We start from the raw sequence: 72,089 nt of genomic DNA, 5'->3' as shown, positions 1-72,089 counted from the left end.
ATCCAACCATTCAAAAATCTTAGGAGTGTCTAAGTGAGATATCAAAGAGTCCTATGGTACACACAACACAATACTAACCCAAGAACCAATCCCTGCAACAAACCTTGTTGCCAACTCTGTCCACATATCTACTCAAGGGACACCATCAAAGGACCTAACCACATCAGCCACACCATCAGGGACTCGTTCACCTGCACATATACCAATGTGATATATGCTATCATGTGCCAGCAATGCCCCTCTGCCAGGTACTTTGGCCAAACCGGACAGTCTCTATGCAATAAAATAAATGAACACAAATCAGACATCAAGAATTGTAACAGTCAAAAACCAGTACAAGAGAACTTCAGTCTCCCTGGACACTCAATAATAGACTTAAATGTGGCCATTCTTCAACAAAAAAACTTCAAAAACAGATTTCAACAAGAAACTACAGAACGGGAATTAATTTGCAAACTTCACACCATCAAATTAGTCCTGAATAAAGACTGGCAATGTCTGGGTCAGTACAAAAGATAATTTTCCCTCTGTTAATATTCACCCCTTCTTGTCAACTGTTGGGAATAGGCCACTTCCACCTTGATTGAATTGGCACCATTAGCACTGACCCCCAACTTGGTAAGGCAACTCCCATCTTTTCATGTGCTGTAATATATATACTTGCCTATCGTATTTTTTACTCCATGCATCTGAAAGCTTATGTCCAAATAAATCTGTTAGTCTCTAAGGTACCACAAGGACTCCACATTGTTTTTGCTGATACAGACTAACAGGGCTACCCCTCTGAAACTATTGAACATGGTTCTTAAATTATTGGGGGGGAGGGATAGCTCAGTGGTTTGAGCATTGGCCTGCTAAATCCAGGGTTGTGAGTTTAATCCTTGAGGGGTCCATTTAGGGATTGGTCCTGCTTTGAGCAGGGGGTTGGACTACATGATCTACTGAGGTCCCTTCCAACTCTAATGATCTATGATTTTGCTGTGCCATGGAGCACAAGTACATTGTTTTGTCCAATTTCCAAGGATTACCCTTAAAAACTTTCTAATTGCATTAGAAGATGCCTTACACATTATCTTGATGTCAGAATAGACAGCCTATTGCAACCAGTGAGTTTGGAGGGATGTAGGTATCATTATTTGTATTACAGTAGCTCCGAGAGGCCCCAACTCAGATGTTCACTAAAGCTGGAGGAAATTTTCAGACAAAACTCCTCACCACACACACTTAAAATGTAGATTGGGTTGATCAACATACATCACAAATGTGTGTCAAATTTGCTGAACTGTTTCAACCAAAAAGAGCCCAGGCTTTCATCTTTATTATTTTTTCAATAAAAATGCCATTTCGTGTAAAATATGACTTGTTTTATTTTTTAAATGCTTAAAAAAATCTAAAACAAAATTAAACTCTTTGGGTAGAAGTAAACAATTTTTTCCCCTGGTTTGGCCAGAGAAACAAAAAATCAATTGTTTGCGTAATTCAGATTGTGATTCCCATCATGGTAGGTGCTGAAAGAAACAGTTCCTGTCATGAAGGGCTTATAATCTAATTAGACAAGACAAAGGTTTGTTGAATTTACAGGATGGCAATGTTTCAGGTTGCCTTTGGCACTACAGTTTCACTGTAATTTATGAAATTAAGTTGTCTCCTATCTGCTTTAAAGTTATTCAAGTTAATTTGAACTCCTGAATCCAAATAATTTGTCATTACCTGCCTGTTGATGTTATTTGTATACAAAGCAGACAGAAGACAACTTAATTTTTATCAGGTACAACAAGTTGACGGAGTGGACAGATGTATGAAAACATGATTGTTCTTTGACAAAATGTTATAGAATTTAGGACCGTCTACTTATGTTGGGTCAAAAAGGGTAATTTTTCATTTGATTTAACCAAATAATTTCATTTATAGAAGAAATCATCTTTCAAAACCACTGCTCAAACTCAGTAATCAGTAGAGAGGGATCGAGTTGAATACTGACAGGTATTATTTCTATTGCAGTAGCACTGAGGAACCTCAGTCATGTATCAATACCCAATTGCTCTATGCACTGTACAAACATTACACACACACACACACACACACACACAGAGCTGTAATCTAAACAGGGCACTAATTCCACCAGAAAAAACATTCTGTTTCCCCCAATTCTCCCTTCAGTTTAAAAACATTGTCCTTTATTTACAAATTCATCATATATGGAGCCATGATTCGATTGCACATATAAAAATAACACCATGGCAACCTAAAACAGGAAGGAGGAAAAAGATACAGATGTGTCTCTAGGGGCCTGAACAGAACCAATGCAGTTTAATAGATCTAGTATGGAGGAAGAGGAGTGTTCCCAGACAACATTTTGGAAGACTATTCAGAATTAGTGGTATTGTTGAGGTAATACTTGGGACATGTTAGTTCCAGTCTTTAAAAATAGCTACATATTTTTGATGACTAGACTTCAGAGCTAGGTTAATGAAACCTAAGACATTGCATGCATGCCTGTCTTACTGATACAATAGTAAAGCATCCCAACTCAGGACTACACACTTTAGTTGAAAGGTACCAATCCTAATACAAAAGCTTAAAATATTCACAGATTTCAAAGCCAGAGGGGACCACTGTGATCATCTAGTTTGATTTCTTCTCTAACACAAAACATAGAACTGCCCCAGAATAATTCCTAGACCATATGTTTTTGAAAATCCATCTAATCTTGACTGAAAAAATTGTCAATGATGGAGATTCCGCCATGACCCTTGGTAAATTATTCCAATGGTTAACTACTCTCACCATTAAAATTTGCACCTTATTTCCAGTCTAGCTTCAACTTCTAGACATTGGATCTTATAATTATATAAAATATAAATTGATCTTCATAGAGCGTAACGGTTCTGCTTTTCCTTGTAAAACACAATAGCATAGTTCATCTGCTTCACAGCTGCAGAGAGCGGGGCTGTGTGACAAATTGTTACAACTCCGGGCTTCCTGATTCTTATGGCACCTCGAGCCCTGGCGTTGGTTAGAGAAGCTTGGGTAGGGTTACCAGATAGCAACTGTGGAAAAACGGGACAGGGGGTGGGGGGTCATAGGTGCCTATATAAGAAAAAGTCCCCAAAAATGGGACTTTCCCTTTAAAAATGGAACACCTGATCACCTTAAGCTTGAGGCTGTACTGTCTTTTACCAGTTAGGACTGTATACAGTTGAGCATAGCTAGAGCAAAGTATACTTCAGTCATACCTTCTGCCTGCCCTGACATGGGCCCCTCAAAGCACCCACATGCCACAACCTAGTAGGATGAGTGGTGCAATGGTCAATGACATATTTTCTGCTAGCTTCCCATGCTGAGGGACTTCTCAGATGGTCACATCCATCTTTTCAGCAATCTCTTTGCACTGCCTGAACTCAGGGCTGAGCTGAGCATCTGGTCCACTGTTGCTAACAAATATTCATGTCCATCAGGTACATTGCATTTGTGTTGCAGTCTATAGAAAGTTTGAGATTTAAATCTTCTCTCATGACTACTGAGAGCGAGGGCCTTAAATTTGGTTGAGATTTGTTGCGGGAATTTTCTGTTCAGATTTGTTTTAAGCAGCACACCTTTTTTAGCTGCGTAATAGCAGCCCTCGGCAGTCATCAGGGATGAATTGAGATAAGCAATTAAACTGCCAGTCATGAAACAACGAAGCATATACCTCACCATATGTCACTTCCTCCATGATTGACTTTTTTTTTTGTTTATTCCATGATCTACTTGGGCGCAAAGTAAGAAGAATTCAAATAAAATAATAGACGTTAGAAATAGAAAAGATGTCTTGGAACATCAGATGTGCTACATAGTCCTCTGGTAGAGGAGGCATCTGATACTTAATTTCATTTTAGCCAAAAGATAAAAAATAAATTAAAATTAAAGATGAGAACCTTTAATTTCAGCTGATGTTTAACCAGTTGCAGATATACCTCATATTGGGTCTTATTTTTCTAGCTTTGACTGGTGTAAAGTGTGAAGAGAATTTATACCTTTTCAGTGTTTGCAGTTAGAAAGAAAAATTGACAATATGGCAGAGGGAAAAGAGCTGCTGGATGCTGTCTTTTTTGCATATTCATCAGGCAGAGTCTCCAGAGTGGACTGAGACCCCAACTGAGGAAAGCACTAACTCAAGTGTTTGACTCTGGCTGGCTTATTACTTTCAAAAGGTAACAAGTGCTTAAGTGCTTTCCCAAAACAGGGGGGTACTTTCCTGAATGAGAAAACAGAGTCCTCTGCTCCCAATCAGTTGCCCCAACAGTTGTTTGTATGTCTTTCAATTTTAATTCGTTTAGAAATCTTTGCTGTATTTTAATTGTTATACTGTTTAAAACTCCTGATTGAGCTTTTCAAAAAGAAGATAAACTTTAGAAGGGCCAAAGAAAAATTGGGAGGGAATAGGTACATGAAGTCTCCAGGGGGAAAAGAATAATACTGACAGTGGGGATGGTAGACTTGAGAGCAGGGATTCTCAACCTCTGTCCACTGGGGCAAGAAGAGCTGTTGGTGACTTTGTAGGTGGCACTATTCTCTGAGAGTCAGCACTGAACCAGTGCCCAGGCTGGTAGCATTATGAATGTATGAATTTTGTGAAGCGTTTTGGGATCCTTTTAGATGGAAGGTGCTAAATAAAAATAAAATATTAGAGGACTACATATAATTACGCCAAGTAGATGTAATTATTCAAAATATATATAGAATATAAAAAGTTTAAGAAATTTGCATAGCAAAGGCTATAAGAAGACATTTTGCCAGCATGGTAGTTGTATAAAAGGAATGTTTTCTTTTCAAATATCAATATTAGATGTATTTGTCCTAATGTTCATTTCAGAACTCATGTTCTTTTCAAGTTAATATAGTCTGGAGATCCCCAAAGACACCTCTTCAAACAATTATGATGGAAATGAGCCTTGTACTTGTTCCAATGTGCATGAGATAAGTAATTAAAAACACAGCTTACATATTTTTAGGGATGAACCAGCATTGAGAAATTCTACCTACCCTCTTCAGTAAAAATGATTCCCTATGTATTTTACCCATACAGTTCTACTTTTCATATTGAAGGCCCCTAATTCTACCAAGTTTTACACACATGCTTAACTTTAACTAAGAGAGTACACCAATTGCCTTCAAATGGGACTAACAACATACTTAAAGATAAGCATGTGTGAAAGTTGGCAGGGTCAGGGTTTTAATCACTACAACCATTAAAAAAAATATAACAACCTGAGATGAAATGTATGAGCAACAATAGCTTTGGATTCTATTCACCAATACACAAGGAATTACAAAAGCATACATGATGTTCGTGTTTTTCTGGGACATGTGTCATTATGTAAGTATCATGGGTGAAATCCAGGCTTCACTGAAGTCAATGGGAGTTTTTCCTATTATGTGTCAGCTATGATTCATGTACAACAAGAAAACAGGTCTTGCTCCTGATACAAACAACTACCATTACCCTCATTCTGAGTAGCATTTGCTCACATGAGCAGTCCCCCTGAAGCCAACGAGAATTATGTGAATAAGTGGTATTAAAGAAACAAGGTGGGTGAGGTACTATCTTGTAAGAACTGGCACTGCATCAGTATGAGAGTCAAATTGGGTTGCTAAATACTTTACCACAACACTTTACATTTTAGCACAGCTTAAAGACCTATATCCTTCAGTATAATGAAGATATACCACAGTTTTATAGTCAACTTTAAAGCCTATATTATGAAAATGTATCATTTTCATTTTTTATTGAACTGTTGTATCAGTCTACACGAATTCATAAGCAGATGGTGTATAAAAGTTACAGCATAAGTGCAAAATACGATAACTATAGAAAGAATAATCTTCCATGGTTGTTATTGAAACCAGTTTCTAATTTTTACCTCATTGAGGTGAAAATTTAGTGTGCCACATCCTACCACAACAGGGAGATTCTTCTTTCTCCCCACCAAACTTCGGGGTAGTTTTCAGATTCTGACTCCCAGCAGAGCTGTCCCTTGGGTATGGTGAATCAGGGCAAACACTCTGGGCCCCATGCTTTGGAGGGCCCTGCACTTCAGTGTGAGTCTGTCTTGTGGGGCCAGGCACTTACATTTTTCTGACATTCTCATTATTCTCAACAGGGAAAAATCTTTGATTCCGAGCCAATTCAATTCTTCTTTCCATAGAATAGATTTTGCCATTCCTTTGAAAGCTCCTTCATGATCACACTCAAATTCTTGTCTACTTAAGGGCATATTAATATCCAGTCTCATGTTTTAGAGCATTTTTTTCCCACTGCTTTCTCAGCCATCTCATTCCCAGGTATTCCACTATGCACTAGAATCCATGCCATTGTTAAACAGATATCTCTTTGCACTATTTCTGTAGTTAGGAAATGTCATGTCTACTTTACAGTCCCTGTTCCGATCATATTACCTGACAAGGAATCAGATAAAATTACAGCTGCAGCTGGTCGCACATCTCTTAACCCAGGTAAGTGCCAACATTATCCCCATTAGTTCAGCTGTCGGAATGGTCACATAATTCAATAGCCTTTTAGACTTATGGATTCCAACACTAGGAACTCAGAAGGTTGCTCCACTCTACCGATGCTGTCATCTTTTGACCTATCTGCACAGACCTGGCAAAGCTGGCTCCCATTTTCATAAGTAAATTCAGATATTTCAATGGTCATCGTGTGTAGGTTTTTTCCTTCCCTTGTTTTAGTCCTCATTCCAAATTCACCAATGGCAGGAAATAACTGTCCAGCTGTCATTTGATTTCCCATGGCTAAATATTTTTTGTTCTCTCAACCTTTTGTTTGTTACCTATCTCCTTTACCCCTTTTTCGACACTGATAGTCGGAGGCAATCCATACCATTTTGTCTACTAAGCTCCCAGCAATCCTCATAAATCTGTTGTGTATTTCTGTTTTCAAGAATCCTTTTATCTTTGTCCAAAAGGATAGATCTAATTGCTGCATCCTTATAGTTATAGATGCTTTTCTAGGGGCTATTTGCAGCACACACCCTGGCGTTATCAGTTTGCCACCTTCCAATTGCAGAGCTTGACCCTGGAGCACTTCTAAGTTTCTACAGGATGGTCTACACTACACAGTTAGGTCGACATAAGGCAGCTTATGTCAACCTAATTATCTCAATGTCTACACTACAGCCCTCCTCCTGCTGATGTAAATGCCTTACTACACCAACATAACAACTTCACCTCCATGAAAGTTGAAAGGCTTATGTCTGTTTAGTTAGAGTGATGCAGTGTCTGTGTAGACACTGGGTCCCTTACATTGGTTGTCAGCTGCCTTGTCAAGTTCCAGCAGAGAAAAAATCCTTATTCACCAAAACATTTCCCCTTTTATTCCAATTGTGGCTAGTTTATATAGGAGGCTGTCCCTCCATAGCATGTCTTATGCTTTTTCAATATCCAGGACAACTTCTTTTAAAGTTTTTAAACTTTAGAAATGAAGATACAAAAAAGCATAGTTATCTATATGGTCAGCCATCCATCTTCCTTTTCTGAAACCACTTGGTACCTCAATTATATTTTGCTCCAAGAATTCCACTGGTCTTACATTTATCTTTTTCCTATGTTTTCCCCACACATGATGTTTGGGCAAAATATTGTCACTTTTGATGGGAACTTTTGTACTAGCCCTTACATATACATACCTGAGATTTGTTGTTTTGGCAAGTTCCAAGTTTTTGCACAGTTGAACTGTTGGGAACCAATAGGTCCTTGAGATGTCACATGCATATTGGGAGCACACCACAGGAAATGATGCTGGCACAAAGGAAACCAATTTTCTACATAATTCACATAAAACACATTGTTTACTCTTAAAAGTAACCCATTAAATTTGCCTGAAAAAGAGGAACATCATAAGAATCACTAACAGGAAGCTCTATTTATTGGATCATACAGCGTTAGAGAGATAAGAAGATTTATTGTACTACTGAGTCCATCTCACTGTGAAGGGAGAAAATACTCTCCCAATAGACTGTGTATTATTTAATTGATGTCACACTTTATCTTAAACTAGCCAAGTATGGAAATTTGCAAGCCTAGTGGCACATTCTCAGTTTTCATTTATTCTGTGGATAGTTTTGAATTTTATTGGTGTATTCTCAGATTTCTTCTTAAAAAAAACAAAACAAAAACACAACCTGTGACAGTGTCATCACAGCCATCATCCATTTTTAAAACCTTTTACCAGAACTGGTTTGATACATCAGCCACACTCCAGCAGGTTCAGATAACGTGCAAAAAATAGCACCTATGTGAACCTTCCACCTTGCATTGCTTTCTACACCGGTTCCTTCATTTTAATTGGTAACAGAATAATGAAGAAAGGGAAGAGATGCTGAAAAGTGAACTACAGACTGAAATAGTTTTAAACTTGGTGTTTAGTTAACTCTGGACATGCAATGTGTTCCCAGATTTTCAAGGTTAATATACCATGCTTTTTGAATGGCAGTTGTATAGTCATAGTAGTCAAACTTCCCCCCACTATAGTAAGAGTAGCTGGCAGTACAGAGAGAAACAAGCTTTCTCCTTGGATAGGTGAAATAGGGACCCTGCCCCACCAACCCAGAGAATCCAAGCAGTTCCGCTGTAAGTGGGGGCTTCTAAGAGAAGAGGGAACTCAGGTTCAGCACTAGGAAGTGAGTGAAGGGAACTTGCTTATTCCACCATCTCATGGAGAGCATTTGGCAACGGTGCCCAGGCAAACAAGAAGCATAATCCATCCAAACAAAAGAGCAACCCAACTTGGAATGAAATGTTTATAATTTTCTGTTTCATTATCAGCTCCTGCCACAACGGATTATAAGCGTGGCTTTAGAGTTCCCAGTAGTATAATAATGAAATCAAGGCCATATCTTCCACACATTACCACTGACAATTAAACATCAATAAATATGAACCAACTTCCACTGAACATCCTCAGCACAGAGAGCGCAGTCAAAAACAAGCATTATGCAAATGCTCCTTCAGCTATTGTGACAAAGGTTTGGTATTTCTCTTCCCAAGGAAAAGTAGTCCCCAGCATCACAGGCATGCAGTTGTGGTTTATAGAAGATGGATCCTACACTACAAAGTAAAGCATCACAGAATGCCTCAGAGAGAAGCAGTGTAGGTTAGAGTAGACAGCTTTACAGAATTTGGTGTTGAAATATGGTATTGAACTCATGTAGTCCAAAAAGGGGGGCTGGGGATAAAGGCAGAAGGAAAAAACAAGCTGACACGAAAAAGCAATAGCGCTGCAAGTAATTCTTCTTAAGATCAGAGAGAGTCTTACAGATTTTGAGAAGACAGAACAACATACCTTTGGGTATGGGAGGGGCAGGGTAGTTGTTCCAAGGACACCTGATTCTCTCTGGTCCCGTCCAGTACAACTCCCACCACCACAAGAGATTCCCCCCACATACATATCCCCAGTCCCAAACCAGTCAGTCATTTCCCCTCTCCCATTACATACTGTTCTCAGTTTCATGCAAAACAGTCACGGTCCCACTTTGGCTCGACGGGTGTGCTCATAGGACCAAATCTTCAACTGGGGCGAACTGCCAGTGCTGCTGTATCTCTGGGATACTGCCCCCTCTTAACAACCCATCCTGGAACACAGCTTAGTGTCAGGGCTAACTACCAAACCGAGAAAACACATCAGCCTTTTGAACAAAATAAAATGTTAGCATGCACGCTGAATGACTGTACAAGCTGTCCACTGAACAGACTGGGGAAGAGGTGCCATAGAGATAAGGGCTAAATAACTCTCAGCACATGTTAGGTGTGATAGCAGCAATCTGGCGATAATTCTTTGCTGCACTTTGAATCCCCAGAATATATCCAAGGCAATGAATCAGAGATGGAATAAATCAGTGGTTGTCCTGGACAAGAAATGAAATATACTGTTGGGGTTCCAGAAATGGAAGAAAATTAAAAAAAAAAATACCCACAACTGCATCCCTCTGCTCTAAAGTGTCCTGATCTGACAATCATCCTGAATCTCAAAAGCAACTTTCACTTTTATTTACATCAAACTCCCCTTACAAAAAGTACCATAGTATTTTATTTTAGCATAATAATCTAAAACACAGCAGCGGACAATAGTGATACTGTAGTGGTTTTTGGAATGACTGGAGAATGCTGCAGTACTTGCATGTAAAATAACGTCTTCCAAAGACAGTGTAAAGTTTTGTTTGTTTTATCCCAGCACATACATACCTTTGTATTTGCTTGGTCACTACACTGTATATCAACGTGGAAGAATCCACAACAATGAGCTAATGTTGGCATATGAGAAAAACAATCGAGGCCCATTTTCCCCATCCTGACTGTTTAACCATGTTTGCCAAAACAATTTTAAAACCACATCAGCCAGCATGGTTTGAATGCCACTCTCCTCAGAGTGCATATTTCTTCCAGCTCCTCTCCAAACATAATGGTTTTAATGCCAGATAGAACAACCAACAGGTGGTATTACTTTTGTTGCCTGTCTCTTGCTCATCTACGTCCTCTTTATGGAGAAGGGTACAGAAACAGAACATAACTGACATGGTAAGAAGCGTAAGTGCACTGGGCCAGTTTCTGCAGTTCTGATTCTCCTCTATTTTCCCACTAGTGACATCAATAGCTATTTCTGTTCTCACATCAGTATGAATTGGAGTAATTCCATTGAACTCCAGAAAGTTAAAACAGAGTAAAATCAATGTGAAAGGAGAATCAAATCCTGCATCTGTTAACACTGGTGTAAAGCCAATGGAATTATTTCAGTAGAATTATTCTGGCTTTTCACCATGTTGCTGAAATAAGAATTTGGCCCAATCAATCTGCCACAGAGGAAGATTACTACTCCTCGATCACCTTCCCTATACTTCCACATCTATTCTAATCAATCCCCTATCCCTTCATCATGATTTACCCCTCAAAAAGGCAGATTAACTAACCAAGATGGAATGCTTCTGTTTCAGATATGAAAAGCTGCGTGCATGCCATGGAAGATTCGTCTGCCGGTACTAAGAGCACTAGTTACTTGGAGCTCAGACGAATTCATTAGAGAATAGACAGAATGCACTTAATGGATCTCAGGGAAGAGTGCTGCTAAATGCAGATGTGTTCTTTGTCTCACATCATCCATTTTTCAGTTACCGGCCTACCAGATCAGTCACCTGTCTGCACATATTTAGTTACCACATACTTCTACACAGGATGCATGAATCAACACAAGGCCCTTTTTATAAAGGTTGGTTTTATTCAGAAGAGAAAATGCAACACAAATGCATTTTCTTCAGTCACACAACCTCTCTCATAGGTTTCCTTCACAATGACTGTTCAGCCCAAACCCTAGATTCACTCTAGAGAGCTACTTCCTTCTCCATTATGTCTGAGTGGGATAATAAGCTACCTGCAACATGAATTCAGTAAAGCCAGCCAATATTTCCCTGCAGGAAACAGGGTGGCTTTTGCTAGGACACACTGCCAGCCTATTTCACTATGGTATGCAGTTACTATGGGTACCTTGAAGATAACTGGTGAATAATCTGTTGCAATTCTATTTCTAGTATCTCCAATGAAAATGTTGTAGTAGAATAAGGCATATTTTGTTGATTTTATTAAATTCACATATGGGGAGAGTGCATTTCACTTGACGTGTGGGAAGCTACCAGCAGAAGAAAATGAAAAATATGTTTGCAAAGATTTATTTATATCCAAATTGCTTTTACCTGAGAGAAGTAAAGGGTAATACTTTTATGTTCCCATAAAAATGAATTGTTTCTTGACAGAATGTGTGCAAATGACAGCTCATTTTATTACTTGAAAGCTATAATACACCAAGTGTACACTATATTATCAGAGAAATTGAAGGCTGACAGATGATTCAAGCCATCTGATTAGTTAAAATTCAGTGGATCAATTCTCTAGAAAGGCCTTGTATAAAACCACTGAAACAATCAGCTTTAAAAAAAAATCCCCATTTCCATTAGAGCATAACCAGAGCTAATTTGGTGCAAGGCCTTTAAAGGAGAAGAATGACTAGTTTGGGTTAATGGCCCCAGATGCTACTCCTCCCAGTCTAATAAGCTCCAGGGTTTCCCACTGGTGCTGCTTAATACTTTCCAACCACTTTGCCTCTCCAATGTTCTATTGTGAATTTTTCAGTCTGTCATTTTGAAAGCTTCTGTGCTGAATAGCTTTCGTGCTGTCATGCTAGGAATCAGGTATGACATTCATTACTAAGCAATGAAGCCACAGTATTATGAAGTTAATATTCTTTCTTTCGGCTTTAAATCTGTAGCTAAAATGCTTCTCTATCGCTGAACTGGGAACTGCCATTTGGAACAACCATTCTCCATCACAGGAGAGCCAAAAAAACCCATCCAAGGCTGCAAGGATGGCTGTGAGCAAGCTGAACCTCCGCCAGCCTCTAAAGCAGTTTTACATCTACCAGACCAGCCAAGCGAACAGCTATACACAGAGGCCAGAGAAGAGGTCTGTCAGAAGACCCATATGTCAATGCTGGGAAACACAATTAAGAGCTTCATATCTAAACACTGCAGTTGTCAGTACACCTCTTGAACTGTCGCAAGCACTGACTTTAAACAGGCAATCATTCAGAGCAGGAAGACAAAGTTTAGTTTTTTGAAAAAACATCAACAAGAGAAGGCGGCAGAGGATGGGAAGTTAGAGGGAGGAGGGAAATATTGGAGTCACATTAAAAATGTGCCTTTACTTTACATTATTATACAAATTAAATACATGTTTTATGTCAATGTGCCTGAATATATCAGATAAGAATATGTAGAAACTGCAGATACTTAGTTGTTTGTCTCAAAGTTTTACTCAATATGTTACTATGAGACACACACTATGTCAACAAGACATAATATCCTCCTTACAGAGTGGAGGATACATTTATATATTATACCCTAGTGTAGTCAGCACTTAGCACAGGAGCAATTTTTATTTGCTATGCCAAAAATCTCTTGGCACTACTGGCACATTCTTAGAAATAAATATTTTGTTTGCTTAGACATATATATTCACTTTAGCTTATATACAAAAATCCTACATTAAATTATCATTATCAACGGTCAAAGCCAAGCAGTAAAAAGTTGGGAAATGCCAGAATGAAGGTTGTCTATACAACCTTAAATCAGCCCCCCTGGGCGCATACATTATAATATGATCTTATTACACAATCACAAACTATTTTTCCACAAGGACTCCTGATTCATTCAGTGCATGGGTTGGTGCTCAATTAATGAGCAGCTAATCAATATTTTGTTCTCCTTATTTTTCAATGTGTCGCCCCAGGCCCAGTTTTTGTGCACACTGTTCAAATCCTACCATGATGACAGGATGATTAACTTTCTCCTGGACTTTTCTAGCCCTCATCACCATAGTATCTGAGTGCCTTGCAAACATTAATTAATATTCACAAAACTGTTCAGAAGTGAACAGGTGGTATTACCTGCATTATATACATGGGGAGTTAAGTTCAAAAGTACCCACTAATTTTGGGTACTGAATCTCAGATTCCTAGGAGCTGATTTTTCATTATATTTTTGCATTATAGAGTCTTTTTATATATTCAGGCACAGCTCCCATTGACTTCAGCTGCAGAAGAGAGTGCTCAGCTCTTCTGGAAATCATATATTAGAGTCTCAAGTTAAGTACCCAGAAAATGAGCACACAGTAAGTGACTAACCATGAAAAGTTTGGTTTAAGCAACTTACTAGCATCACACAGAAATTTAGCGAAAGGCAGACAGAATCCAATTCTCTAAGACAACATTCAACAGCCTTAACCTTGAGACCATCTTACCCACTACACACTTTTCCAATATCTGGCTACACATGATGCAGGGGTCCCACAGACAACAGCTTCCTTTACTAAACTTGTTCATTCCTATAACAAGTCCATCGTGTGCACTGAACAATGTCCTTTTAATACAGTTGTTTGTGTGTGCATAAGATTTTTACTAAGTTTTTAAAAGCAAATTGGAAAAAAAAAATCTACCATGTGGCATCATACTGATACTCACATAGGTCATCAGCGGGGTTGGACCCACCACTCAGTTCTCTGCCATTTGAGCTAATGGAGTAATTGGTAGCACTACTAGGTTGTCATTCTCTGACCTGAAGGAAATGGGATACTTTGTCAGTGGGTTTCACAGATATTTGCTGACAGAAAATGAATGGTGAGCTTCAGGAATTATGGGTTCTATTCCAGGCTCTGGGGGAACAGACTGTAGTGGACATGGACACTTCTGTGCATTTTCCCCCAGAAATGCCGCCTTCTACCTGTCCTCTCCAAGTTGCCCTTGTCCCAGTCGTCTCTATTCCCCCACCCCCGGTTTCTCATTCCAATCCCAGTCTCCATGCCCAGCCATTCCCAGTTTCCCCCAACATCAGAAATGGAGCTGACATGTAACAAGATTATGAATACTGCAGGAATTGCTTTGTATACATCAATGAATATTGATTTGTGATAACTGGATGTATCCTGAGCTGGATCACGTCACTGAGGGAAAGTTATTCTCTGTAGTGCTGTAACCCATCTGTGTCAATGTATTGATCTAACTTCTGAAGCCCACTTAACTATAGGAAAGATCCTGTAGGAAACAAACACTTTAAAACCCTACTTTAACACAAACAGTTTGTTTTACCCATGAAACAGAGACTCCATGAAGAACATTATTGCTATTTATCTTACATATTTCCAGCATATTTCCTTGTGCTGGAAATTATCTATTTTAGGTCACAAATTTATGTGACTATTAGCCAAAGTCTACATTTTGATCAGCTAAGGTTACACTGCAGTAAGCTGATGATGTGGCTGGACCCCTATTCCTATGCTCAATTACAGTGAACTCAGCAGAGCCTCTCATGAGGACAGGGCTCCACCCCGGGGGATCAAGACCTATAAGTATGATCAGCAAGAAAGGCACAACTGCACCTCTGTTTTCGATCACATTCCCTTGTTTACAGCCAACTTCTTTATCTGTTGTAAGCCACAAAGGGTATGTCCATACTGCAAACAAACAGCTGACTGGGTCCTGGAGGGATCAGGCTATGAAGCTGTTTAATTGGGGTGGAAAGAGAGCTGGAGCCCAGGCTCTTGGACCCTATGAGGGAAGGGCCCATACTCTAGCAGGAGCCCTTAAACCTACATTGCAATTAAACTGCCCTGCAGCTTGAACCCAAGTCAGCTGATGCTGGCCAGCTGCATGCACTTAATTCAGTGTAGACATACCTAGATATACAAATGCCTGTGCTCTACATATGGCTACATTCTCAGCAGCATTCAGAAGACTTTTCATAATATTTTGCAAATGCATGTCTAGAAACTTATTAGCAAGGGTTCCTTGTGTTCACATCCTACATACATTAAACATTTTGTTTGAACTCTGTAGCAATTACTCTTTTTTAATAAAAATGTTCACTTTGCTTAATGGAACTGAATAAGTCCTGTCTAGTGACTGATTTTAGCACTGTGGTTTCCCAGTAATTTGTTGGTGGTGTGTTTGCATTGAAATGTCTAACATTTTTCCATCTTCAGAGTTTTGTTCATTTAAATGTATAATCTTAATGTTAACTTCAGGGAACTAGGTTAATGTAATGTCTTTTTTGTTTGTTTGTTTAAACGAGGAAGAAAAACTCCCTGTGCTTAATAGCATGTTTTAATACGTTAGCATTTAAATGGTCCCAATTAGACCTCAATGTTTGCACCTCATAGTGGTAAATGGCTTGAGGGAAGGGTAAATCCCTACCTTTATTGCTGCAAGACTGGGTTAACAGGACACCAGCGCACTGATTTAAATAGTGATGGCACTATCTTCACGTTGATAAAAACAAAGTGGGGGGGGGGAAGAGAATGGCATCTTAGAATTTGCTGAAAAATGTGTGTGCAGAAATGGCAGCAAGATGCTAATAACAATGAAGTCAATTTTTTCCTCACACATAATCATGATTTCATAGGTTACAAGATCGCCTAGTCTGAATGCCTGTAGAACACAGGCCACAGAAAGTCAACCAGTCAGGGACGGTGCAAGGATGTTTCGCGCCCTAGGCGAAACTTCCACCTTGCGCCCACCCCGCCATGAGGCACCACTCTTGCGGCAGCTCCCCACCCTGAGGCACATTGAGGCCCCCCTTGCCCCAGCTCACCCATGCTCCGTGCACGAGCATCCCGAGCATGCTGTGGCTGCTTCACTTCTCCCGTCTCCCAGGCTTGCGGCGCCAACCAGCTTAGGTGCTGCAAGCCTGGGAGGTGGCAGAAGTGAAGCAGCCACAGCATGCCCGGGGAGGAGGCAGGGCAGGGGTGAGCTGAGGCGGGGAGTTCCCCTGCGTGCTGCCCCCCCTTACTTACTGCAGTCAGCCCTCCCCGCACTCCCCTGTCCCAGCTCCCTCCGCCTAAATGCTTGCGGCGACCAGGGAGGCCGAAGATCTGGCTGCTGCGGTCGCTGCCAAAGAAATTGGCGCCCCCCAAATCCCAGTGCCCTAGGCGACTACCTAGGTTGCCTAAATGGTTGCACCAGCCCTGCAACCAGTAATTCTTGTGGTGAAGGGAATTATGCTTCCCTAACATTTCTACTGTTAAATTTCATTTTTGGAGCATTTTGCTGTATATGTTGCAACAAGACATTTGCAGTCTCCCTCAGGCAAAGATCCCAGCAGTCCTCCTTAATTCATTCTGTCTTTCTCCCCCACCAAAAGCTGGATAAATATGCACTTCTCCCAGACTCCAAGTGAACTCATAAAGCAGGTGCATGGAAGAAGTTTTTACTAAAATCTTGAGAAGTCTATTATGTATGTATGGTCATACGTAAAATTTTACTTACATTTTTAATGCACCACCAAAACCGCTCTACAGACAAGTTCTTCCTCCTGGTAGTTTAACCATATACAGATGCCTCAGGCTCAGATTTTTGAAAAATAGGACTCTGAAGTTAGCATTGTAAATAAATGGCTTGATTTTAAGAGTGCTGCTGAGCATCCAATAACTCCTCACTGACTTTTGAAAGTCAGGGCACTTATTTTCTTAAGTGCCTAGATATGGATTTGGTTCCCTAACTTTAGCCTCTTAATTTTTTATTTATGTTTCAAATGTTGGCCCCAACAATTTCTCAACTATTTATGAGGAAAAAATATATATATTCTCAACTTTTTTAAAAGTGTATTTTCCTACCTCACTTCACCTTTAACATGGTGGACAGGATTTTATTCAGGGTCAAGAACAAAACCAAACAAAGAACACCAACATGCTAAACATATAAGATGAGTCCAAGCAGGGAACATTTCAGACCAGAAGGAGAATATTTGAAAATGTCATGTCAAGAGAATACAAATACCAGGTAGTTATTACAATTAAAAAAAGTTTACTATTGCTATAAAATAGAAATAGATATTTAAAATATATATCAGTCAACATATAAAATCTGTTTTTAAAATTGCATATTTAAAATATACTAAAATACAAGTACTATTCTATCAACATAAGACATAAAGCAAAGGGGCCCCCAGGGCTGCCACACCTGATCCCTCCACCATCTATCCTGAAGGACGATCCCTCACTCTCAGAGACCTTGGGAGACAGGCCAGTCCTCATCTACAGTCAGCTCCCCAACCTCAAACAAATACTCACCAGCAACTACACACCACACAACCAAAACAACAACCTAGGAACCGAACCCTGCTACAAACCCTGGTGCCAAATCTGTCCATGTATCTATTCAAGGGACACCATCATAGGACCATCAGCCACACAGTCCGGGGCTCGTTCACCTGCATATCGACCAATGTGATATGTGCCAGCAATGCACCTCTGCCATGTACACTGGCCAAACCAGACAGTCTCTACACAAAAGAATAAATGGACAGTAGAACACTTCAGTCTCTCTGGTCACTCAATAACAGACCTAAAAGTCACAATTCTTCAGTAAAAAGAGCTTCAAAAATAGACTACAACATGAAACTACAGAACTAGAATTAATTTGCAACCTGGATCCCATCAGATTGGGCCTGAATAAAGGCTGGGAGTGGTTGAATCATTACAAAACCTAAACTTAAATTTCCCCAATACTAATTTCTCCCTACTGTTTCTCATACCTTCTTGTCAACTGTCTGTAATGGGCCACTCGCTTACCACTTCAAAAGTCATTTTTCATCCCTTGGTATCCTGCTCTTAACTGATTTATCTTGTTAGACTTACCTCACACTTGGTAAAGCAACCCCCATCCTTTCATGCATTCATCTGCTCCTGTATTTTTCACTTCATACATCTGATGAAGTGGGCTCTAGCCCACGAAAGCTTATGCCCAAATAAATTTGTTAGTCTCTAAGGTGCCACAAGGACTCCTCGTTTTCACCATCAGAACAATACCCGCACTCATAAATTTGTCCAGCTCACAACTTCTACTGAGAGGTTAGAAACCTTTTTCTTATTTCCAGCCTGAATTTGTTATTGACCAGTTTATACCCATTTGTTTCTGTGCTTTGTCCTTTAGTGTAAATAACTCTTACATTCTTAACTCTTCTTCCCTTAACTATTTATACCCTGGTGTATTTATAAAGAATAATCGCATCCCTTTCTCACTCTACTTTTTCCATGACTAAACAAGTCAAGCTTTTCCAGTCTGCTCTCATAAGATAGGCCCTCCATGCCCCTGATCATCCTAGTAGCTCATCTCTGCACATATTCCAGCTTGGATTCATCTTTCTTGAACAGGGGTAATGAGAATTGGACACGATATTCCAAATGAGGTCTTACCAGTATCTTGCACAACAGCATTAATATTTTGCTATTGCTCCTGAAAACGCCTGACCTGATACATCCTAGGACCGCTTTTGCCTTTTTCACAACTTCTTCACATTGAGCTCAAAAGATTTTTGTCGCATGCAATTGTATGTGAAACATTTATTTTGAAAGGCAGTGGATCAGATCCAAATACACTGAACATCTAACTGCTGACAGAATATGAATTCTGTGGCCTAAGCCCATCTGTGCTCATGTTATTTTATATCTAATGATTCTTTTGGTGCCTGGCTGCCATGTGCTGCAACAAACATGATGGCAGTTACAAAAGAAAAACGATCAGACTCTTAATTGAACGTACACAGAGCTGTTGATGACACCAATTAATAAGCGTCACTAGACAATTTTACCAACTGTGGACTACAAAAGCAAACACATGATCTAACTGATGGTGTGCAGGGCAGAGTGCACACACCTTATGCAGTAGTTGGCAGGGAAAGCGTTAACCCCCTCCCCTCTTCCCAAAAAGCTGAAATTCTATAACCATATGCCCCCAAAGCAGGCACTTCCTGGGATCAAGCCTAGATGAGAGTAGGGCTGCCACAATGGAAATAAGGCTCTCCACTGTAGGAAATTGGGTCACACTCAGGATCAAGAGCCTGATGCTGCAACATGCTCAGAGCATCCTGAGAGATGCACAGTGCCCTCAGCTCTTTTATGCACCAAAGACTATGAGGTGAATAATCGTGCGTTATAAGATTGACATGCTATGATAACACTTCACTGACTCTCTGCTTGTGGGAAATGGGAAAACTTTCCTCCCAACTCTCTGATAAGAAAGGGAAGGTCCAAGAGGGTAACAGTGGCCATCATTATAAAAATCAACCAAAATTTCCCATATAATGATATGAGATTCCATAGTATTTTTATTTTTATTTTTTTGTAGCTGTAAGAGGAAATAAGGTACAAGAGATCAGAGACCACGGTGTAATATCTCTTGGTAAAATACTGACCTTGTAAATGGTAGCTAAGAAAGGGAGAAAACGGGGGGGGGGGAAGTGTTGGGGAAAAGAGTTGATGAGAGTGACAGTAATGTGAGAAGACAGAAATATGCAATATGAGATGGAAGAGATACATAAATCATTTGATTAGAGCAGGTGATTTCCTTAATTTCTCCTCATTCTGCTTTTAACAATTAACTAGAAGAACTAGGATAGAGAGTTCCCTACCAGTTCTTATAATGTTCATATCATGAGGAAGTGCAGTGTAACTTCTTTGTGATAAAACGGACAGACAGGTCTGTCATCCATGTCCATCTTCCAATTTAATAGGTATAAAAGATCTTACAACTTAAGGCATCATAGTTCTTACTTTTAATAAATGTATGGTAATAATCAGAGACCAATACCTTTAAGTTACTTCAAAGGATAGAGGCAAGGCATAACAGTTAATAGTGGGGGATGACATTTTGAACCCAGGCCTCACAAAAAAAGAAGTAAATAAACCCTAGCGGAAGTGCGGCGGCATGTGACTCCCTTCCCGACATACGTTACATCTCTTAAAGGAAATACTTTTATTTTTAAATTAACCTGAAGAGAATGGGTTCAAATAGATGATTATATATCAGTCTGTAAATGCAATAAAATTGAGCTTGTCCATCTAGTTTGTGACTGCGTGCAAATATTACCTCAGGATGATTAATGGCTGTAATAACTGTTTAACTGAAAAAATCATCATCATAGGGGAAAAAGACTAAATATATTCCAGAGCTTCACCCTTAAAAAAGTTAGCTCTTTTCTTGCAATAGAATTTAGGATTATTTTCTGAGATGTGAAGTACAGATTCATAATTGAAGGTTTTATAATCTAAGACTTATATAACAAATTACAGCATCGTTTTAAAAATATTTCTCATGAATTCTCTCATGTAACTTTAATATACAAGATATTGTAAACAACAAAACAAAATTAAAGAACTAAGATGTGATTAGATTCAAAGGCTTCATTCCTCTTTCACATAGACCACTTTTACACCAGTGAGACTCATTTCCATGTAATTACAATACTCATGATTAAGTCTCTGCCCTAGAATGTATTGTATTCAGTAATGTGTTTGCACACATGCATGTGAGTAGCCTAACAGACTTCAGTAAGGACTGGATCAGGTTGCTAGTCTCACACCACCTTAAATATGACCTCTGAATTTGGGCCCAGATTTTTAAAAGGGAGTTATGTGTTGCTCTACCCAAATTACTTAGACAGCTGAGGCCCATTTCAAAAGTGTTATAGGGGACTAAATCCCATTGACTCATTTAAAAAAGGGATTTAAGTATTTAAGAGCCAAAATCCCATAGACAGTCAATGGGATTTAGGCTCCTTAGTGCTTAAATCCCTTCTGAAATTATATATAGTCTCCCATATATCAGGTGCATTGGGACACTGGGCTCGTCCACACTGGGGGGGGGGAAATCGATCTTAGATACGCAACTTCAGCTACGTGAATAAAGTAGCTGAAGTCGAATATCTAAGATCGGAGTACTCAGCCATCCAGATGGCTCGGGATCGATGTTCGCGGCTCTCCGTGTCGATTCTGGAACTCCGTTGGGGTTGATGGAGTTCCGGAATCGATATAAGTGCGCTCGGGGATCGATATATCGCGTCTAGATTAGACGCGATATATTGATCCCCGAGCAATCGATTTTAACCCGCCGATACGGTGGGTAGTCTGGACGTACCCACTGACTAAACAATGCCTAATAGTTTTAAAAATCGGGGTATTAGCCTTGCAATGCTGAGTGGAGTAATGCCTAAATACCTTAAACAATCTGGCCTTCTTTAGCTCTGGTCTGGTCAGCTCTCCCAAACTAAATTTGCCAAACTCATCACATTGCCAGGAGAGATTCCTAATAAAATAACTGGTTGAAGAAAAACCACAGACTCCTACACATTAGAGACATTTTCTCCAATGGAACTATGTTGACTCCAATGGAATGACATCGATTTATAGCAGCTATGGTTATAGTCACTGTCTCTCTTTTGCTTCAAGAATACTAGGATGTTTTCAACTGCAGTTATAACAGGAACACTTATTTTGTCTCTCTTTGGTGGAAGAGGAAGAAAAAGCATTGACAGTAAAATAATATCTACAAAATGGAATGGATACTTTAATCTGTAGAGGACATATCTTGTAGTCATTTTTTTCCCTGGGTAAAAGTTGTTAATTACAACTTTCCACCTTAAACATTCAGCAGAGCAAACCCCTGCATTTGGTGCAGATGGAAAAACGTCTCACATCATATTAGAGTTTGACTGACTACTAGTAAATGAGGCAAAAAAAAGTCATTCTGGAAAGAATGAGGATTGGTATGACAAAGAACTCCTATTTCTTTGCATCGAGCTTAGAAAAAGTGTTCTTTCTGCTGAATCCAGAGCAATCAGAAGCAAACTTATCCTTAAATTCATAAGGGAACAAAGTCTTTAATAGTAAACCAGCACATCTTATCTAAAAGAACTGAAAAAAGAAAAGATATATTAGGAAAAATATGGTCTCACAAATATGTGGTTATTTAATTTAACCTAAAGAAGTGCTTTGTATCTGAATCTAAAGAAGAATGAAACCACAAAATGTTCTGTTAATATGCATTTTAACATGACAGCAATTGAAAGATAGAAGAAAATAAGCATAATGGAACAGGTCTGTAACCGCCAAGTATCAGAGATTGCCTGAAATGCCCACCCTGCTAGCAGGTGATGGTTCTGATGGGAAGTGCTAAATGTCTTTTATTGACTCACTGAAGCAGATAGACCATCTCTTATATAGAAGAAAAATAGGGATGGCTCTTTAAACAGAGAGGACATAGAGTTTGGGCTGAGCAGTTGCGAGAGGTACCCGTGGAACTGCCATGCCTAGGGAAAAGCTTGGCCTGGATTTTGTGTATCATTTAATTCCTTTTTGTCCATCAAGCCAACCTCTAGAACATGGCATATTCTGATCCACTGCCATATGTGTAGACTTTGAAGCAGAGTGAAGAAGCAAAAGGATAGCAGTGGCCTACTTTTCTGAACCAAAACACTGATTTGCTAATTTGATCTCTGCATCCTAAGAGATGTTACATGCCATTCTTTTTATTAAGCAAACAAAAAAGGCCTTCTAGCAACACAAAAGCAATATGACAAACACCCTAGAAATTACTCTCATTTTTTGTAAACAAATTGCATGAACTATCTATTCATTTCTCATGGAGGAAAAAACCAACAACAAACAGTTTTCACAACTGTACTTTTAGGGCCTGATTATAAGAAGTTCTGAGTATTGTCAGTGCTTGCCTACTTTAAATGAGAGTTCTTCAATAGAAATAGCAGACACACAGAACACCCCAGGATCTGGCCAGAGGCATCTTTAGGTTGATGAAAACCGGAAATGAAGGAAAAAACACTGCATCAGAAAATAAACGTGAGAGCCCATTTGTGCTGTGCATAAAGAACTGTGTCCAAGTATCAAGGGGCTGACTTGACTCAGCCTAATTAACTGTCTTTAAAAGTTAAATGAATCCTGGAGGAATACACAATAGTATTTTAGTCTCAACACAGAAGGTCAAGCCATGGTAGTAAACAGATTGTGCTTATATTACATAAATGCCTAATTCATCCCTGCTGTGACTCCACTGAAATTACGCCAGGGCCAACGTACCTCTCCTTTTAATGCTCACTGGACAAGTTGGATTTGTAGCCTCAGAAGAATTCCAAACATTCCCTTATGAAAGAAAATCCAACCATTCAAAAATCTTAGGCGTATCTAAGTGAGATATCAAAGTGTCCTATGGCACCTTATAGATTAACAGACATATTGGAGCTTTTGTGCATGCATCCGACGAAGTGGGTATTCACCCATGAAAGCTCATGCTCCAATACATCTATTAGTCTATAAGGTGTCACAGGACTCTTTGCTGCTTTTATAGATCCAGACTAACACGGATACTCCTCTGATAAATGAGATATGTTCTCTTCTAGTGACAGTCAATGTACAACAGCACAGGATCTAACTCTGTTGGCTGCATTGGTGCTATACTGATTTACAGCAGCTGAGAATTTTGCTCTAAATGATTCACTCAGGCTGGGGGAATGAAAGGACTAAACATCTTTTGCAGCACCCTTAGTGTCTGATCCTCAAAAGATGCCGAATATCCTCAACTTCTGTTGATATCTGTGAGAGTGAAGGACACTTGGCAACTCTCAGGATTCAGCCCCTACAGCTGAATTTTTGCTCAATGATATCATTGAGGGCTGATCCTGTGTTCCTTGGGTTTTGGTGCATAGGGAATATAGAATCAGGCCCCAAGTACGCAAAAGGTGCAGGGGAAAGGAGCTCACTAGAACTTATGCTGGTTAATACAGGTTGTAGCATTTCAGCTAATAAAAAAGGAAAACCTGAACCATACATTTGGGGTCAGGGGAGATGTTAAACTGATGCAGAATGCCCTCCACTCCCTGAGACACATAATCTCTGTAAGATCAGTAATTACACTGCTCTACAGCCAAAATGCTTCTGAAATAAATGTAGTCCAGCTTTACTAATTCTGGGTCACTGAGAACGAAAATGATGCTTAAAATTGTTAATTGGCTCTAGTTTTCAAGATATGCTATTGGGTCAGTATATACGACCCTTGACTTGGGAATGGCGGAGGATAAATGAGTTAAAAAGGGAAGGGATCTCAATTTAAACCAGAAATGACTAAAATACATCTTTGACTGGATCTATGAATAAATCTATGACTGGGTTTGGACAGTACTTGCTTTTTAGGCAAAACAATGAATGATATAATCTGAAGCTGGTATTGCATCATACGTGATATGAATTGCATCATGTTATTCCTAGAAGTCATGGATGATGCTATCATAACGAAGCTTACATCACTCTGCTGAACAAATTGCCCTATATCAGCTCTAGAAATCATACAATGTCCTGCTCTCTTATTTGTCAGTGTTTGATTTTGCAAAGGGACACATTTCTGTTTAGCCAAAGTGAGCAGAGATGCCTCATACTTGCGTGAACAGTGCAGATAACTTCTGCTATGTTTGTGGTGAAGTGACTTTTGCATCACAAAAGCGCAGTATAAACATTCTGGTTAAGAAAGCCTATCACCTTTATTTTGGCTGCAAAATTGGAGATCAGGACAAGAGGTGGGCCCGACACATATGCTGCAACGCTTGTGCAACAAATCTTCGCCAGTGGTTGAACAGGAAAAGGAAATCTATGCCTTTTGCAGTGCCAATGATTTGGAGAGAGCCAACAGATCATACCAGCAATTGTTACTTCTGCACGGTGCCTCCAGTTGGGAAAGGTGTGTCAAAGAAGAAAAAGTGGACTGTGCATGATCCAAACATTCCATCAGCTATACGCCCAGTACCCCACGGAGGAGGACTGCCGGTTCCTGATGCACCAGAATCATTCTCACTTGAGTCAGATGAGAAAGAGGAAGAGGATGAAACTTCTGGTCTTGAACCATCAATGTCACAGGACCCACATTTTCTCCCATCCTCCTCCTCTGAACCACACCTCCTAACACAAGGTGAACTGAATGACCTTGTCAGGGATTTGGAACTACCCTAGAGTAAGGCAGAGGTGTTTGGCTCCAGACTACAGCAGTGGAATCTCCTGGCAGGCTATCAGGGCAAATGGAGCCCATCAATGCTTGCAGACTATTGCTGGACAGTGACAAGAGATGCTCCATTTAATGAATACAAGAGACAAGCCAAGATGCACCGAGTAGACACTGAATAGGACTGAACTATGTACAGAATAGTTTTTTGCCTTTTGTTTCATAATAAATTTTATTTATATAACCCTTTTGCTGATTTTTAAAGTGTTACATAAACAGGACAAGTGAAATATTATCATGTAAAGCAACCATAAACACATGAAAAGACCTAGGTTTACAATTTATTATTAAAACTCTACTATCTACACAATATACATAGACATAAAATGTAAAAACTTAAATATCTTAGAAACAGTAGCCAATCAGTTGTTTTAATTGTCATATTTTAATTCAGCACATTAAAATACATAATAAATATCACACTTTATCTCTGTAGCAGACGACTTCTCAAAAACTATGGACCAGTGTTACCTTTCTGAGCTTCCAACACCCTCTACCCATTTCACCATTTTAGGTCAAATAGAAAAAGGTTTTGCGGGTTGTGTGTCAGAGCGGTACTGTGGAATGCTCCTTGCCATGATTTCGAAAAGATTTTACATTTATTCTACTTTAAAGTATGTATTTTTCCTTAAGCATGTGGTATGACAAATTATTTATGGTGGTTTTAAATAATATAGAGAGACCTAGGATTATATTGTGGCCAATTTTAACTGCAGTTAAACTATTCTGTATTTGATGTGTCAGGTGTCTAAAAACCTGATACTTCACAAATACCAGAGACATTTAAAAAAACTAGGGGTGCGTGTATGTAATATTTAGCATTTGTATCTTGAGTATTTATTCATATTTTGCTTTGGAGGCTTGGGGGCAATTAGGTGTTTCATTACACATCTTCATCTAGCCACAAGATGAGCACAAAGGGCCACACTTTGTTGGCATGGGGGACACGCTTGCTTCAGGCAGGAAAGCTTATTTGATGCTCCAGAGGTCCACAGGAATTTAAATTGTTATATGTATCTGGTGAACTGAGGGCCTCTGAAGCAATAACAAAGCATGAGCCTCTATTGGCTGAGGTACAAGACTAGCTGTGGTTTAGCCTCTTCTTGCTTTTCAGGTGCCCTGCTGGGTTACAACTGCATCTTCTGATGGGTTGTGTCGTTCAAAGTCCTCTATCTTTGTGCCAGCATACCTCCTAAACTATCATTATCCTATGCTGACCGTTAACAACACTGACCTTCTACAGTGAATGAAGGTTCACATTGAAAACAGTAACTTTAACCTAAACAGCTATTTACATAAAACATGTTGCAATTTAAAAATTGGCATTACATCAGCTACATTATTTAAAAGAGGGCTCTAGAGGTGATCCTGGCAATTACAAGCAGCTAAGCCTAACTTCAGTACCAGGCAAATTGATAGAAAACAATATCAAAGAACAGAATCATCAGACACAAACATGATTTGTTGGGGAAGTGTCTTTTGTAAAGGGAAATCATGCTTCCCCAATCTATTAGAATTGTTTGAGGATGTCAACAAGCATGTGCAAAAAAGGGTGACCCAGTTGATACAGTGTACTTGGATCTTCAGAAAGCCTTTGACAGGGTCCCACGCAAAAACTCTGAAGGAAACTAAGTAGTCATGGGATAACAGAGAAGGTCCTCTCACGAAACAGTAACTGTTTTAAAAAGATAGGACACAAAGGGTAAGAATCAATTGTCAGTTTCCACAATGGAGAAAGATGAAGAGCAGGAGACCCCCCAAGAATCTGTACTGGGACCTGTGCTTTAAACATATTCATTAACAATCTGGAAAAGGGAAAGAACAATGAAGTGGCAAATTTTGTTGATGATAAAGTAATCCAAGATGTCGGTCAGAACTGGATTTAACTAAGGGTTACTGGAGAAATCTCAATAAATGGCATGACGGGTTGACAAAATGGCAAATGAAACTCAAACCACATAAGTGCAAAGTAATGCACACTGGAAAAAATAATCTCAACTACACTTATAAATGTTAGCTGTTATCATTCAACAAAAAAGAGAACTTGGAGTCACCATGGATATTTCTCTGAAAAACTTCTGTTCAATGTGCAGGAGCAACAGTCAAAAAGGCTAACACTATATTAGGAACTTTTAGGAAAGGAATACAAAATAAGACAAAAAGTATCATGACACCGAATACTGTGTCCAGTTCTGGTCACCCTATCTGAAAAAAGATATAGTAGAACTGGAAAAGGTTCAAAGAAGGGCAACAAAGACAATCCAGGGTATGGAACAGCTTCCATATGAGGAGATATTTAAAAGATTGGGACTATTCATCATAGAGAGAGATAACTAAGGTGGACTATGATAGAGATCTATAAAATCATGAATGGTATCTAAACATGAAGTGTTTATCTTTTCACACACAAAAAAAGCCAGGGTCACCTGAAGAAATTAATAGGTAGCAGGTTTAACATAAACAAGAGGAAGTAATTCTTCACACTACACCTAATTAACCTGTGAAACTCATTGCCATGAGATCTTGTGAAGGCCAAAAGTATAACTGGGTTGAAAAAAGAATGAGGTAAAATCATGGACAATATGTCCATCAAAGGCTATTAGTAAGGCTGCAAGTTTTTCATGGATTCTGTTACTATTTGGGATCCCCGGGACTTCTGTAGCAGCCGGTGCAGCTGACCCCAGAGCTGCCTGAGCAGCTCAGGCAGCCTCTGGGACAGGCACAGCAGCCATTGCTGGGGCTGTCTTGGGCCACCAGTTCCGTCTTTCCCCTTCCCCCAGCAGCAGCAGGTGTTTGGGTGTGGGAGGGGGCACTGGGCTAGGGGTTGGGGCACAAGAGAGGGTGAGGGCTCTAGGTGGCTCTTACTTTTAGGGGGCTCCCCAGAAGTGGCAACATCTCTCAGATCCAAGCCTCCACCTGCATGCACTGCCCCCACAGCTCCTATTGGCTGTGGTTCCTAGCCAATGGGAGCTGCGGAGCCAGCACTGAGGGCAGGGGCAGTATGCAGAGCTGTCTGGCCATGCCTCCACCTAGGAAAGAAGGAGGGGGATGTCACCGCTTATGGCGAGGTGTGGAGCCTGCCAGCCCTGCCAACCGCCCCCTCCACCACCTGATTTAGTCATGGGTATATAGTAAATCCATGGACAGGTCAAGGGATGTGAATTTTTATTCACTGTCCATGACTTTTACTAAAAATACTCATGACTAAAATGTAGCCTTACCTATTAGCCAAGATGATCAGGGACATAACCTCATGCTCAAGGTGTCTCTAAACCTGTGACTTCCAGATGCTGGAACTGAGCAATAAGGGATGGATCACTCATAATTGCCCTGTTCTGTTCATTCCCTCTGAAGAATCTGCATCAGCCACTGTCAAAAAGACAGGATACCGGGCTAGATCGACCATTGTTCTAATCCAATATGGTAGTTCTTACATTTTCAAATGTTTTTCCAGTCTACTCATAGCAAGGAATCAACCACATTTAATTTCATGTTTCAAACTCTACAGTATTTCATAAAAAAAACACTAAAGACATTTTATTTACATGACACCACTAAAAACAGGTGCAACTAACCATATTTTTCCCCATCCAACTGCCATAAAAATTCAAGCAACTCAAAGTATAATAAGCATGTGCTATTCATCATCCAATTGAGAACAGACTTTCTATAGGCCATTTCCATCCTGGTTAAAGAGGATATCCTGGCACAATCTTCACTATATTGACACTACTGCACCATTATAATACAATAGTAGTATTAGACTAGCCTTGATGAAAACGTGCTTCGATGTGGAGTTTGACTTCAGGCTGAAACTACTTGGACTCTTGTTAAGATACAAACTTAGGTTACACTAGAGAGGGAGGGCAGGACAGATACCTGAAAGCTACTTTGGTGGCTAGTGTCCATTTCTGTATGCCAGGGGACTGCGATTCAAATTCAGACTGGTTCATTTAGATATTAGAGTACAGTAGTCACAACAGAGGTTTTAGGTTGATTCAAAGCTTCATTTTCTTCTGCAACCACTAAATTGTTCATTTCTACTTAAGTCCACAAACTTCCACACGAGAAGGAACTGATGCTATCATTCTCAGCCACCACCATCCTTTGGTCACATTCATCTTCTTTTATCTTACAGCTCCTAAATATAGGTTCCTCACATCTTACTATAGGTAATCAATGGTTTCCGGGATTGAGCATGAAGTTCTATTCCAGATCTGAGTGTTATCTGGCAATATGATCTTGGACAAAATTATTTAGGTTTAAATTTTGGAAAGCGAGTGCCAATGTTTTTTACACCGATCCACAGTTGTATACAACATAGTTCTAATCATGCCAGTCCCAGGATATTAGAAAAACAAGGTGGGTGAGGGAATATCTTTTATTGGACCAATTTCTCAAAGGGAACCGGCACAACACTTTCAAAAGCTGAGCTTGAATTCATAACTTTGCTAGACACTAAAAATCATGGACTTAATATAGACACTGGATTTATGGCTTATTAGAACAAATCTGTAACCAATCTATCCCCTCTTTTTGTCCTATAATTACAGGGGTGAGAATGGGCCATTACACCTTGAATGGTCTCTTTGAATGTGTGTTAACTACTTGTTCAACCTTGTATTTAGCTGTGACACTGAGTACTTTTCCTATACCTGAATGTGACCGTGTAGCTCAAAAGATGGTCTCTCATTAACAGAAGTTGGTCCAATAAAATATATTACCTCACCCAGAATGTCTCTCAAAGATCCATAGTTGAGCATTTAAAGAAAAGTGGCCTTCAGTATTCATTTCTGTTGCTGTGACTATAGGACAGTCATTTCCCTGAATCCTGTAGCCTGGCCAATTCCAATATAGTCAAGGGCTCCTGCCTACCTTTTATGCATGGTCTAAACCAGATGGATCACATCTCATCTTGTATTGACCTACTGAACTGACTTTCTCGTCTGGTTCCAGCACCAGATGCTTACAGCTCAGCAACTGGACACAGCATCATCCAAAGCACAATTGTATTTTTACAGAAAGACCCAGGTTCCAATGGATAAGCAATATATTATTGCATGACAGATCAACTCTGGACAAACTCTATTGAAAATAGCACATCTCACAGTATAGTCAAACCTATGGCAGACTTTGACAGGTCAGAAATGCTGAGGCTGGCTAAAAGACCAACAACCTATACATTTACTATATCCAGATTTCACCAAGTTAAATCAAGTAGGACACCTTAAAGCCAAAGTTCTGTATATAGTCAGAAAGGTTTCTTGTAGAGCACTCTCAGGGTCACAACTGGTTTTCATTCGAGGGGAAAGGGCACCTAATGCAGATCTGCCCAGAGTGGCAGATTCTCAGGAATTTTAATAAAGGGGTAGATAATCCCCCCACAACTGATCCAGCTTTATTGCCACAACTCCTTGCATATACTGAAGTTAGTTTTGACTTCAGTGCGTAGGAAAACCATCAGTATTAGGATATATAATTGTTTCCTTCCATCAACAGAAAGGGAGTTACCCTCACAAACCCATTTATCCTGTTACAGGCCTACTAGGAATCTTCACACCCCTTAGTACCTGGAATGCAGGTACCCAGAACAATAAATAAGGGTGCACTGAGAATTGGGGTGCACGGTGGGTTCAGAACAAAGACAAGGAGTACATCATGGTACCAGAAAAACAAGATAAAAGGCTAACTAGTTAAATGTAGTTTCAAAATGATGCATATGGCACCTTTTACTGGTAAACAAAAGGGTAGATTTAGAGGTATAACTTTGGGGAGCACACCTTCTGCATCAGGTGAATGCAACATTGCTCCAGGGGACTGTTCTTCAGAGACTGGTAACATATAGAACCTTTTTCTTGTACCATATTAATAAACCTGACTGACATCATTAAATATACTCAAAGACCAAGTAACTAAAGAACCGAAGTGTGGTCAAGCAATTGACTATACAATGCATTAAGAAACGAGACAGTTTAACTATGATGGAGGAGTATTGGAAATGAAGCATGTTGGAAAAAACCAAGAGCCTGATCCAGGAAATTGACTTCAATGTGCTTAAAGTTAAGTGTGTGTATATGTTTGAAAGATTGTGGCACATAATGTTATTCTAAGTGTTTTCACTTAACCAAATGTGAAAAATGTCAAAGCACTGTTATCCTGCAGATACAGAAATATGAACTTAACTCCATAAGTTGGTATAAAATCAATTTGATGGGGAAAATCAAATAAGCCTTAAGTAATGAGATATGTCTGATCAGATCAGAATGAAAGAGAGCTTAACATATTATTTTATTCCTACAGTACACTACAGATGACAACTATTTTTTTAAATTACCTATTGAGTTTTTAGATTTGAATTTCAGATTTGAAAATTCAGAAGTGCCACAAATATGCAGGCAGAGTGGATCCCTTAGAGTTAGATTTTAACAATATCATCTTCCCTGAATGAGGACCAGTGAATAGGGGTGTGACCCCTGGAACACTCAAGGGAGGGCATATTGACTATTTCCCTGCCTGGTCCAACCCTATCATGTACCAATGGGGAAGTGATTTGCTACTGGTTTATACCTGCAGATATATATTTATTTTCCCTTATATATTCATTCCATAAGATTTTTCTGTCACACACACATATACATAACCCCCTTTCATTCAATAGCAAACATACTGAATGTAGCTGCTGCCGACATACTTAAGATCTGTACAACTTCCCACCAGAATCCTCCCAAGTCCTCATTATGAAGGAGGAAAAAAAAAAAAAAAAGCTTTGCAGAGTACCCTGAAAGTCATTAAATATCCAATTGTTTTGGTCCAGAGCAAAAAAAGTTTGAAAATTGGTGGACCCCCATAGAAAACATCCTGCCACTGCTCCCTCTTTTACATGTGTGGTGCCCCAGCTCAGGTACCTCTGCTGATCCCAAATGTGGCAGTGTGTCTTGGGGAGAAAGATGAAACCAGTATGGTCCGGTACACTGTACCATTAAGATATTTATTGCCTATATGCTGTACAGTAAAGACACATTTGGTATCTGCTGACCACTGCAAAGCAATCCCGGGCACCGCAGTGACAAAAGGATAAGAAGGTGGGGCGGGGCCTGCTGAGTGGCTCCCACACCAGCAGCTCCCTCAGCATGGCTGTACCTCCCTCTGCCCTTCCACGCTGCTCTGCCAGCCCAGTGCATTGGGAGGAGAAAGAAGGAACTAAGGCAGTTACCATTTTCTCATCCTTACCCAGTCATTTCTCCTCCACTTGCATGAGTGGGCATATACTGTGACCCACAACATGGGTAGCCTGCATAGGAGAGTACAGGAGATGATGTAATTGCAAGTCACATTCCTGCCCTTAATTCATGGTCTCCAATAGTTCTGTTTTATTTACATATACTGACTTATGTATGAAACCAACAAGCTGATAAACATTTAACCAACACATCAATGTGAAAGCACAACAGGTCTTTATATTAATTGCCTTTAGATATAGTCTTCAGTATTGCCAATTCCAAGCACTCAAAAAAATAATGAGTAGGACCTCAAATCATGAGATTCTAAAACTGTTGCATTCCTTTAATTTGCCTTCTGATTTCTGAACCTTTAGGATACACTCAGTTCTTGGAACTCCCCTGCCTATTTTGATCTATTTGAATGACTGCGTATAGGCAGGTGATATGGCTTTACTGTTTGATCCTTCTCCTCTGACCCTTCTCATGGCTGAAAAGAATTGATTGGTACATTTCTGTTAGTAATACTAGTCATTACCTCATACAGATAAGGAAAGTTTTATTTTATCATTCTCAAAGTGTCTCTAATGTTGTGGGGAAATTATGAGATTTGACACATTAATTAGACTATCATAACGCATACTGAGTTAAAGCTGGTCCCTTTTTTATTTCTTCATTTTTTACTGTTTAGTGCATCTTTGTATATAAATGTATATACACAGTTTTTATTACATAATGTACTTTATAAAGAGTTTAGATGTTTGTTAAAGGCATTGTGTAGTATAAAAAGTTCAATATTATTTATCTAGATAGTTGATACTCTACGTGCAAGGAGTTAGCAGGCTCAGCCAAAATCTTTATGAATGCCTAATTACAAACACCATCACAAATGGTAACATAACTGGCATCATTTCTGATATTGCCAAGGATTGCTTGGACATGGAGGCCAAATAATAATCCTTTGCCCTCTAGAGAAAATCTCTCTACATTAGCACACTGGCAGGAGAATACTATGGTAAGGTTTTTCACTGGCACATCCTCTGCTGTTCCCATTGTCTGGAGAAAACAAAAGTCATTTGTACCTTGGACTATCAAACCCCAGCACCTTTCAGGAAAATTAAATGTAGAAAAGAGAAAAGAAAAACAAAGGATACAGCACTCTGGGGCAGAGAAAGTGAGAACATGTAGCAAGGGAATTCCTGGGATAAATGCGTCAAGATAGGCCTGTAAAGCTACAGAATCTTGTGTTGCAGAACACTTTTAGTAATGCCTCCTGCCCTACTTGTATGAATACCCTTTAAATAAACCTATTAGTACTTCAAATATTGATGGTCTCTACCAAGACATCCAGGGAACACCATTAAAAAAATGTATGAGAGCTAGATCCTTCTTAGGAGAATTGTATTTCCTCTTGGGAGAAAAGGTTTCCTTCTCACACAGCTAGCTTAGGAAGCAGTGAAAGTGTTGAAGCAAAGCACTACAGTTTGCATCACAAGTATTTAAAAGACTCAGTTAGACCTGGTCGCTGACCCAGAGGAGTTTTACTGTTCAATGGGACAGCTGGTATAAGCTAATGCTGACAGGATCCCTGTGGGTTTGCATGCATGTGCTGCGGTGGAGAGAAAAAAAAGCCCCAGAGACTAGTTAAAAAGGGAAGCAGAGGTCAGAATCTGGCTCAGAGTTTGGTAATGGTAACTAGTGGCAAAATTATCAGCAAAACAACATCCATTGTTTCAGTAAACTTGACTACAGGATTCAGCTTAATTGTTCTTAGCTGCTTTTATTGGACTAACAACCATAGCAATTATGTGACAACTCTCTCTTTTATATGTGTAAGTAACATGAAAGAACAGAATAATTGTTTTCTTTTATAAATTCAACACTTTTAGGAACTCCGCCTATCTTGCTTTCCTTTATTTTTGATAGCTTTCTTAAAATGCCTAGGTATAAAGAGGGATGAGGGGTGCTATGCCTAAAAAATCTGCATCTGGGCTAATAACATACTTAAAGTTTACATAACATTAAGAAATGTATTAAAAGTACGTTTTGTTTTTTGAAGGAATCGTGTACTGGTACTTAGCTGTAGCACTGAGTGCTTCCCCACCCCACTCCCTAACAATTCCTATGCATCTTGGAATAGCATATTTTAATAATCATTCCTATTATTGTCTAACGGTGCTCTGAAACAAAAGGATAAGAGATGACTGTCTTCTGAAGAAAAAAAAACTCATGAGCCTAATTTCTGTGCTTACATTGAGGGTGTAAATCCACAGTAATACCACTCAACAAACTGCAGCTACACAAGCGTAAGTAGGAGCAGAACCAGGCCCACTGATTTTTCAGAGTCATCATGCAGTTTTGGGACACAGCCCTCAAACCTCTCAGAGGTCCTTACATCTGGGGATAAGTCCTCTCCTCTGCACTTCCCAGCACTTCGTTTCCAGTCCCCCTTGGCAATTCAGCTTTCTCAGGAGCTATGTTCCAAGTGCCCCCAGCTATCCTGTATACCTCTCTGAAGGGGATGCGCCAATATGGTCAACATCAATTTTCAAGGGAAATTCCACATTATTGCTGCAGATTAGCAGGGGAATAATGCCATGTGATAGTCTGCACACCTATCTACATCCTTTTTACAAGACCATGATACATTTTGTACAGAGTATGCCTTGTGACGTATCATTTGAAAACTCATCCACTGAACATTACTGTCGTGGTAAGATATGTGTATCAACATTGTATATAAAGTTATAAGCTTCTACTGTGTAACACTGCATTAACATGCTCCAAGTTTAGAAGAGCAGGCACAAACCAGTTCCTCAGAAACAAACGTCAAACCAACACTTTAGCCAGATGTCAACAAAGTCACGTGGACTACCATCTAATTAAATGATCATTCTTCAGCAGGAAGAAGGGTGTAAGCAAGGAGTTACATACTGACAATAGAAAAATTGGGGGCTCCCATGTAAACAGACTGGCTTTCAGCTGCACCTCAGCTGGTTATATTCCTCAAAGAAGGGAGACTAGTATAAGAATAGAGTGTGCGCGCGTGTACACACCACAAAATTACCTCCCTCTCCTGCCTCTCTCTCTGCTCATGGCATCAGCAGCACCTGGAAAAACACTGAACTGAGGGAGGGATCCTGACAGTAAAGGCTCTCAGCCAGTAAAGACTGCAAAGAGCGGGTGATCAGAAAAACCTTTGCTTTGAATCCAGTTAGCTTGCTAAATTAGGTATTAGTTTGTGTTTTATCTTTTAATTGTCTTTGTGACCAATTCTGATTTCTATGCCTCATTACTTGTAATCAATTAAAATCTATCTTTCTGTAGTTAAAGAAACTTGCTTGTTTTATCTCAATCAATGTGTTTGGATTGAAGTGTTTGGGAACCTGCACTTGAGGTCTGTGCATATTATTTTCCATTGACAAGACAGACTTTATATGAGCTTGCATTTACCAGAAGAGAGCTGGGAAGTACAAGATGCACATTTCTGAGGGAAGGTCTGGGACTGGGAGTTTGCTCGTGTCACCCTGTATGTAATTCACGAGTGGCTGGCCAGAGCATCCATGTAATTCAGCTGGGAATAAATTTTCATGCTAGAGGCTGTGTAAGAACTGGACAGGAGTGGTCATTCTCACAGCAAAGGAGAGTAAAAGGCACCCTAGACCAGAGAATTGAGGGGAGACAGATGTTCAGCAGTCCAGATTGTACCTTAGGATATGTCACAGCTATGTAGACTGATCATCACTCAGCACCAAACCTCCCTGACTGGTTGTGCCTGAAACTTGTGCAGCTCAGACAAAGGGACTTGCAATGATACTAAAGCTCCTCTCCTACCATATATGCTTTTGGTCAGTATTTGCCTGCTCTGCACTCCCTCCTCACCTGAAAGCACGACCGATGATTTGGCCTACAGTCTGGGAACAGAATCAGGTAAAGTTCTTGGCAAACAAGTGTCTCATTGTAATGTGTCCTCCGAGCATATGCAAAATTTTATATTTTTGCCTTTATTTTAGCTTTCAGAGGAGATTAAGCTACCAGAATTGCCTCGATAATGTACACTGTAAGCATTTTGAATAATTGCTAAGACACTGCTACATATTAGCTGATGACTTGGATATAGGTTTTTCTGTTGGTTTTCACATTGATGTCAAACCTCTCTCTTATAGCTGCAAATCAGCGCCTTCCCAGAAAAAAAAAAAAGTATTCCACATATATTTGCTACTAAACAAATTATAGCCATGCCAGAAAAAAAACAACATATTTAAATAGGATACCACATTAACTAGGACTGCTTGAAAACTTTCCACTGAAACTGCTTTTTGATGAAAATATAGGTTAACCTAAATGAATCTTACTGCAAAAAGCATCTCTCATCCACCAAAATATTTGACTTAATTGACAAACTGAACACCAAAAAAAACCCCACAACAAAATAAATAAATAAATAAATAAAAGTTCTGCTGAAAACTGAAAAACTAATTCAGAAATGCCATCATGGTATCTCTAGGGAGCAGTAGTTCATATGTCTCCTACACCCGTTCTCTTCAATGACCCTGATTCCCTAGCCAGACTACATCTTTCATGCAGCACTGTGGCACCTCTGCTACAGGGAGACTGTGGAGTATGGTGGGAGATGTAATCTAGTCAGGGAGTCTGGCCCTGAGAGAAGAATGGGGGCATGAAGAATCAGAATGAAAATACCCATGAAGCATCCTAGTGACATTTCTAAAATCAAAATGTTTGGTTTTCAGACAAGTTTTTGGCTGAACATAATTGGGTTTGGACAAAAATTTTCGTTTTTCAACTTGCTGCTACATGGCTGAAATGTTCTGAAGGAGGGAAAACAAACAAAAAACTAAAACACCAACACACTCCCTCCTTCTCTCCCCTCCCCAATTTTCCACAAAGCTCTAGTGATAAATTGGGTGTTTTCTGGAAACCAGACCATATAGTCAAATTGGGACAATCCACTTACATCCATTAAAACACAAGACTCTAGTTAGACAGCAAGAAAAAGAAAAGAAAAACCATGTATTTGTTTCCTTGCTGGTCAAAGTAACCATACCAAAAGTAGCCAAGTTCTCAAAGCTGGGATTTCTCAAAGGGATGTTAAATTGGACAATAAGAGATGCCAATACTTGTGAAAACATCAAAAATGTTTTGATTTGGGGGCTACTTTTGGTGATTGCTCACTATTTTATGAACAGCCACAGGCAGCTCAGGAATAAAAATACTGGTTGAAAAAACTTGAATTTTGGTGGGAAAGGGACCATTTTTGCATACAAATTCATGCCAAGTGCCTATTTTATCAACTTATTCTACTCAAGAAATTTATGAGAGTCACCAGCAGTGGGCATTCACAAAGCCAGCTGCTGCCTGCAACACCTTGTGGCTCCTGTGAGCTCTGAACGTGACAGCACTCTGGAGCAGGCACAGCAGTCACCCTTTCCTTCAGTGATTTCCCTCCCCCCCTGTTTCCCGAATTTCCCCAACACTCCCCCCCAGTTTTGTGAACTAGTTACATGCCAATTTAGTGACTGTTTGGAAATTTGAATTGAAACTGAAACATTAATACACATTTTAAATTATATACTGTGTATATAAAATACGTGTATCTGAAAAAGTATAATAGATTTGAAAAGTATGAACATGGACTAGCTTTCTTATACAACTATTGTTATTTCTGACAACGTCAATGCATTCATTTCGGTGGTGTTAGCTGACCTAATAATTTCAAACAATGATTTGTAAACCAAGTCTAAATGAGCTCTCCCTGACAGCTAGTGATGAGCTGGGGCTGGGGGCGGGAAAGGCTTCAGGACCAGATTGTATTTACATTCACACCTAATCTACCTAGGTATCCAGCAAACAGAGCTGTGTTGCCCAAGTGATAGATTTTGGCTGGGGTTGGATTACAAATCACTTGAATGCAGGGGGAGGGAGGGATGAAATGTTGTTGTTCTTATTGTATGAGTAAAGGGCAGTAGAACTGTACTTAGCCTGTGCTGATTGAGGGCATCAAGGGAGAGGGTGGGGACCTATCCCTCTGCACTCTTTAAAGACAGAGCTGGTTAGGCTCCATAAATAGTGTTTTGTTCTGTTAAATGACCACTGCAGCTGAAATCACTGAGCATCAGGTCTAAGTGCTTAGTCCTGCTGTGGGGACAGTGTTTCTGTGGAAGAGACACCCAGACTGCACTAGCAGCGAGGTTCCCCCACTAAGAGCTCAGCTGAAATCACTGAGAACTGGGTGGAACCTCAAGAGACCAACTCGCAGAGGTCACAGTGGCAGGTGGCAGCAGAAGGTGACTGCGCAGGTCATTGGCAATAGAGTGGTGGAATGAACAGTGACACAACAGCCAGCAGTGGCCAGAGTGAACAGTGAGCAGCTGCGGGAACGAGCAAGGTGCCTTCTTGCCCCCTACCTGGAAGGTGTACTCACGTGAAAGCACTCTGAATTCTGAGTCTCTACTGAAAGGACACCACCAGTGAGTGGGGTTCGATGGAGGGAAAAGTGAGGAGTACGTTAAGGATTTGTTCGTTGGACTATATTTTAGTGACTTTGCTCCAGAATGCTAGATTTGTGACTTGGAATGGAAACTTATATAAATGTTTCCTATAGGCCAGGATTTTTAAAATGCATTATTTGCCAAGGTTGTTATCTCACATCGTTGCTATCTTAAGAGGTCCTTATGTTGGGAAGTTTCTGTACTAAACATTTTTATTATAATTAGTTTTACATAAGAATGGTCATACTGGGTCAGACCAATGGTCCATATAGCCCAGTATCCTGTCTTCCGACATTGGTCAAGGTCAAACGGAATGAACAGAACAGGTAATCATCAAGTGATCCATCCCCTGTTGCCCATTCCCAGCTTCTGGCAAACAGGCTAGGGACACTCAGAGCATGGTGTTGCATCCCTCCCATCCTGGCTAATAGCCACTGATGGACCTATTCTCCAGGAATTTATCCAGTTCTTTTTTTAATCCTGTTATTTTTCTGTTCTTCACAGCATCCCCTGGCAAAGAGTTCCAAGGCTTGACTTTATGTTGTGTGAAGAAGTACTTCCTTTGTTGTTTTTAAAACCTGCTGCCTATTAATTTGATTGGGTGACTGCTAGTTCTTATGCTTTGTGAAGGATTAAATAACATTTCCTTATTCACTTTCTTCACACCAGTCAAGATTTTATAGACTATTATCATTTCCCCCCTTAGTCATATCTTTTCTAAACTGAAAATTCCCAGTCATTTTAATCTCTCCTACTGTTTTCATACCCCTAATCATTTGAGTTGCCCATCTCTGTACCTTTTCCAATTCCAATATATCTTTTTTGGGATGGGGTGACCAGATCTGCACACAGTATTCAAGGTGTGCACGTACCTCGATTTATATAGAGGCAATGTGATATTTTCTGTCTTCTTATCTATCCCTTTCTTAATGATTCCCAACATTGTTTGCTTTTTTGACTGCTGCTGCACATTGAGTGGATGTTTTCAGAGAACTATCCACAATGACTCCAAGATCTCTTTTTTGAGCATTAATAGCTAATTCAGACTCCATCATTTTGTATGTCTAGTTGAGATTGTTTTCCAATGTGCATTACTTTGCATTTATCAACACTGAATTTCATCTGTCATTTTGTTGACCAGTCACCCAGTTTTGTGAGATCCCTTTGTAACTCTTCGCAGTCTGCCTGGGACTTAACTATCTTGAATAGTTTTGTATCATCTGCAAATGTTGCCACCTCACTGTTTTCCCATTTTTCCAGATCACTTATGAATATGTTGAGCAGTAATGGTCTCAGTACTGACCCCTCAGGGATACCACTATTTATCTCTCTCCATTCTGAAAACTGATAACTTATTCCTACCCTTTGTTTCCCATCTTTTAACCAGTTACTGATCCATGAGAGGACTTCCCTCTTATGCCATGATGGCTTACTTTTCAAAAGTCAATTTAAATTAAATACTTTTTTTTAAATTATATTTTTTTAGAAATCTAGACCTGTTATGTGTTTTGGTATAACTTGCATTATCCTTATATTAAATTTGCATTATCCTAATAAAACATTTACTTTATTCATAACTCTTTTATATGTTGCAGGTCAAAGTGAAAATGAAAAGACAAAAACCAATACAAGAATTTTTCCACTCAAAGGCCTCAAAAACTAACCAAGGTGAAGAACACATCAAGAACTAGGGAAGTTGTGGAATCTCCATCTCTGGAGATATTTAAGAGTAGGTTAGATAAATGTCTATTAGGGATGGTCTAGACAGTATTTGGTCCTGCCATGAGGGCAGGGGACTGGACTTGATGACCTCTCGAGGTCCCTTCCAGTCCTAGCCTCTATGAGTCTATGAGAACCAAGACTATATCAACATGTCATCTGAAGGTTCTAATGGTATATCTACATTCAACCAGCCCAAAGCACAAATACAGCTACCTACTGAAGAAACAGTGTCTCTAAAACCTAAAGGCAGTTACCTATGTTTGTCGGTCAAAAAGTGTTCCCATTTATTGAAGTTAGAAAAGATGGCTACTGATGCACCTCTTGCAAAAAAGCTTACAAAGAAGGAAAGCTTCCCAATGCTATCATGCGGCAAAGTGGAGCAGCTTGGTTTGTCAAACCAATCAGCAATGCCAATGCTGACTAACTACATGAAAAGGCTGCAAAACACAGGCCTCTGGAGTGCATCAACATGCAGAAAGCCTTATAAGCCCACTTTCAAAGCCAATTTTATAAGTACTTAATGAGGCTGTTAAGAATGCTGGAGACATAACACAGTTCATGTGAACAAACATGGCTGTGACATCCTACTTTCTATTTAAGAAAGAGATAACACATACTACAAACTGGAGGCCAATGTTAAGTTAAGTGCGTTGTCACTTGTTCATCCTCAAGAATTGAACTCACAACCCTGGGTTTAGCAGGCCAATGCTCAAACCACTGAGGGGGCCATGGAGGGGGAAACTGTCAGGTACAGTACTTGGTCCTGCTAGTGAAGGTAGGGGACCGGACTCTATGACCTTTCAAGGTCCCTTCTAGTTCGATAAGTATCTATCTCCATATTAAGTTGAACACTGGTTCCGAACAAGACCAACAAATGCTCACTATCTTTCTGCAAGAAACTCGACTGACTGGCTAGAAGCATGAGGAGCAACAGTGAAAGACTCAATAGTTGAAAAAGTGAAGAACGCTCTCATCGCATTCAAAATATTTGCATACATGACTGATGAATGCACTAATGCAAATGGACATCAAGTCACTGTGTATGTTATCTTGATGTCAGGGGTAGGCCAGTAGAGATGCATTTCTAGATGTTCAAGTTATAGAAGACACATCTGCTTCATCTATGACAACCCACATCTTAGAGTTAAATGCTTGTCAGTTAGACCCTAAACAGATGGCTGTTTATGCATTTGATGGAGCTGCAAACTTCTCTGGAAGACAGGGTAGAGTACAAGCTTTGCTCAGAGAAAAGTGTAACACTAATCTCTCCTATACACACTGCAGAGGCCATCTACTCCAACTAGCACTAGTACGAGCTGAAGAATCTTCAAAAGACATTTAAAAAGTTATAAATTTAATGTCTTCATTATATTCTTTTTTCAGCAAGAGTCCAAAAAGACTGACTATCTTGGAAAATACAGAAGATACACTGGGACTGAAGCTCAAACTAGTCCAACCTGGGAAAACCCGCTGGCTTTCTCATGAGCGATCCTTGGCTGTTGTCTTAAAATTACTCCAGCCGTTATTACTGGCTTTGGAAACTATCTACCAAGGTGGGATGGATCTAAGTAGTGAGGCTGGTGGATTACTTTTGCTACTATGTTCAGAGAAGACTATTGCCATTCTCTCTCTCTCGTAAGTCTACTGTTGAAAGCACTTGGGTCATTAAACAATGCCATCCAGGCATCTGCTACAACAGTAGTAGATCTTTGCCCAGCAATAGAAGCTACATTTGGATCAGAGAGCTATCCATTGAAAAAAGTACTGGAAATGCAAAGACTTCAATCCAGAAGTTGACTAATGAAGGCATTTATATTGAACCCTTAAGTGAAGAAGACAAAAAATGTTTGTTAAGACAAGTGAAAAAGTACACAGACTTGATTCTTAAAAATCAACAACAGCAACTTCTAAATTCTATTCAACCTTTACATAGCTTTTACAGATGCCTCTCCTATAAAACATCAATAGTTGAGTGGAGTGAGGCACTACCAGCAATGGGGCTGTCATGTGATCAGGACAGAATAGAGAATTTGAAGACAGAGTGGAATATCATATGATGAATGAAGATTTGACTTCAGCTTCTTTTTTTTCCATCACTAGTGGCTTGACTTGATCTTTCTGTTCTGTTTCCTAGGATGAAAGAAGTAGGAATTCTTCTCTTGCTACTCCCAGTCACAACAGCTGCAGTTGAGCATTCTTTTTCATTGTTTAATAGAATTTTGTGTTCTGAAAGAAGTCACCTTCTGCCTGATCATGTGAATGAACTAATGAGCATATCAATTTAAGGAATGGAAGTACCAGACACATGAGAAGCCACCAAAGATGAACGCATTGCATTCAAGAAGTTCATTAACAGAGTTGTGCAAAATTATAACAATAAACCAAGAAGGATATAGATGTCATGCTTCATAGAAGGCTTGAGTAGCCAACTTTAATTTGTGTGATGACTTTAAAACATGAGTTAAATCTAATAAAATGGTCATGAAACATTTTTCAGTTTTTACTATGGTGCCATACAGCCCACGTTCACCCTCACAGCCTCATCCCTCATCGGCCCTGACACCCCCGCTAATTTCTATTCCTGGGGAAACCACTGCTTCCTTCCCTCCCACCGTGGCAGCTGCAGTCTCACACCACCCCTCCCTTTCCCGAGGCCTATCACATCACAGACAGGGCACTTACTGAGTAAAGGAGGGATCCCAGACAGGAAGTTACTCCATCATTATTATATACTATAGTAGCAACTGGCAGACAATCACACCATGAGTCCATCCAGTCCAGTATCCCATTCAACAGTGACTAGCGTAGTTGTTTGTAAGAACATAAGAGCAGCCATACTGGGTCAGACCAAAAGATCCATCCAGCCCAGTATCCTGTCTTCCAACAGCGGCCCATGCTAGGTGCTCCAGAGGGAATGTACAGAACAGGCAGTCATCAAATGATCCATCCCATCGCCCATTCCCTGCTTCCCAGGAAGGTGCAAGAAACCCTGCAGTAGACAGTTATGGAATATAGTTTCCCACTGGGCAGGTTATCTTCCTATCCCCTATTCCTTATGTTACACCTACACTTTGAGCTGGAGGAATGATTCCCAGCTCGAGGAAACATACTCACATTCACTTTCATTGAGCTAGCATGCTAAAAACAGAAGGTAGCTGCAAGCAGCAGGCAGGGCTCTACTCAGGGCAGGTAGGCTGTTCTGCTACCTGTGCTGTCACAACTACACTATTTTTAGCACTCTAGCTTGATTAGAACTAATTCATCTCCAGAGACAGGGAATCGTATACTCAGCTCCAAGTGTAGACATATCCTTACTGGTTGGTGTATGCTCTATAGCAGGAGGGGTTATATCAGACCGAAGTACTTACTACAGTATGCAATAACTTAAGATGTAGATGTTTTCCATTCTGCCTTTTTAACTCTACTTTTAGTAAGCAATAATGTGGTGATACAAACCTCTCAAAATTGCAGAATTGCACAAGATGGAAATACATATTCCACATTCAGTCTGTGTTCTATGGTTCAACTCTTTGTTAATTAAACATTTCTATTCCAATTAGCTGACTGCAACATTTGTCATTTTTGTACTACTCTTTATTCACTCTTATTTCTCAGCATTGAAGTGTCCTTCAGAGTGATATTGTGATCATTTTCATCTTTAAAAATTATTTTTATAGATTATAATTGCTTATACACAGGTGTAAATCAAGACAAATATCTTGGAAGTGAGTACATTACAACAGAATTAGTAGTACTGTCTGAGTATTATGACCATCTTAAAATCCAGAGGATCTTAATGTCTCCTACTAGTTAGCAGTCATTTCTATGGTCTGAAAAATCTCTTATAATTCAGTAAGTAACTCCAATGATCAGAGTAAATTCATGGTCTGTGAAGCATCAAGGACATCTTCATGCATAATTAGTATTTTGCTCTGGATATAATAAGTACACATTACATTCTATATTCTGCACAAACATATGGTAAAAATCCTGCCTTTACTGACTGAAGCTGTGCCGTGTGGAATACAGCAATATGCATTGTCCAAGCAAAATCCAGCCAGAGCAGGGTATAGTAACGCAGGGTGATGCTAAGCACGCCTAACTGTTGCTCTGATGTTCATGTATCACTGGGTTGGGATCTGGACACATCAAATAGCATGCTTTCTTGAGGCCATGGGGATTGATTATGCAACGCAAAACACACTGGCTCTGATCTATTAAAACATTTAAGCATATCCTTAACTTATGCATGTGCATAGCTCCATTTATTCCAATGGATCTACTCACAAACTTAAGGTAAGCATGCATGTAAGTGCTTTGCTAAATCAAAGACGAAAAACACAGCCTTGAAAACCGGGCCTCCTCTGGTGAATGTCAGGTAGAATTCCTGTTCTGTTGCTGAGCAGATGTATGAGGAAAGGGGGCAAATCTCTCTCTGTGCTCTCTTTACTTCCACACAAAATGGAAAGAATATGGGTGAAATCTCTCTTGCTCTGCAGAAGGCCAACATGAGGTCTATATATGTAAGGTCTGATGAGAGATTAAGTGATTAATAGACCTTGTGCTGTGCAGCCGACCAGGGATAAATTTCACCCTTTTTTTCTTGAACATTCACTACTTGTTGACAACTTTTTTTAGTTCAAGTTTAGTGAATGGTTCTAATTCTTTTCTGCTAAATAGCATGGCCTGCTAACCTACCACTGAATGTTTCCAATAGCAAACTATTACAGTGAGGAAACAGAACGTTGTCATTCAGTATTTAATTCCACTCTGTCTCCAGAAGTCAGGTTTTCAGTGTTGATTCAAGTTCTTTACACTGATTGGGAAATAATCGATTTGTGGAAATACAGGTAACCATTCAATTTTTTTTGTTTGCAAATCATTCCGAAGAGATCTGAAATATTATTGTAACATCTGGTGCAAAGAAAGGAAGAGAAGTTATTTGGCTGACAGTTTTGGATGGTGCAGCCCAGGAAATTTCTATAGGCTTTTCAGCCCTGATTTGCTCCATTTTAAAATCTATCATACTTCAGCATGAGATTGTCAATGGGCTTGTAAGCACATCTTGGACGTCAGGAACACTATCCACAAATAATATTGTGGTTTGAATTAGAGAGCCATGCAAAAACAACACTTCCTTTTTGACCCTTTATTTGTTTTCCTAGAACAAACAGAAATAATTCAAATATTGGAACTATTTCTATGGTTTCCAGGGGAGATATCTACTAGAAAACAAGATATACACTCAGTTAGCAACACTGTAGTTCTGTGAAGGAGACACTGTACCCACACATATCATTTCTATCCAGTCTGATTTATTAAACCTGTGTTGGTTAACTTTAGATATTTTAAGACCGCACAGAGGTTGTAAGGATTACAAGTTACACAACCATGAAATATCCTGCAATTTATAATTTTAAAAATGCTTTCTGATAATGGTTTCAAATGCTTAATATAAATAGTGAAGAAGTCCAGTGGCACCTTAAAGACTAACAGTTTTATTTGGGAATTAGCTTTTGTGGGTAAAAAACCCAACTTGTATTGAGTCTCGCATCAGAAGAAGTGGGTTTTTTACCCACAAAAACTTACACCCAAATAAATCTGTTAGTCTTTAAGGTGCCACTGGACTCCTTGTGGATACAGACTAATATGGTTACTCCTTGATACTTGAATATAAATAGTAAACATGTGAGTAAACTTGTGAGGTACTCCCTTCACTTCATGCCTCATTATACAATGCCTGCATCTGTAACTTTCACTCCACGCATCTGAAGAAGTGAGGGGTTTTTTTACCCACAGAAGCTTATGTCTAAGTAAATCTGTTAGTCTTTAAGGTGCCACCAGACTCCTTGTTGTTTGTGAATACTTGTTGGTTCAACAGTGTTGCCATCTCTCACAATTTCACAAATCTTGAAATATTTTGTATCGTTCTTATAAGCTCCAGCTTCTACAATCAAGTTACTTCACAAGTATATCAGATTTTATTTTAAAAATAATGTTCCTAGCCTAATACTACATTAATGTGCACTAGGGAACTTTTTTAGTGAGTGCCTGCAGGATCCACACAGGCCATTTAGTATGCAACATTCTAGAGCAGGGGTAGGCAACCTATGGCACGCGTGCCAAAGGTGGCACGGGAGCTGATTTTCAGTGGCACTCACACTGCCTGGGTCCTGGCCACCGATCCGGGGGGCTCTGCATTTTAATTTAATTTTAAATGAAGCTTCTTAAACATCTTAAAAACCTTGTTTACTTTACATACAACAATAGTTTAGTTATATATTACAGACTTATAGAAAGAGACCTTCTAAAAACATTAAAATGTACTACTGGCATGTGAAACCTTAAATTAGAGTGAATAAATGAAGACTCAGCACACCACTTCTGAAAGGTTGCCGACCCCTGTTCTAGGCTGGGTTAGAATTCAGTCCCCAACTAGTGAGGACTAAGGCATTGTGTACACAAGTCCTTTGTAAGAAGATATGTTTAATGATTTCAGGAAAGCAAGTAAAACATGCAATTTAGGAATGTATAACAGGCTTTATCAAGCCATCACAAAGTAGCCAAATGTGTATATATATTTTCTGTGTTTACATGCTCTTGAACTAATAATTGTGGTTTATATAAAACTCTTCTAATGAAAATCTTTCACATCAATGCAAATGTTGTGTGCTAAGAATCTGCTGGAGTTTTTTTGTTGTTGTTTTTGTTGAATTAAAATGACAGTCCTGGCTTTGTCATGGCAAAAAAGTGTTTTTAAGCAGTGCAAACAACCAGCTTTAGCTAGAAATGAAGTACAAGGATTTAGACTGTTCAACAGTCACTGTCTCTCCCATAAGGGTCAGATCACCCTCTTCCACTGGATTGGGCTAACACCAAGGAAGTCTCTGAGTTCCCTCTGCTGCAGAACCCTCCTAGGTGTTTTCTGTTGGCTGGGAGGAGTTTGGCAGGATAGGTGAAAGTCCAGCTCCCAAACTTCAGGGATCCTAGAGTCCAGCTTCCAAACCTTAATATTTGCTCTGGATCTGTAGTGCTCCCAACTCCTATTCCAATGACTACAATGGATCCTCTCCCTTTCCCACTTAACAAGATAATAAAGCAAAATAAGCAGCAGAAAGGATTTACTTGCTAACAGTTGCTAAAAACACAGACATGCACTCTGCACACACCCCTACATCAATTAATGCCAAGAATTTCTCAAAAAGAATACTGGATAACCTAGAAGTCAAAAAGCCAGACACAATGTTCTCCTGAGAACACTAGTGGGATTTTCCTTCAGCTAACTAGTCAGACAGCTCAAGGAATCACCTCTGGTCTCTGCAGAGGATACAGTCCAGACACTGAAGATTAATGGATATGCATTAATGGATAAAGGGTAGATGTTATCTATGTGCATGGGAAAATGCATGGTGGAAAAATTAAACTTTTTATAGCAAAACAAAAAAAAACAACCTTTACTGTATATTAAGGTGTCCATAGGAAAAAAATAAAAAAAACATTTTTACCTCTTCCCTCCCCCAATGCCCCCAAAAGTGAGAGGTAACATGCTCTTTAAAATAACATAATTGCATGGCAACCAAACTTTAACAAAACAAGGAATATAAAAATCTTCCAGCTCATGGATCAAAATGTGTTAACTGAAATACAGCACAATCTCTATTACTGCTCCCTTTGATATTAGGCAGCAGCTACAGCAGAACCAGAAGATGTAACTACTGAGAAGTTTAGATCTATAGAGTTTTAACTAAAAGTCCACTGGAACATCAAAGTTCTTTAAAGTCATTTTGCCTCATTTCTTCATGTTGCTGCAAACATCCCACATTTTAAACTTGGGCCATTTATGTCATGAAAGCATGTCTATCCAGGCAAGCACTTAAGCATGTGCTTAAAAAGGTGGTTTAAGTATTTCTATCAGAATCACCTGGCAATTGGCTAAGGCAGGAACAGATGGAAGCTGGAGCAGGGGCTGGCTAGCATGGAAACAGGTAGGGTCTGGAGCTAGAACAAGAGTTGTCTGTTAATATTACTGGCAACAGGAATACTCCCAGCCAGACAGTGACCTTGAACAGACTGCTGCCCTCAGGAAATTATATACTTGCTATGTGAGTGGGTCCGCAACAGAGGATTGGCTGAAACCTGGTTGAATGGCCTGAGGCTGATCACAAAACCTACGGGCGATTGCCTCTGATGACTCATTACTCACACTGGCTCAGAGACAACTCAGCAGGTTTAAGCAGGATCATACTGAGAGGAAATTCATCACATTCTCTGAATACATGTGGACTGAAACAAGCGTTCAAATACTTTCCTGAATTTGGGCCTTTACTTTCCAAAAATCAGGTTAAATAGTTTAAGTTTATTTTAAAATTAAAATATTTTAAACCCAGATTTACCAACACTGGTGCCTAAGTCTTTTTTTTTTTAACCCAAAGAAATGAAGGGCCATTTAAAAATATTATGGAATTTACATAATTGATTACATTCAAGTAAAAATAAATAAAAAGAAATGAAATCCAATTCCCTGAATTGCAGAACAGGGCCTAAGTTGCAAAGACCATACAGACCTTGAACCTACAAAAGCAGCCTCCACTGATGTCATCAGTACTGCAGGAAAGTACGATTGTCAGACCATGCAGCGATCACTGCAGGATTTGGGCCTTAGTTTCAAATACAGAAGCTTTAGAACAGGTTCTCAAACTGTGGTCCACGGACCACCAGTGGTCTGCGAGCTCCGTTCAGGTAGTCCGCAGATAGTTCCCTCTAAGGTGTGTGCCTGGGTGGCTGCACACAAGAGAATGAAGTGCCACCCATCTAATTACTGGAGCCGCACAGCCGTGGCTGAGGCAGAGGGGGTAGGAAGAATTTGGGACGTGCAGGGCTGTAGCAGCCAGAGGAAGAGGTGACTTTCTCCAGCTCCACGGCTGCGGTTGCAGGGGAGAGATGGCCCTCCTTCCCAGCCTCAGTTCTGTGACTGCTGTGGTGAGGGAGATGCCCCAGCCGGGGGCTGCTGTGGTGGGGGAGAGAGAAAGAGACACTCCCTCCTTCCCAGCCCCAGCTTGGGGGCTGCCACGGCCAGGGAGAGAGGGCACATCCATCACATTAGAAAGGTAAGACTACTGATATTAAAATAGGAGTTGTGTGCTTTTATCTGTAGAACAAAATAACAATTAAGATTTTTTTTATAGAGAGCTTTTATCCAAAGCACTTCACAATAGTTAGCTAATGGTACAAATAACATTTGGAAAGATCATTATGTGGTATGCCGAGACCCTCAGCAATTTTCATGTGGTCCTCAGGGAGGAGGAGGGAGTTTGAGAACCACTGCTTTAGAAGAAATTCAAGATTCACTCCCCTTAGATGAGGAAATTAAAGATTAATTTTTATCCAATTTTTTAATTATTATAGTCTTGCAACAGTGGCATATTGATTTATTTTAAAGTCAGATTTCTAATTAGAGTGTATTAAATTAGATAAGTTATATTCACATATTGGCAGCATTTTTTCTATGTTTTGATTGTCAAGTAATGATTTAAAATGTATACCATGAAAGTGTCTTATGAGATAAATAAGATCTTGTATCTCTGGAACAGTGTTGCCTCTGTATTTCTTTGAGTACTGTAGTAATGGGAATCAATATAGATCTTCATAATGGAAACCTTACTCATGTAAGTAGGTGCACTGGCTTAAGTGGGACTTGGATTATAAACTTTGGGGCTAGGACTGTCTGCTCTATGTTTGCAATGCCTAGCAGAATGGGGCACCAGTCTTGGTTGATCCTTACGCAGTCTGGCTCTGGCACATGGCACGCATGCTCACCTGCATTTGGAATGCATATAGCGCCCATCATTTGAAGAAGAATAAATAATATTCAGGAGAAAATACTCTCCAGTGTGCAAATTGGTTGTGTGTTCTGGACATAAGAATCTCTCCTGGTGCGCATAAAGTTCATGAAGGAGCTATTGTTAAATTATATTCTAAAAAGTTATAGCCTCGTTTTTTGGAGGTCAAAGATGAATTATTAACATGTGTTCTGGACTTCTGAAAATTCCAAAGGGTTGCTGAGTTTTGAAATTTCTGTCAAGTTGTTTTAGCATCAGGACTTCAAGAAGGAACAAAGCATATTGGGTTAAACATTCTTCCAAAGATTAAAACGATTTCATATTTCATTCAGGTTTCCTCCCACATCTTCGAATCCTATTAACAGGGCACCTGACATGTTTTCCCTTTTAAAAATGTGACTCAACCTCCACCAGTCCCTGGGCATGTCAGTTTCTGGAAACTGAATAGCAAGATCTGACACCTATTAGAAAGTCCTGGATCTTTCCTGTTCAGATGTTTCATCATCTGTCAAAATTTGACTATGAGACCCCAAGGAGACTGATAAGTTTGTTACCCACTGTCTAAAAATGTTATACACAGAATCAAAATCTCTTACACTGATAAATTTTAAACATAAAGTCTTTGTTTCTTTCTGGGAATGAAAGAGGAACATAAAAATTATTGAAGATTTCTACTAAGGAAGTTTTATATAATAGTGTGATGGGGGAGGGGGAGTTGTTAGCTTTTGTTTGTTTCTTTCTAAAGCAAAACATGCTAGTGAGAAAAAGGTGTGGTATATTTATGGAGTAGAATATACAGATTAATTCACTATAGCCCCTCACTTGTATGGTTATTTATACCTATTCAATGCAAATTTAACGCTACCAGATCAGAATGCTAACATTTTAAACTTACTTTGCTCTGATACAAAGTGAGCACACAATAGAGCTGGCAACTCCAAAAAATTGGGGGGGAGGATTGGTTCAGGTTGAACCAGTGACAAAATTTTCAAAATCTTATTTCAAATATTTTTCAACATTTAAAGTTATTTTTAAAATTAAAAATTAAATGAAATTTCAAAACAAAAAATAATTTTAAGTGAAAAATTGAAACAATTTCAAAAGCGTAGAAACAAGTTGTTGGTGTGCTTTTCCCCCCAAACACCACAAAATCAACATGAATTTGTGAAACATTTCAGTGTCATCGAATCTGTCTTTTTTCCCCCCAACCACTTTTTTTTTTATTTAAAAAAGTTTCAACCAATTAACATGCTATAAGAGATTTAAGGGAAAATAAATGCTTTTGAATTAAAATATAAAAGCTATTTAAAACATTAAGGGACAAATCCCACCCATAGGTTCAGTAAGCCCCCTTGGCTGCAGAATTGATGTCGTTCTGCTGTACAAAGTGAGTAGCAAAAATTGGGACAGGCAACAGAGGTTGCATATAGCTCCAGTGTGTCATGGAACAACCCAGCACTAGGTTACATCAGGGCTGGGCTAGGGGAGGCAGCAGTTAATGCACTACTATTCTTCCATTAAAGAAAAGTTCTCGGGCTGCAAAGGCAACTCCAGGCTGGTAGAGGCTATGTCACAACACAACCATCTCTTGAGCACACATAGCAATAGAGAATGCTCATTTCATATTGACTTTGTCAGTCTTTCTTCTTTTAAACAGGGCATCAATAGTCTATTATACAGATAATGTGCTTTGTGTTGGTTATTGATTACTGAGGGAATTGATGTGCTGTGGTAAATAAAAGTTTTAGACCTGTGGAAAATATTCCTGTTATCCGTGCCCCAGGGCTTTGTGTGTTTTCAAATGAATAAATTAAACTTCATTTGTCCCAAATATAAAACACTGTTCTCAAAGCCCTTTGAGATACTCCACTGTAATGTAAGGTGTGTCTAGTACAGCCTTAAATATTTCAGGCATCTTACATTCATGTACTTTACAGTATGTTACAATATATAAATGACATGCTATATATGAGATGTCATGAACTGCAACATTACATTTCATTGAGGAACATGATGCCAAATTAGTCTCTGACTAACTTTCATAGTCTATACACTGTATTCTAGTGCACTGAAAAGAGAGTAATATGGGTACCAGGGAAAAGTTGTGTTATGTATTGCATAGACACAACCAAAGTTACTCAAGATGTGAAAAGTTTTTTCTGTCACCATAGGGTGAAATCTACTGTATTACAAAATTAACTGTGTGAGGAACACAAACAACTGTGTGAAAATTTGATAGAAAGGCATGTAGACCCGAAGAATGATAAGGGACTATTAAAAGAAGTTAAAAGGATAATATTATATCAGCAGATCAGTTTAACAAAGTCAGGTGATTTGTCATAACCCATTATTAACTTGTTCAGCGGCATAGTCTGACCTGGTTTGGGGAGTTAATTTATCGATACTTATTAAGGGGTAAGAAGCAGCTCTGGGCTCAGGCAGCCATGCCCAGACACATCTGCGAAGCTTGAACAAGCTGGAGGCAAGGTTCTAGAAAGGAGAACAGAGCAGCTCAGAGGGTGGTAGTGAAAGACAGCTGCTTTAAGGAAAAAAAACACTTCCTCAGGCCTCACAGCACAGACCTGTTCAAATCCATACAGGAGAGACCAGTGACTAAGCATGCAGACCAGAGACTAGATTGAAGTGAGTTGGTCCATGAAGCTAAAGGAGACCAGGGTTGGAAAGGATCTGGAAGGAAGGCAGCTGCATAGCACCCCTAGGGTGCTGAGTGGTGCTACCCATCATTCAGCCCGGTGGAGAGGGCGGGCCTGGGATCCCCTACCCACAATTGGAGGACACTACAACAACAAAAGCTTTCACCTAGGGTGAGATGCCAGCTAGAGGAGACCTTCACTGTTCAGTTCCACCCCAAAAAATCCCTGTGATAAATGGGAGGTCTGGAAACCCTTGGGGTGGGAGTGCTGAAGGACAGAACTGTGTTTCAATGGGGAGACCACTTGCTAACCATTGAGTTGCACTCTTGGTGGTCATTCATCTTCTATAATACCATATGCAACTGCTTCTTGAAAAGGATTGCTTTGGCATCTTAGGGGGCAGGGGGGAACAAAAACATACAAACAAAAGGTGACCGTATACGAGATCTGTTAGAGTAGCTGAGTGTAGAAACATCACTGAGCAACTGTGATCACTGCAAAATTGGATTTGATATCCACACAGAAGGATATTTCTCTAGGATTTATACAGTTAGGATGATCTTTCAAAAGGGCACTTTTCAGAATAATGAGAAAAATGGGGAAGAAAAGACTGAAGGGAAAAACACACACACAGTTGGCCTTGAGGCTAAACAAGGAAGATGTTAAGAGGCCCAGAAGGTTTGTATACCTCTGACCAAAAAATAAAGTTAAAATGGAGAGTAACACAAGACTGAAATATGCATGCATAATGGGGCTAAAAAAGCATCTCTTAAAAAGCAGGGAATCTTGACAGGAACAACAAAGAACATGAGCAACTTGGACCAAGGTACAAAGAAGTCGTTAAAGGCTGAATTAGCATGGATGAGAACAGAACTGTCATTTCTTCCTTAGAGTGCTGTTCTAAGGTCCCAGCTCAAGTACAGAGAGGAGCAGTACAGGGGAGAGAGTCACCATCTGTGCTATGCCTGTTCTGTGACTAGTAATGGACTTCAGTCTTCAAGATTATGAAGACAGCACTTTTCACTAACAAGAGATGCCCTTAGAAAAAAGTAGGAGGGTGCCTCTGTAGGTGGCAGAAATTTACTCATGCAGAAAGCAAAAAGTTTCCTTCTCCCAGAAAGTGTCAGAATCAGATTAATTTAGGAACCATAAACTGTTTCTTATTATATTGGCGGTCTTTTCCAGATGACTACAAGTTATACTTTACCCTCCTGCAGCAGTGATAACGTTAAGGCAACATGAGAAACAAAAAGGGACCTCCCCTCCCCATTGTTGGTGTGCTATTTTTTTTACTAGGATCACAATGAGAGAATGTGCCTCTGACTGCACTGTACCGGGACAGCTGGAATTCAAAGCTGACACTTAACACAACTTCTTTCTCACAAAAGCTGTATCTATTTATAGTCCACAAGGAAACTATATTATAAGCTCCAAGGCCATGAAACTCATATTGTACTACTAGACAACTGGCAATTATCTGTATTCTATTATGCCATTACACTTGTTAGGTCTTTTTGTGTGTGTTTGGCTAGGACACAAATAGAATACACTTTTTTCCTCATTCTGTACAGCAAATTTCAACTCTCTCTGAAAACATCTTAATAAGCCATTTCCTTTGAGTTCCTGTCAAGGTTATCAAGTCACCCTGGACTATAGTCCTTGAGAAGGTCTCATCCACACATTTCCTCCAGAGGCAGATACAGGTTTATCAAATTTAAGCTTTTCATAGTCACTGTAAAAGGCTTGAAATGATGTTTTTCCCTCTATAAAATTAATCAAGCTTTTAGGATAAAGATAGACACAGACTATTTGCGTGCTACTTTACATTTAAAGTTACTTAATTCCTGGGCTGCAAACAGAATTTCCAAGTGAGAGACAGTTATCCAAGGATGGCTGCACCCTTTCCCCTTTTTATAATCTTCATTTACAGATGGCTGGTTCCAAGCATCCAGCTTTACCCAAATCCAGACATAAGTCTAATCTATTGAAGTGTGCCTCTAGTTCTCACAAAAATCACTTTAGAATGCTGGATAAATCAGGTCATCTTTAGGCATCTCAAAAGTACCCTATAGTTATAGACAAGAAAACCAAAATAAATATTCAGGAAAAAAAAGATCTTAAATAATCTATGATACATATATAGCCCTCAACCATAGTATCTGGCCACTTTACATGTACAGTATTTACCCTAACCCCCATTTTTACAGAGCTAAGGCCCAGAGAGAGATTAAGGCCCATATCTTCAAAGTATTTAGGGCACTTCATTGTCTGGCTATACCGAAAGGAGGATTGGAGACATTTGACATAAGTTTAATCAGGTCACAGATAGAAGTGTACAGTGCAGGTAACCCCATGTTTATTCCATAATTAGCTGGGGGAGGCAGGGCTTATACCATCTCCCCTCCCCTCTTTTTCCACTTTCATCCCTCCAGCAAATCCATTGCTGGGACTTTACCATTCACCTTCCTCGTAGGAGGGTTAAGGTGGGCTATAAGAATGGGGGGTTGGCTGCCTGCTGTACCACTCATAGGAGTCCCTACCTGCCCTCAATTTGTTCCTTTACTGAACACCTCTTTTTAAGTCCTTTTCCAAGCCATTTATCCAGTCACTGTGTACCTTTCCTACGGAGTACCTGCACTGCCACATTAGCTGGGCTGCCTCCCCCACAACCTAGTCGGGTTCCCACACATCTTTTACTGCCCCCCACTTTATATTGGCTAAAACAAAAAGGCTCCAAAGCTTTACATGGGAACCCAATCCTCCCAGAATAATTCGGTGCCCCAGGATGCTGAAATTCCTGACCCTTTTATGACCCCAAGGGATTCCTCTCCCCTTTCCCCCAATTAGAATCTGTCAAGTCTTGTCCACCTAGATGGCTCTCCACAGCTTTCAGCCAGACCCTCTGTGAATGAATGTCTGACAACAAGGCTATGCATCAAGTCATTTCTAATTCTGGGCAGTAATTTAACTCCTTTACACATTCTCAAATAGTGTTCTCCAAGGTGCGCCACATCATGTCGGTGACTACTGATAGGCCTCTCGGTGCGCAGTAGTGGCGTGAGCTGGTCCAATAATATGCTTCTCCTTCCATGCCAACGCTGCCTTGCGCCATCACTGGACCCCAGTTGCCACTAACAAATCCAACTAGGTGCATTAGAAAAACAATCCTGTCCCTACAGATCCATGCTATTGCCTTCAAGGCCAGTCTGCCAACATCTGGCATGGAATCACAACACATTAATGGCAACTGAACACCCAAGGTAGCACACCATAGTCAGGGGTGAAAGTAGAAATAGGGACTTACCATTATGGGGCTGGGTTGGGGCCAGCTCTGGCACCCGGAAGGGGCGGGACCTCAGGTGGAAGGGGCAGGAATAGGGGGGTCAGAGCCAGCCCTGACCTGCCTAGTACCAATAATAATATACTTATCTCCTAGAACTGGAAGGGACCTTGAAATGTCATCAAGTCCAGCCCCCCGTCTTTACTAGCAGGACCAAGTACTGATTTTTGCCCCAGATCCCTAAGTGGCCCCCTCAAGGATTAAACTCATAACCCTGGGTTTAGCAGGTCAATGCTCAAACCACTGAGCTATCCCTCCCCCCCAGTAAGTGCCCTCCCCTGCCTGGCTAGCAGCAGCAACTGGGGGCTCTGGCAGCAGTTTAAAGGGTCCAGGGCTCAGCCACAGCTACCACCACAGGACCTTCAAACTGCTGCCGGAGCCCCTGGCTGCCGCTGCTACCCCACGGCTCTGGTGGCTATTTAAAGGGCCCAGGGCAGCAGAGGCAGTGGGAGCCCCTGGCCTTTAAATAACCCCCGGAGCCCCGCTGCCCCTACCTCAGGGCTCCAGCAGTGGGGCTCCGGCAGCAATTTAAAGGGCCTGGAGCTCCAGCCGCTGCTGGGAGCCCCAGGCCCTTTCAATTGCCACCAGGGGAAGCTGGGCCACCCCAGTACGGTGCACCGGCTCTTGCTGGTACGCCATACCAGGGCGTACCAGCTTATTTTCAGCTCTGAGCATATTGTATGTTTCCAAATGCCAGTGCCCAGTTGTAAGAATTGCCTGTACCTCTGTACCCCGCTGCTATTTGGGCCCCCAACTGCAAATGACAGAGAACCTAATTTCACAGGTCAGAACCCAGCTCCCAGCCTTCCTAGAAGATAACAAATGCTGCCCAGTCTCCTTGACCAGTCATTCAAATCTATTGCCTAAAATTAACTGCTGCTATTTTTATACCTTGATTTCCTGGATCATTTAGCTACATTTTCACAAACCAGTAATATCCTTTTTAGAGATATCTAGACAGTCAGAAGAATAACTAGCATCTCAAATAGGCCCTAATTGAAAATAGATACATGTATTCAAACTAAGAAGTTTAGTTTGGTAAATTATGAAAAACAGTAAAGAAATTATTCTGGAAAGGAAAATGCAAATGGTATACATTATATAAAAGTGTACACAGTAGTAGCTGGTTCACAAAATAAGTACTGGACTTTAGGTAGCAAGGTGCACCCCTTCCCTCTTCTCATCCTGCAGGTGGGTCTACTTTCAAAGTGAAAACCTGAGACACTGGGGCTGGGAAGAATCACATCTGGGTAGCAGATAAAGGATGCTGGGGGGGGAAGTGGGAAGCAAGCAAGTGTCTTTTCCTCCCCTCTCCCTTTTAGAATATTCCATGAGGGTGTATGTTGGGCACATTCTGCAGAGCACAGCACATTAGTGTGCTTTACAAAAATCACACCCACCTGGTGCACTTTGCCACGCCATGTAGACTAGCCCTCAGTCTGGTTCTTACAGTCCGACCATACCCTGTTCAAACAGGTTTCAGTGCTCCCTATGAAAGCAGGTTCTGGTTTCTGGAGGTTGTGTGGGAGGCACATTTTCCCACCTTTGATGGGAGTACCCAAAGATTGGATCACAGTCAAAGATAAACACATCCATCCAGACTACCCTTGGTGATATTTCAGGATGTTCCTGTGAAAGGGAACTACCACTGAAACCCTCATCTCATTTCTCATTTCGTGGTGGCAGCAAGATGTTCCTTTCTCCCCATCTCTTTCCTTTGCTGGGAAAAGAGAGAAGTGGACATGACACACTGCCCTTCAGATTTTGTAGCATTTTACACTCACTCTGCAGTGGAGATGGAAAACTACACATGATACAGGACACTGGAGAATCAGGCCCAGAGAATCTAGCCTATTTCATTCTATGGTTTACAGTGTCTTTTCCGTATTTTCTTTGATATGTTGCTCTATTTATTTATTTATTTATTTACCTGAAGAGCAATCACATCTAAGAAAGTGAAAAAATAAAAAAAAATGTTTCTTGTCCTTCTGAATCTCTGCATGAATGCAGGACCTGTCTGGTAATATCTGAGATAATCAGGTTTATTTTCTTACTACATTCAGTTTGGTTGCAAGCATTTTAGCCTTTTGCCTGCTATTAAAATCAAAGGTATTCACACAGCTAAACCTCTGATCTATATCTTGTCATATCATATCTAACTGATTTATATGCAGCCTATGGTCATTTCTTTAGATGAAGATTTGCCTAAGAATATTTATTTTAACTGCAGATTTACTTATTTTATTTTTTACAAAGATTATCTAAAAAATTCCTAAGCCATCATTGCCAACCTGCCTGACAGCATGGCATTGGGTAGCTTTTCTGAAGGAAAAAAAAAATATTAAAACCCGCTTCCTGGAGTTCCAGCTCATTACTACATGCACAGCCCCCATTAGGTCTTCACCCACTATAACATCCATTTTATATCTCAATCAAATGAGTGAGGTTTGAAGAGAGGTCTCTTTTCTCTCACTGGCAGTAGTGCATTAACCTGGAGGTGGAAGATTCATTGCCATTAAAATTAATAACGTAAGACTGTCCACCTAATAGCTTTAATCTTTGCAGTTCTCCATACAGCTCATAAAACATGAGCAATGAGCCCATCATTCTCTTTTGAAAACTACCATGGTTTAGTCTCAGTCCTGAAAAGTAGAAAGCAGCAACAACGATGTTGTTGCTGCTTTATTAATCTCATCCACGGACCCAGTTCTGCAAACGAACCCATAAAACCATATCCTCACCCCTCATATAGAACCCCATTCAGGGCGATGACATGGAGACCTAAGAGGTTTGAACTTGGCTTGATCTTGTTACAGGATTAGGCCCCATTCTTGTAGTTTAGGCACAGAATATAAACAGACGTGATACAACGTACTTTTACTCCTTTGCCTCATCTGATTTTAATGATTCATTTTCTTGAGCAAGGGATAAGGCACAGAATAACATATGCTAGACAACTGTGAAAATCCTCCTCTACCTATCTAAAAACTGTCACATTACCATCCTGAAGACTGAATACATTTTTGAAATAAGGAAAATATATTAAAATCTGAAAAAGGGAAATTCAAGCCTTCCGCTGTTATTCGTGAACTAAAATGGCATTACCCTTTAGAGGAGTTGTTTACCTCCACTCTGCATGTCTCTACATGTAACCTAAAAGGAAAAAAACAAGAGTTCACTTTCCAAAATAAAAATCAGTGTTCTCTTGCTTGGAAACAATAGTGGCTTTCTTCAGACAAACTAAACTCAGTTTGCAAGGCACAAATCAAGTACAAACGGAAGTTGCCTGTTTCTAAACATAGAACATACAAAAGTAGTTGCTATATGCTGCCATGCCTTAGGCACTCAGTTTATGCCATACGCCCAACACTAACCCAGGGGGGTGAGGAATATGCTATCTGTCTACTCCTAGCAAATTATTATGGGGTTTCTTCTCCCATCCTATGAAACATCTGAAACTAGCAAAGCTTGAAAATGTTGTCACCATCTTCATATGCTTGAATGTTGATTTCCAACCCCCCTGGATTTCCAACACACACACTTTGTCAGTTTGCATCTAGATTGTAAGCCCTTCATAGCAGGGATTGTCTCTTTTACAGCATCCAGCACAATGGGGGCCTAACCATGATTGGGGCTTATGCGTGCTACCATGATATAAATGTTTATTTACTACTTCTACTGGTCTGATACTGGCCATTGTCCAACAGAGGATACTAGAGTACTGTAGATGGACTAGTGGTCTGTTCCAGTATGGCAGTTTCTTTGTTCATGTACAAGCTTTTCCTCCCGATGAGTTAACAAGCCTTTTGAAGAAGTTCCATGAGTAAAAAGTTATAGCTCACCAGACATGGCATGACAGAAAGAAGTTTTCCTGTGTCTCCCAACCATGATTACAATTTTAGAGTAGCAATATAACTTAGACAGACATTTTATAATCCCCAAACTGTATATTTTTAAAATGAGGGTGTCATAAACAGATAGCTAAGGGTTAACGTCTCTTTCACCTGGAAAGAAATAATCTGAACCACCTGACCAGAGGACCATTCAGGAAACAGAATTTTTTTCAACTCTGGGTGGAGGGAATTGTGTGTCTAAGTTCTTTGTCTGTCTGCCTGTATGCTCTCTCAGATGAGGAGTGATTTCTATTTCCTGCTTTCTAATCTTCTGTTTCCAGTTGTAAGTACAAAAAGATTAGATAGAATTTATATATTTTTTTGTATTTACATGAATATAGTTGCTGGAGTGCTTTAAATTGTATTCTGTTTGAATAAGGCTGTTTATTCAATATTCTTTTAAGCAATTGACCCTGTATTTGTCACCTTAATACAGAGAGACCATTTGTATGTATTTTTCTTTCTTTTTCTATAAAGCTTTCTTTTAAGACCTGTTGGAGTTTTTCTTTAGTGGGGAACTTCAGGGAATTGGGTCTGCAGCTCACCAGGGAATTGGTGGGAGGAAGAAGTCAGGGGGAGGTCTGTGTGCGTTAGATTTACTAGCCTGATTTTGCATTCCCTCTGGGTGAAGAGGAAAGTGCTTTTGTTTCCAGGACTGGAATTACAGAGGGTGGACCTCCCTCTGCTTAGATTCACGGAGGTTGCTTCTGTGTATCTCTCCAGGAGCACCTGGAGGGGGGAAGGGAAAAAATTTATTTCCCTTTGTTGTGAGACTCAAGGGTTTGGGTCTTGGGGTCCCCAGGGAAGGGTTTCGGGGGGACCAGAGTGCCCCAAAACACTCTAATTTTTTGGGTGGTGGCAGCAGTACCAGGTCCAAGCTGGTAACTAAGCTTGGAGGTTTTTCATGCTAACTCCCATATTTTGGACGCTAAGGTCCAAATCTGGGACCAGGTTATATGACAGAGGGGTGGATGGAAAACAATACAGTCATTAATGTTAAACGTCAGGGGCTAACTTTAGACACTTAAGTCCCTGCTTAGGGGTGGGACGATTTCACAAGTACCAGGCAGCCCCCTGTAACTCGCTCTGAAATCAGTGCTCAGTATCTGCAAAATAGTGCTGAAAAGTACCTAAATAGGGGCATAACTGCTTCAGTTCAAGCCCTCCCCTTTAAATTTCGGTGCCAATCATATTATCTGCAATCTCTAGTTATTACATATTTACATGTATGTTTTCCATTAACTTGAAAATTAGCTGTGATATCCATCATCTCTGTATGGTAAGCCCATATAAAGTTATCACCAGAAATTGGCAGGGGGGAACTATCAAAATTACAAAAATTGATTTTCCTCATATTTAGAAAGTATGATAAAATCATAAATCAGATAAAATGCACACTTCAGAAGGTTAAGATAATTAAAGTACAGACTCCACTCAAACCTACAATATCAAAAGTAATTGCCAAGTTTCCTTACAAAATGTAATTATACATAGCATAATGTGTGTCTTCAGATTATACAAAAATACTAATGTCTGGAAAAACTACAGAGGCCTGCACATACATCAAAACTCCAAATGAACTGTGTTTAAAAGGCAAATCATATTCCAATGCCAGCAACAGCATTAAGATCCCATGTCAAAATTAGAGAAATATATTAATAGTCTTTTGAAAACATGATTAAAGTAAACAAGTGCTTTATATTCTGAGATGTTTAAAGTTAATTGTTGTACAATTGGCAATACTTTGATGTTTTGTTAGTAGTTTGGAGCAGACAGGATTGTCTTTTCGATCTATTATAGTCTATTAGTTAATTAGGAATTTTTCCCCTTCCAATGCATATCAATTTTTAAATATACTGCATGAGTACAGCTTTCAAAAATGTGGCTTAACTGTGTTCCAATTCAGAGAAACATTGGCATGAACAAGAGAAGAGTTAAGCCAACATTGAGCATTTCAGAATATTCCATTCTTTATGTTTATGTAATATGTACAGTGTGACCTCATATGTCCAAACACCAGAGTCAAACATGGGATTTTGAACTCCCAAAAGGCAGGCCTCTATCCCTTAGCTAAGGGAAGACTAGCAGGTGATTATAATCACGGGATTAGCCACTAGAGGGGACACATTCTCTCACACATGTATCACGCTTTATGATGGGGATACCAAAAGAGAAATTATGAATACATCATCAAACTATGTTTCAGGCACAGTTTGGCTGGTACATTTTAAAAGAAATTGTATATTGACAGATACAATGTACTAAGTCCAAACCCTTATGCAACTGCACATTACAGTTTTGTTTCAAAGTAAACAATCTTTGGCTCATCAGCTACTTATGCCCAGGAAGTACTTTCATGCACTCATTGTCTCAGTGCTGCCCACTATTGCAATTCTATCATGAATCTCGTGATATTTGGTGTTTCTCTCAAAGTCCCAGCTCGCAGGGTTAGGTGATTACATGAAAATCTCTCTCTCCCCTGCTAATTTTTAGCCCTCAAATTTGCAGAGAAAAACTTGAAAACAAAGCAAGTCAACTCCGAAGGCTCACAAACCAGAACTCAATTTTTAATAAAACAAACAAAAAAATCATTGTTTTTGGAGCCTTGCCTACATTTTTTTCCAACTTTAGGTTAGCAGTACTTTTTGACTGTATTTTGAGGATCTTCACTGGGAAATATGTAGATTTATATACCAAGCCAAGTCTTATCACATAACAGTGTCCAGATATGCACAGCTATTACCCCTCCTTTTCACAGCAACCTAGTTTTCTTTGCAGACACAAGAAACCTCTTTTTATGGCAGCATGAACTGATGTATTATAGCCAATAAGCCATCCATGTTTGGCCTAAGTAGGCATGGCTTCGTTGCCACACTGGCAGACCACATTTTTCAGTATATGTACGTGGTCTATCTTAGCCCTGATTAGGAAAACAGTTATGCACATGATGCACAAAAGTTACTTTAGTCAGGTGAATAGACACACTGAAGTCAATTTGAATAATCACATTAACGACGTTAAGCATGTGCATAAACGTTTGGAGGGTTGGGTCTATTATCTGAGCTTTCAAAGTTACAGTTAAGTGTTGCACATACAATGGCAGAATTTAGCTGTAAAATAGCAAAATAGATTTCATCAACCTAATAATTCTAAGCATTATTGTTTGATAGGATATGACTTAAAAACAATATAGGAAGAGAAAGGAAACAAAGCTCTTGTGTCTAAGTCATTCATCAGTTAGTTGTGTTTCCCTGAAGTGGTAAACTTTTCATCCTGGTATTTATTTGAAATAAGCATAAAAGTGTGATGTTCCTCTGATAACCATCTAGATCAATACCTTCAGTGTTACATTTTTTGGTAAGTGGAAGGGTTATGAGAGGTTAACAGGTTTGCACTGTTTCATGAATGCTTTAGATTTTCTGCATTGCCTTACTTCTTTCAGAAGCATGCTTTCAAATATTTAAGGGCTCTCAATGTCTCCCCTCCCCCTTTCTTTATGTATGACTCAGATAACAGGTATACAAGTGTAAAAATAAAGGACAGCTTTTAATAAGGACTGCTTTTTTCTTTAGTACTACACAATGAACAATGTAAATGTGTTCATTCTGAAAAATACAATATAGAATTAACACTGCTAGAGTAGCAGCATTCCAAGTCAAAATCTGACATCCATTCTTTAGTTACCTGAAGTGTCAAGGGAAGTGGTCTTTAATAATATGTAACACAAGTGACAGAGAGTATGAGACTCTACAAAAACCATAGCCAATCATTTTGTAAAGCTGAATGAGTACCGTATACCATAAAATACAATACAGATCCTGTGAAGTGTTACACTTACCTGTTACACTTTCTACCAGTTAGATTGCAAGTTCTTTGGGACAAAGACCATCTTCTACTGTGTATATGTACAGTGCCCAGTACCACAGGGCCCCAATCAGAACTGAAGCATCTGGAGCACTAATCCTCAACTAGAGTGTTGATAAAATTGCCAGCAGTTCATCAAGGAAAAAATTCCATAATCCCTATACTTTAATTCCTGACATAATTTTTTAGGTTAGAGAAATCCGTCAGCCTGGTCTGATTTGTCAAGAGCATCAGATCCAGTATGTACTCCTGTTCCATCTCCATCCCTTCATACAGCTAATCATTTACAGAGGTCATCTCTTTCAAAATGTGTGCCCAGTCATGAGTCTGAAAATATTGTGATTAAAGTTCTATCTTCGGTATTATTTCCACATTCATTCTAGTATGAGAATTCTGTAACTCTTCCCTACAAATATCTATTTTCATTTTAACACTCACTTTAGGGAACGTTTTCCAAAAGCATTCTACAGAATTAACTGGAACAGATAATACATTGCTAACAAGCAGGCACCAAGACAATTCTTATAGCACATTGTCCTGCTTGATTTGCCTACTGCCAGATCTTCTTCCATGTTGCAACCTTTAATGGAATTTTGCTGTGTATAGCACTCTTAGGACCTATTTCTCATTTGCACCACTTCTGCTATATAAAAGTGGATGTAAATATAATATAAAGGGCCTCATGTAAATGAAAATCTGACCCTCAACATATTTTATTTTATGTTTTTAATTTCAATGTACGTCTTACCACCTTTGAATTCCCCCTTCTTTTTTTTTTTTTTTTTAAAAGAAATATTCCATCTGGCAATTTGGGGAAGAGAATGTTTCAGATTTACCTATAAAAATACTGCTGATGGCCTGATAATTATAGCTTATCTCCTCTAAACATAATTGTGGAGAATTAATTCAATGTGGCAAAGATTGCTTCTTCCAGGCGCCTCTGTTCTTTATTACTGTAAAGCCAGACAACATGCTTGGTGCTGTACATAATAAAAAAGAAAACTCAAATCCTTCACAATACACAGAAAAGTATAAGATGAGACACAATGGTAAGTCCCCAGGGAAACAGAATTTTATTCTAAAATATTCAATTTGGTTTATAAATGTTTAGTCTGTGAGTGAGGCCTGGAATTGGATGCCAGAGGTGCAGCAACATTTTGAAATAATCTACATTTCTAATCTTCAGTACTGTACAGCCAATTCAGCTCTCACTCATACCTGCATAACTCCACTGGCTTCAGTGGAGTTACTTTTTTATACCAGTGTGAAGGTGAGGAGAATCAGGCCCTATACCTTCATTTTCTCAGTCAAGTTTTTGTGCTAGTCTTTTATTGTAATCCACGTGCGCTTGTCAAATAGTTCTCGTGCTTAAGATTCCATCAGGAAATGCCCAGTCTGGTGCTAATTTAAAAACATATGCCTTCAATCTTCCATGCCCTGCCCTCCATACTTGTCAAATAAATGAAGTATTTAGAGCTCATTCATGCCTTCTCAGTTCTGTCATTTCCTAGAACTCTTTAAAAAATGATCAACAGGGGAAAACAATCTAACCTTGTAAATATTAATAAACTCATACAAATAATGCCATTGTAAAACCTCCACAAGCATGGGTTTAATTCTGGAAAAGTCTTCACAGTCAAGTATAAATCAGTAGGAAGAAGTCATCATGCACTGCATTTTTGGCATGTTATATTTTACTATCTGGATCATTTGTAATATGCTTAGAACAAAAGGGAATAAGAGAAAAAAAAATCATGTGCTACTCATATGTCTTTTGTTTTCTTCTTGTCAGACTAGTTCATTTCTTGATGTTCCATAATTTCAATTATGCTTCCACATAATTTACATGAAGGAAAGATGACGTTCTAGCAGCTGTTGCTCAGAGCAATAAATCATTCTAAGAACCTCTTATGTGTAATTATAACTTCATATTGTTCCAATGTCATCCATCTCTTGGTCATGCATTCCAATTGTCACAGTCACACATTGTTGTGATCCAGGTGTAGAGTTAGAAGTCTATCTGCCCAATTATCTTCTCCATTATCAGATACTCTCATTTTTCCCCATATCTAAATTTGGGTGAGAAATATCTTGAAACAGATCCACACAACTTTAATAGCTCTATAATTCTACAATATAAATGAAAAGACTTGTTTTATTTTTCCTTCAGCTTTTTTGTTGTTGCTTCTGTTTTTTTTTTTTAAATGAAGCTGTTTTTAATCAGCAATGCATCTTTGTGGGACAAAAAGAAATGAGAAAGTAATATAAACTTAGACTGCAAGTATGGCAATCAAGACTGCAAACAAACAAACAAAACCCCATAGCTAAAAATGTATGGGAAGGCAGTAAGGGCTGGGGATGGAAGTAGAAATATTTCCTTGCAAACAGAGTAATGACTGAACAAGTGCATTGACATGAGTCTTCTGAACTTTTGTAGACATTTGTCAATGTTTGTGGATTTGGCCAGAATCCAATCCCTCTTGACTTCTAGTAGATCTAGGGTGGGGAGGAGGGAAATTACTTTAAACAACCTATTCACACAGCACTACTTCTGACAGAAAGTAAATGTCTCCTTTTGTACAGCATTACTTGAAGTACCCAATTTTCCAGCACTAACCCTAATTTCATCACCTAGCAAAGATGGATGAATTACACTCAGGGCTTGTCTACATTACCTGCTGGACACGATAAATCAACTGCCAAGCACTCTCCCATCGACTCCAGTACTCCACCAGGGTGAGAGGCGCAGGTGGAGTTGACAGGGGAGCGTCAGCTGTCAACTTACTGCAGTGAAGACTAAGTAGATCTAAGTACATGGACTTCAGCTACGTTATTCAGGTAGCTGAAGTTGTGTAATTTACATCGATCACACACACACGCACAGTGTAGACCAGGCCTCAGTAAATAAATCATTTGATGAATTTTGTTTCTTTTTCTGTTTGAGATTGTTTGAACACTGCCTTTTTTTGGAGGATAATTCTTGGTTTCTAGGACTGTGATATTCTCCTCTATTGCATACACAAATTCTAAGGCCTAAGTATAAAAGAAAACGTATTGGCAACAAAAGCAAAACAATCAGAACACTTGACATTACATAACAGAAATCCTAGGAAATGTTTATTTTTTAAAAGTCCTGTAACAAGTTACTGTTCTAATGTGATGAAAAAGGAAGTGAAAAGAAAAGTTAAAGTTTAAAATTTACCTGAGCAAAGGCTGGAACCTACCTACCACTTCACAGCTGCATGAAGCCCTCAGCAAGGACTTTGTGGAGGCCTTCTGCACATAAGTGAATTTCACCCATGTTGCCCACTGGAGTAGCACAAAACTAGAGAGAGAGTTTTGATGCCTTGCTGTATTTTCCAATAAATATACTGATTGATCCTGCAGCTGAAAAACTTACCATTAGTGAGCTAACGGTAACTGCAAGGAAAAAGGATCTCAGGTATTGGCTTAAAAGCCTTCTCTTAATGGAAAGAGGATTCTCCATATAATTATCTGCTTTAGAATATCCCTGGTTAAAGATCATTTGAAAGATTTGTTCCCACCCCTCACCCCTCCACCCATTAGAAAGGAAAGTACTATATTTAAGTGAAAATATGCTCCTTTTCTTAGAAAGAAAGCATCTCAGATTGCAGAAAACAGCTTGCACTGCCATCTCAAGGATGTAAAAGAGCATAAAAAAATCTGCATTGCTTCAGTGATTTTCACTATTACGCTTGCCTGATGTGAAATTAAAACTACTAGTAAATGGATACTGAGGTATAAATTTTAATATTAAGAATTAATTTGTCTAGTTCCTGTCTCACAGCCCTCTTTCCAGAATGGGATTGAGTGTCACAATTTAGAAGCTACAATTTTTTAAACAATCCCACCATTTAAGGGTGATTTCACCAGTTTAATATCTTTGTAAATTGTTTCTGTAAACACACACTGTAATGACATATTATGCCACAGAGCTATCTCAAAACAGAGCTGCACAATGCTAGTCCTCACCATGACAGGTTAATTATGAAAGCACTCAAGGAGACTTAGGAATTAGCCAATTGTCCTTGGTGGATTGGCAGCAAAAAATAAGTTCTCTGCACCTCAGAATATACTAATTAAAAAACAGTGTTTCAATTTTATGTTCATGGTTAACAACAGGCAGTGTTCCACTGAATGCACTGTACATTCAACAATTTTTTTTGTTATGTTACCTTTCTATTCATAATACAGCCATCAATCTAAAGAAAGCTTTAGGCAAAAAAAGGGGAGATAAAATAAATGGCTTTCATTTAAGCTTGTGGTCCCTCACAGCTTTCTCACTCTGAAACAGCAAGTAAAAGGTAGTTTTCTCGAAGATTACATTTTATTTTTGCATGTTGACTGGTAATCACTAAATAAAATAGCAAATTCTGATGTATGTTGCATTCCATTAACTCTCTCTTTGGTAACATCAAAGGCTGAAGCACTTCAGAGAGTCATTTGTATCCTTGGTAAACAACATTTTCTTAAGTAAAATAACAGTTCATTTAAAAAAATGCTTGGCCTTCACCATGTTGAGCATTTTTTTCCTAACAAGTTTAATGCAGGCAATAAACATTACAGTTATCAAATTAGTATGCATCAAAGAAAAAATAAAGTCAATTTATAAAGCACCACATGCTAGTGTGTAAGTTTTTCAGTCACAGGCACACAACAGGGTTGTATGCATGGGCAAAAAGCATAGGTCTTTTAAAGCATATATGCACATGCTTAATATTACTCAGGTGACTAAAACCAAAAATCAACCAAGCAACCTGAGTAAAAGTTAAGTACTAGTTTTCATGATCATGTATATCCTGATTCCCGGACAATGTATAGGGTTTATCATGGGCCAGATTGTGACATCTTTGTCATAGTAAGCACTCAGACTCATTGGCGCCAATGAGGAGATTATTATGGGTAAATACTCACCCATGAACTAGTGTTGAACAATCTAGCCTTAACTGGTAATTTTCTTTATTTTATTATTTTTGTGAATTTTTGTACTGAATGCTTTTCGTTGCTGGTAGCTGAACCATAGATACCCTTACATGAAACTTGGTAAGTACAGTTGTCCAAGTAAGTGAAGGTGGACCGCTCTTTAATAAAATGAGCCACTATTTCAGCAAGGAAATATTATTACTTATCTCAGACATTATTTGCTCCATAACTCCCAAAACATTTTGTTTGGGTGATGTTGGGGAGAGAAAGGAGATGGCTTACGTTGGTAATAAGCATCTCATTATAAAAGACTCTGCTGGTGGCAGCCCCACCAAATCCAATATACTATAGCTTCTTCAGCAAAAATTAACCTTTAAAACGTTATATAAATCTGAAAAGAAAATCCAAGAGTTTATTCAGAGAAATGTCATTGATGGACTTAAAATAGCACTGAGAGCCAGGAAACACCCACATACTATGGTATTTGAAAAAAGATCATGGGTGAAATTAACATCCCTACTCCAGCCCCTATTTGCCAGGTAAAAGGTCTGTAGCAGCTTAATGTATCCCTAAAAGCCCTACCATCATATGGGGAAGGATTCTCTAAGCAAGAGCCCAAGGCTGCCTTCTAGGGATCTCCTCACAAGCTCTAGAGTAGAGACCATGCAGGTGGTGGGGCTGGGAGCAGGAGGAACATAACAGGAACACATATTGTTGCACGGAGATTCCAACTAGTGCTGCAGCCCTTAGAGCAGCCTGGGGAGGCTGCCATTAGAGAGGGCTAAATTATGCTGAGGGCCTCTCCAGCTTTCAGAGCAGACCAAGATCAGGAGAATTCAAAAGATGATTAAAACCATTTTAGCCCAGTTCTTCTGGGCTGTGAATTCTGTGCTGTACCACTTAAAGGTGAACTAGAGAATCTCACTCAAAGAACCAATGCTGAGAAAATGAGGTTCAGATAGTCAAATTCATATATTCAGCACACCTAATCTTGGTAGTGGAATACATGTTCATGTTGGTACTGAAATTCAGTCATTGATAGTGTACAACTTTGGTCTGCTTAGTAGATCAGCATACGCTTGTTCTAGGGCTTGATCCTGCAAGAGATCCCACTGATTTCAGTGGTTCAGCATCATGTGTTGGATTGGCAGGGAGCAGAAGAAGTAGTAGTACTATGGGTTCAAAGAAAGAATACACCATATATTTCTTTTTCAAATAATTGGCATTTTGAGACCTTTTGACATGAAAGGTGACATACAAATCTCTTAAAATCATTGGTAAATTAATAAAGTGCCAATTTTGGGCTATGAAAATGATCCAACTGGACTCAAATGCCAACATATTCCGTCACTCACCCTCCTATAAAAGCAGTGGTATGTCCCAATTCTCCTTTCCTACCCCCCCCCTACAGCCATATTAATAGTGTGGAGAGGAGATGTTGCATTAGATTTATAATAAAGACAGAGCATGCTCTGTTATACACAAAACTACACATTTACTACAAATCCAGAAGCAAAACTTCCTTTTCTCATTGATGGTGCTTTGATGTCACCACGTACATAGATGCAGAAGCAGGTAAGTACAAGGTACTAATGAAATTTAAAATTTCCTGTCTAATGCTCTTTGGAGTAGAAATATTTCAGTATATTTACAGAAAAGTTCATAGGTGCTGGAACTAGGGGTGCTGCTGCACTCCCCTGCCTTGAAGGGCTTATAGTTTGGTTCAATCGCTCTCAGCACCCCTATTATACAATTGCTCCAGCATCCACAGAAAAGTTGTAATCATTATTAAACAAATGTATGCAATAGGTTTTCCATTTAACCTATAAACAGATGCTATGTATTTCGGTGGTTTGCACCACTGTTGGGCTGAGACAGGATATATATCAAATTCCACCATCCGCCACTCCAAAAATAAATTAATGCCAAGATACAAACTCACTAAAACACTATTTATAATCGCAACACTGACAAGCCCTTAAATTAGACTATCTTGAACAGGAGTGCTATGATACTTACATGAAAGAGAATAATTAATATCAAGCAAGTTTAAGAGAAACACCAGTTAATCATCAGACAGCCTGTTCAGTTTTTAGAGTCTGAAGTAATTATATTTCAGTCTTAGGCTACATTACTGAAACAGGTTTGGTATGATGCTGGAAATCCAATATCGTATGTAAATACTAATGCTAATATTCTTGAAGTCAGTGGGCGCCTAGGGCGCCAGGATTATTGAGGGGGTGGCATTTTGCCGGGGGGGGGGCAGGCGGCTCCGGTTGACCTGCCGCAGTCATGTCTGCGGATGGTCAGCTGCTCCCGCGGCTCTGGTGGACCTCTCGCAGGCATGCCTGCAGCAGCTCCACCAGAGCCACGGACCAACGGACCCTCCGCAGGAATGCCTGCGACAGCTCCACCAGACCCACAGGATCAGTGCAGGGGGTGGCGAAATGGCCATGCGCCTAGGTCGCGAGAAACCCTGGCACCGGTCCTGAGGACAGAGGACAGTGACTAAGATCTTTGGGGCAGGGATTGCATTTACTTATAAACTTGTGCAGCCACCTAGTTCAGTGGGGCCCTGATCACAACTGGGACGTGGACATCACTGCAATACAAATATGTATTATTTTTAATAATACTAGTGAGAACTTGTTGCTTATTTTAAAGACATTAGCATTATG

The sequence above is a fragment of the Gopherus evgoodei genome, chromosome 6 (assembly GCF_007399415.2).
Source record: "Gopherus evgoodei ecotype Sinaloan lineage chromosome 6, rGopEvg1_v1.p, whole genome shotgun sequence".
Lineage (NCBI taxonomy): Eukaryota > Metazoa > Chordata > Testudines > Testudinidae > Gopherus > Gopherus evgoodei.
Note: the sequence above shows the minus strand (reverse complement) of the source record.